Raw genomic sequence first — 70,361 nt, forward strand, 5'->3', positions numbered from 1 at the left:
GATGCCCATCCGACCGCGTCCTCACCTAGATCCTGCAAACACAAAGAAAAACAACGGGGTGAGCACANGGTATTGTATGGTTTTTGTCCAGTTTGGAATATGAGCTACACGTTCACAAATTCTTTCTAGTTTTGATGTTTCCTCTTTGGCTGATACATCTGCTCGAGTTGTGAGGGTGTCTCGGCATACCACAGCTATTTCTTCCTCAATTAAGCTTTATGACGAGGCTACTCTCCTTAGCTCTCGATGGGCTGAACATTCACATAGACGACGTGATGGTGGACGGTATGGGAGGCGTCCTGGTGGATGTGGAAGACATTCTGGTGGACCTGTTGGACCATTTGGAGATGTCATTATCTGTCACTATTATAAGGGACTTGGACATATGAAGTGGGATTGTCCGAAGGGGCTTGTCAATGTTACTGCTTCTAATCAAACACCTAACCACAAAATAATTCCTATGTTTGATGAAGAGTTTACTTGGTATACATAGTTTTCAGTGCCCAATTAGTTTACCCCTCCCTCCAAGCCTTCCACTACTACTCTAGTGCATAAAGGTACATCTACTACTTGTTTTTCGGCCTCCCTTCAAACTTAGGTGATCGATTCTAGTGCTTCTGACCATATGGTTGGTGCCACATGTATTCTATTCAATTTAACCCTTTCTTTGACATTGTCATCAGTGACCATGGCAAATGGTTTGTCCACAGCGGTACAGTGATGTGGTTTTGCATTCCCTACACCCTCTCTACCTTTAAATTATGTTTTATATATTCCTAATTCTTCATTTAACCCTTTGTCAATTAGTAAAATTACTAAGCATCTTCATTCTAGTGTCTCATTTTTTCCTGATCATTGTCTTTTTCAAGATCTTTCCATGAGGAGGACGATTGGTAGGGGTTGTGTAAGTGGATGGTCTCTATATGCTGGATGCTCTTCCATCATCACCTTCTTCTTTTTTTGTGTCTCATCTACAGCCCTTGATCTTCACTGTAGGCTTGAGCATCCGTCTCTTTCTAACCTCAAGAAAATGTGTCCTAGTCTTGCATCTATATCCGAGTTAGTCTATAAGTCTGGTCAGTTTGCCAAACATCACCGCGTGTCTTATCCCCCTAGAGTTTATAAACGAGGTTCTGCTCATTTTCATTTACTTCATTATGATGTTTGGGGCCCGTGTCTTGTTATTGCTATGTTAGGATTTCGTTAGTGTGTTACCTTTGTTGATGATTATACAAGAATGACATGGGTTTATTTAATGAAAAATCGTTCTGAGTTATATTCCTTTTTTACCACTTTATGTGTTGAAATACACACTCAGTTTTCTGTTCCTATTCGCGTATTACGTAGTGAGAATGGATGCAAGTATTTTTCTGCTTCTCTTTCTTCCTTTATAGCACAACACGACATTATTCATCAATCCTTGTGTCCACACACTCCACAACAAAATGGGGTGGTTGAATGTAAAAATCGGCATCTCATGGAGGTTGTCCATGCTCTTCTGTTTCATAGGAGAAGAATTCCACTTTGAACGGCACGGCACGACTCTTTCTATTTTTGCGCTGGCATTTGAGTTGTCTTCCCTCCTCTTTCCATCGGCACACTCGACGCAGATAGCTCCGGTGGCCCCGGCTTCTGCCTCTATCAGGCCTTGTTGAATCTGTCTTTGATTCGGTAATAGAGAGAATTATGTATAAAATAAGATGCAAGTATATCTGAACTCGATTCCGTGAACAACGGATCTGGAACAACGGATCTTGCAAATGAGAAGTGGATCTATATTGCTATTTCGCGAGGGGACTAATTGAATTTCATTCTTGTCTGCTAAGAGAATTCTTCTTCCTCACAGGTTGCATTCGATGATGACTGCTTTAATGAATACCTTCTCTTCGGCAAGTTAGGAAGCGACGAACTCTTCCCTCACCCGAAGGCGAGCGAGTGTACTACATTGACCTAAAGTTTTTTGGAGGGAAACGGTCAAAATTGCTTGTTATTTGATTAATTGTATGTCATCTACTGTGCTTTAGGGGGAGGTTCCTCATGCTATACTGTTCCTGTCTGTGTCGCTCTTTCTAGTCTCACCAAAAATATTTGGGAGTGTGTGCTTTATCTGTGACATTCGTCCTAGTATCACCAAACTTGATGCCAAATATCTCAAGTGCATTTTTATTGGTTATTCTTACACACAAAAGTAAAGGTGTTCAAAACCAGGTAATCGAACAGGTTAACCGATTTTGTGAACCAAACTGGTTTTTCAGTTCAGGAATTTTTTTGGACCGAAACTGAACTACTTAAGGGGAAAACCGATTAGTAAAAATCGGTTAACGATTTTGAATCGGTTTTAATTTAATATTTTATATTTTATATATTTTTTTAATTTAATATTTCTATAATAAACCAGCTTTTTATTTTTTATTTTAATTTAATATTTTTATAATAAATCGGTTTTGGTTAACTGGTTCCCATATTCTCGTAAATCGGTAACCAAACTGAAAAATTGGTTTTTGTATTTCTTTGAACCGAAGCCGAACCAATTTTTCGGATAACCGAAAAACCAGTTCGGTTCAGTTTCAGCATTTTTTCAACAGCCCTACACAAAAGGGTTATTGGTGTTTTTCCCCTACCTTAGGGCCTTTTTTTTGTCTTTGGACGTCTCCTTTGTTGAGTATGTCCCTTTTGACAGAAAATTTTCTTGGTCTTTTCTTTCTTTTAACGATGATGATAATCTTCTCATTTACAATATCAATGTTCCGTCTTTTGTTCCATTGTCCTTTACCCTTGTTTCTCTAATCATAGATGTGTCATCCAGTGTTGCCTATACTACATCGAGTTCCTTGTCTACGGATCCCTCTATTGACCCACCACTATCCGCTCCACCAGTCTCTGACCTTAACCTACCCATTGCCATGCGAAAAGGTACCCGAAGCTCTCATCCCAATCCCAAATATTTGTTATCTTATGCAGGCTTGTCCTTTCCCTTACATAATCTTATCTCGACTCTCGACTCTATCTCTATCCCCAAGTCTGTCTATGAGGTTGTGAATGACTCTAGGTGGCATAGTGCAATAAAAGATGAGATGTTGGCTCTTGAACAGAATCGCACTTGGGATCTTGTTTATTTGCCTGAGGGAAAACACGCGATTGGTTGTAAGTGGATTTATACTGTAAAAGTAAATCCTAATGGTTGCTTGGCTAGACTGAAAGCTCGTTTGGTTGTTAAAGGGTATGCTCAGACATATGGTGTGAATTATGATGACACCTTTTCTCCTGTGGCAAAGATGACTAATGTATGTTTGTTCATTTCTTTAGCGGCCACCCATTATTGGCACCTATATCAACTCAAAGTGAAAAATACATTCCTTTAGTGTGATCTCTCTAAGAAGATATATATGGAGCAACCATGTGGGTTTGTTGCACAGGAAGAGAGAGGTAAGGTATATCGATTGAGGAAGTCCTTGTATGGCCTAAAAAAAATCCCCTCATGCTTGGTTTGGGTGTTTTATTGATGTTGTTCACCAGCTTGGACTTTAGAGATACAATTATGATATTTTGTCTTTTTTTTGCATTCCGCCTCAATTCACATATTGCTTATTGTTTATGTTGATGATATAATTATTATAGGTGATGACTATAATGGAATTACTGCTTTGAAAACCTTTGTTCAGAAACAGTTTCAAACAAAGGACTTGGGCAATCTACTATACTTTCTTGGGATTAAGATTGCACGATGCAAACGTGGCATCTTCTTATTCCAAAGAAAATACGTTATTGACTTGTTATAGGATACTGGTATGGTTGATGCTTGACCAAGTGACTCTCTGATGGATATTAATGTTAAGTTGGCTCCACAAGATAGGCAAGACTTACAAGAGCCTGCAGGTACCGTAGATTGGTTGGGAAGTTAAATTATTTTGTTATCATGAGACCTGATATTGCTTATACCATGAGTGTGCTTAGCAAGTTTCTGTTAGCTCCACGAACTACCCATCGGGATGCAGCCATGTGCATTTTAAGATACTTGAAGCAAACTCCTGGTAAGGGTGTTATGTATCGTGATTATGGCCATATGAATATTGAGAGCTTATTTGATGTAGATTGGGCTGGGTGTCAGTTTGATAGAAAGTCCACATCGGGTTATTGCATTTTTGTTGGTAGAAATATGGTTTCTTGGAAGAGTAAGAAGCAAAATGTGATTGCACGGTCTAGTACAGAGGCAGTGTATCGAGCTATGGCTTTGGCTACCACAGAGTTGATATGGTTACAGTCTTTTCTCCTAGAGTTGGGTTTCCATTCGACACAGTCGACACGATTGTGGTGTGACAATCAAGCAACAATTCATATTGCCACTAATCCCATATTTCACGAACGCACTAAACACATAGAGGTGGATTGTCATTTCATACGCGAGAAGCTATTGCAGAAGATTATTCATGTAGAACTTGTGTGTACTTGTGATCAACTAGCTGATATTCTCACAAAGTCCTTAAGAGCACTTGGGTTAATTCTATTTGTGACAAGCTAGGCATGACAAGTATTTATGCTCCAGCTTTAGGGGGAGTGTTAGTGTGTATGAGTTTATATACTTAGTTTATATACTTAGTACTTAGCGGTAGTTTTGTCTTTATACATACAAATAGTGATATGCGTATATTGTAATAGACAGTAAAAGACATGAGCTGAAACAGATAACTTTTCTGATTTTTAAATTAACACTAAGCATATATTTTCTAAGTTTTATTATGATTCTTAATGCTTCAATTCTTTTAGGCCTAAGAGTTGATTAATTTAATAGACTAGGTTGAGATCGAAAGATGAAATCTAGTTAGTCTAATGTAATAAAACCATAGATTGAACAAACGCTAGAGATAGGTTACCGCGATTTGTGTGACTATAGTAAATTCCATAAAGCTTAATGATCACTTAAGACTTAAATTCAATTTAGAGATATCTTGGGTTAGTAATAAAAAGTTAATCTTATAATTGTTTAAGAGAAAGTTATTGGAATTCTAGGGAACTTAGTCTTTAGAAAATGTTTAACAATGTTAGCATTAATTATCAATACATAGGACTAGAATTGGCGTGAAGTCTTTGTTCTAGGTTTAGTCATATTGTTTGCAACCAATGATTTTTGTTTTATCTTATTTTCTTTCAAATTTAGTTTATTTTAGATTGTTAGTTTTAATTGATTCATTCCGTAAAATTTCAATTCATTAAATAGTAATAAGATAGTTTTTTTTAGTAGTTGGTAACTAGTAATTCTCTTGGGATTCGACATCCGTTGCTTATACTATATTACTTGCATGATTTTGTATGCTTGCGGATTAGTGGACAAGACTCACACGATAATATATTTGATGTATTTTTTAAGACAAATTTCCTCTCGAGTCGTTTTTCAAATTTGAAGTTATGTATTAGAGTAAGGGAGAACGACTTTTCCCACCCAACGTTTGGTGAAATGACACTGTCCCACCCGTCAAGTTTCAAAACGACACTTTCCCACCCACCGTTATGTTCTGTTAACAAATTCTATTCTCAAGAAGGGCACGATGGTCAATTTACACCAAACCACAAAAATCAAAGTTTAAAATTGAAATGGTTGCCACGTATCACACTAAAGCTGGCTTAGGAAAAAAAAAAACGAAAACAAAAAGCCATTTGCCTTTTCTCCCTGTTCTCTGTAATCGAAGCTTAAGCAGCTAGGGTCGGCGACTGGCGGTTGTTAAAGATGACAACTAAGCAAAGAAAAAGGGTTGAAATCGATGATTCGTCTTCGTTTCAATTCAGCCATGGCTTCTCATGCCGAAATTCTCCTCGTCACAAAAAAGCTCAAAAAGAACATTAAAGAAGACTTTAGAGCTTCGTTGAGAAGCTTCAACTTCTCCCTCCGCCTTAACCTGCTCCTCCCAATGCTCTTCATCCTTTCAATTTTCTCACCTTCGTCGTCTCTGACGTGTACGCTCTCTTGCTTGCTGCCTGGCTCATAAAATAATGATATATTTATGGTTTTTTTTTTGTGTATTTCTTAATTTGTGTTTGTTTAATAGATTTGATATCGAGGTTATGTTACCGGTCTCGGCCATCCGAAGTGGGCGACTACAAGCGGTGCACTTCTAGAACGGTGTTGGTGGTTTCGACTCTCGTGGAAGGAGGTGCCACTTGCGTTGGTAAAACGGTGGTGGATGAACTGGCGTATATGTTTGTAATTTTTGTTCATTGCTTCAGTATTTGAGTGAGAAATTTATTATCAAGCTCATGAGAAATGGCCAAAATAGTATTAAAGTCTCGACATTTTGCTTTTAATTTTAGATTTTGTATCATTGAAGATTGAAAAATCCAATTTTTGGTTTAGAAGTCATTATGATTAAAAAAAAAAGAACACTTAGTCAGGGTGACATATAAGCCATTAGAAGAGAAAATTATAAGTCATTACTTACTGTTTTATCCTACTTTTGGTGGGGTGAATGTTGGAATTTTTAAAATTCTGTTCTTATTTTCTTTTCTATGTGTTAAATTTTTGTATCGTTTGGTTTACTATTGGTTATGGATTGTTTTTGGGTGCTTTATTTTTAGTATCAATGGAGTGAGTAAGCATTATGGGACACCAACTAATCCTGTAGCACATGCTCGAGCACCTGGTGGATCATGTAGTGGGGCTATTGTGGTTGTGGCAGCTAATCTTATTGACTTCTCTTTGAGTGAGTTTTTTCTTTTTGTATCTTTTAATAGCTTATTTATCTCTTACTTTCCCTAGCAGGTACATGATTGATCTTGATAACACGATGGATTAAATTAATGTGGTCAAGAATGTGTTTGTAGTCGTTAAAATTTCTCAGCACTAAAATGTTCCATTTCCTCACAATTTCTCTGGTATATGCAAGTATACCTGGCTCTTAATGACAGTAATAATGTCAAAGATTCAATAATATATTTTCTATATCTATAATCTGCGTTGATGTTAATTTTTTTAGTTTTTGTGTTTATCAGAAAAGGATAAATTTGGTCCTATTTTGTCATGGCCGCAAAGAGTTAAAATTGTTGTGGGGGCAGCAAGAGACTTAAATATCTACATGAAAAGGTACAACCTCGTATCATCCATCGTAATATCAAATCCAGCAATGTATTGCTATTCGATGATGATGTTGCTAAGATTTCTGATTTTGATTTGTCAAATCAAGCACCTGATATGGCAGCATGTATGCATTCCACATGTGTTCTTGGGAACTTTGTTTATCATGCTCCAAAGTAAGCTCTTTTTTAGCTGTTTAAAATATGTGCTTTTCTACTTTCTGCATCTGTGTATGATAAAAATGACTACAAATTTATATTATGTATTAATGTTCTAATTAGAAATTAGATACATAGAGGCAAGATGAGGTAAATGCGTGGATTGATCAAAGAACCTCTAAGATTGATGAATAAGAAAAAACGTACCTACAAATCAATAGTAGAAAGAAATAATTTTAATGTGTACTATTTAACATTCACAAATAACATGTTTTGGCTAGCACCCTAAACATGGGAAGGTGATGCAATTTATGTATGGTCATTGCTATATATGCCACTCATCAATCAATAAGAAGACTATTTAGAGAACTACTCTGCACACTTGAAACCTTGGTTTCTTATTTTATTTTTTTCCTGGAGCACCTATAGATACTCCCGGCCATAATATCTAATTTTGGATTGCAGATACACCATGACTTGATAGATGAGTGCAAAGAGTGATGTTTATAGCTTTGATGTTGTCCTGTTGGAACTCTAATTGGGCGGAAGCCTGTTGATCATACTCTATCGCTGGACAGCAGAGCCTTGTGACATGGGTATGAACTTCATCTTTGTTCTTTTCTACCACTAACTCGTTTTGAAACATACATATTTTTTCTATTTCGTTATTCTCTATACTGATAGATAGCAAATTTGTATATGTGTAAGTTTCATTCAAGCTGATTTTTATGCAATTCTGGATTGTTTTAGGCAACTCCAAAACTCAGTGAAGATAAGGTGAAGCAATGCATTGTTGCTAAGTTAAATGGAAATACCCTCCTAAGACAATTGAAAGATGATAACTTTGACTTAAAATAATACATCAAATTCGAGCTTTCTTGGTGGAAGAGCAAAAGATTGTGAAGAAGGTTTTGAAGATCTAGAAAGCAAAGTAAATGCAAGCTTCAAGGAACTAGAAAGTGGGAGGGTGAAAGCAGAACTTTTTTGGATTTAAAGAATGAATGAGGAACTGGAAAAGCTGCTTTTTTTGTATTGAATTCCATATATTTATTGAATTTGACTTGACAAAATTTCTTTTATATATTTATGCACTATAATTTTACAATCTGGATTCTTATTTTTAAGCAAATTATTAATGCTGCTACTTAGCTTTATTTGGGTTTAAATTGACAAAATATAAATATAAATGCCAGGACAAACCGCTAATTTTAAAGGTTTCAAATTTTAAAAATATGATAGTAACTTCATTTTTTAATAAAAAATTGAAGGGACAAATTAGTAATTTAAATTTAAACTTAAACATATAGGTGAGGGCATGCCAATAATTTCATATTTAAAAAGTGGATATATTGATAATTGAATTGTTGACACATGTAAAATAATAAAAAAATTATTAAGTAAAACAATAAAGGGTATTTTTGTCTTTATGGTCAAATAGTAACAGATTTTCTTAACCGAACATAATGGTGGGTGGGAAAGTGTCGTTTTGAAACTTTAAACTTTACGGATGGGAAAGTGTTGTCTCGTCAAACCTTGGGTGGGAAAAAGTCATTCTCCCTTAGAGTAACCAAACTCTCATACAATGAAACATTACTTACACGTATTGTAGCTACGACAAAGTGAGAGCATTTGTCTAACATGACTTAAAAGTTCTTGGGGAATGGTTTTGACTACCTCTTTAATTAGCAAGTGCAATGTCAATCTTTTAATTTAAAAGAAATTTGGTAACTATATTTATCATGTCAATAGTATCATTCAATATGAATATGTTGTAATTAAAATTAACGGCCATCCTATTTTCTAAAATGTGCAAGTATGTAAGCTCCACATCAAACTCCATATATTAATCAAGCAATGCATGCTTTGCTAGGGTTAATACGCTAAAGCAATAAATATCAAACATAATTGTTAAGGAATTTGGCTTGTTTTTCCTTTTCTACGAAGATTCAGTATCTCCTTGGAATTGTATTTCCTAAACCTTATATAAAGGGGAATAATCAAGGGATTAGTATGTGTCATTGGTGAAGAACGTTACAAAAACATTGGTTTAGAAAAAGCATGTGAGGGCAATCATTGTAAACTATGTTGATTACTTGTGGGGTTAAATTTCTAAGGTTTTCTTTATATTCTATAATTGAGTAAGCAAGAAATGTAATCTTGAGTGATTGTATTCTCTTCTTTAATAGTGCAGTGAGTGCTAGGGGTGTTAAAAAAATATCCGATACCCAAACCGAACTAAATCAAACTGAAATAAAAAAAACCGGATACTCAAAAATCAAGTTTGGTTTCGGGTTACAATATGAGAGAAAATAGGATATTGGTTCGAATGTGCTTAAACCCGATTACCCGAACCGAACCAGTTTAGGGTTAAAATAAAAATCTTAATTTAATTTTATCTACTTGCCAATCCCAAATTCATTCCCAAACCCAATAACCCTAGTTATGTACCCTGACCCATGGCGTGCTATTTCCACTTCACTGCTTCGGTACGGCGGTGCTCTCGGCTCCCCTATTTGTCGTTCCCGTGCCGAGGTAGAGTATACATATTTATAAATAATTTAACTGTTCATTGTAAGTTACATAGGATTTTAGAGTGCATTTTCCAAGTATTTAAGAGACAAGCTTAATGTCTGAAAGTCCCTTTCACTTAAAAGGGGTGTAACCGACTTGGGTGAATGACTCAACACCTGCCNAACCATGATTGGGTCATTGATCTTGTGGTTTGTACTTCATTAATGTGATATAAGTTCATGAATATATTCCACATTCATGATAAGTTATCGTGACTAAAAAGAACCTTAAAATTCAAGTATCGGCTAACAATTTAAGTAAAAAATTTAAGATTGTATTGTGCTATGTTGCTAATTATGTGCCCTCCCGACCGATATTCTTTAGTCTTTACCCATGAGTTCTGGAATTGAAAAAGCTTCAAAGCTTTATGTGTCATTTTTGTACCAGTTGCAGTTGCTGTGTGCATGGTGTAATTGTAGCCAGTGTCCTTATTAAAACTTCATTACCTTTTGACTTGTGAAATCATGTGCAGGATGGTTTGCTAGGGATCCTAATATTCTTCGCCGTGTTGGCCATGTGCTGCTGCAGCTTCCTTATGGAATTCAACGTAGTCCCAGGCAAATTATCATAGCTGATGATTGTTTTGAACTGCCAAAAATTCCTGTGGACAGGATAGTTCAGGTGGTAACCAAGTCAACTGAGAAGCTTTTCGGAAGTAAGTTTTTTTCTGTTCTATGCCTGAAGCTGCAAGTTCTTTTCGCGGAGCTTTCTTTTAGCTTTTCTCTTTTCAATTTTTACTTTTTGTTCTTTGTCATTTCTCTGAATTATATTTTATTAATTTTCTTCAGGACAAGTGTTGAAACATGAAAATCTTGGGCAGTATTTATCTTCTAACGTTCCAAGCTTGAAATTGTTTCATAAAACAAATGGTGAAGTTAAAACTTCTTCAATAAGGGTGCTTGCGAACATTATGCGGTTTATTCAAAGGTGAGCTTTCTTGTTATGTGATATGAATATTGTTAGAATCTGCTAGACTTCTCCTTCTATAGCATTTTTGTTCTGTGGTGCATGATGCTATGTGCAAAATTCTGCTTGTGCTGGCATGATTTTGAAAAAAATACAATTTAGTGGTTTTACCTTCACATTTGCAAATTGCTCTCTTGACTTGATTATGTAATTTCTTATTTGTTTTTACCATCTTGTTGGTTTGATTAGCAGGCTTAGTTTTCTCTTCTCCATGCTGAAATGATTAGTTAGTTCTGGTATATGGTGTTACCTGAGGATTTTTGACTCCCATTGCAATATGGAGTTGTGCAGTGGGAGATTCTGGGAAGTTTTGCCGTCATTTATTCAATTTCTTGGGAAGTACTCATTTAATTTCCTTATTAAGGAAACTGTGATTTTGAAGTTTGGTTGACTGATTACTATTGATGAGGGGCACAAATTATTAAAAAGTGGATGATGCATGTGTTTGAAGTTATAACACAGGAAAGCTTTAATACTGAGATGAAAGGATCATTCTTGCTGAACTTAGTGGTCCACTTGTTGTCAATTTGATATAAGCCAGTGAAGTGGATATGTTTTTGTTCCACTCGTGGATTCTTATTCTTTTACAGTGCATCTATGTGCAAATATAAATTTATATGTGCTCCTATTGGATTTTATTCCATTGCATCCTCTAATAACTGAAATCCATGTCCGTGCAGTTTATTCTGTGAAGTCAACTGCTGTTTAGTTTAGAGCTGAAAAAGTGGATTGAGTCATTTAATCACATCATTTGTTGGTTGGCTGCCATATTTGGCCTTCTCCAGAGCTAGTTTGACGGGATTTGTGTCTAATGGAGTGGACTGATTAAATCTTTTTTATGCCCCATAATTCATTTGTTGCAAGTCAAAACTGCTAATGTTAAGGTCACTCAAGTGATCAAATTTTGTTGTCCTACTCCTAACCAAAATGTGTCTTTCTCCTACCTAGGTCAGGAATACTACAATATTGCGCATGTGCTTCAATAAGTATTATATTGTGGGTAGATTTGATGCTTTGTTGTCTTCACTAAGTAATGGGTTAACTAAGGGTTGCCTCTCTTTTTAAATGCAGACACGAGTTCAAATATAATCATGAGGAATGGATTAACTCAGAAAAGCCTACTCTAGATCCTGCCATCTCAGCACAAATATCTGACATGCTGGAAACATCGGACACAGAGATAGAAAACTGCAAATCTGTTAGGAACGAAATGCGTTTTGCTATTAATTCTCTTTTGCAGGTATTGCTTTTGGCTAAATTTTGTATACATTATTTTTTTATGTATAAAAACAATGACAAGTTTATTATATTATTATAGCTTTTGGTGCTGAATAGATCATGTTTTCTGTATTTACCTAATATTTCTGGGATTGATTGGCTTTGTACTCTTAAAAACTGTTTGCTTCTTTCATCTTTCTCCATTTGTAAATACAAAAAGAAAATATCAGGTCTTTAAGGGTGGGAAGTAATGCTAAGTCTTTTTTTGTTGATGGTTTTGAAAAAGGGGAAAGGAGGAATGAACATTGGTGGGAAGTAATCGGAAAAGGGTATCAGAAGAATATAACTTGAAACCTCTTTTCAGATTCTGCCTTAAGCAATCTTTATAGAAAAGTGCTAGCAACTCTTTTCCTCACTCTCTTACTCTCCTCTTGACATGTACAAAGACACAGAAATTTGCATGTTGGTAGTATAGTAAAAAGTTGTTGGCTTTGTCTTTTCTCCTTCTTCAGTCTTCCTGCTGTGTGAATGTACCATACTTACCTACACTTCGTTTTATTAGTCATTTTAAGTTCTACCATTAAGAAAAGAGATCTTTATGTGTTTCATTGTTTATTGTTCGGGCTTTAGCTTCATAATATTTGTTGTCTTTCTGCTAATAGATAAGGTGGTGCTATTTTGATTTCTATATCTAATGCTGCTGCACTACTTGTTGTATGTGGTATTTGTTTAGGATGATAGAATACTTGTGATCCCAACCACTGCTTATCCTCCTCCAAAACTTGGTGGGAAAGAGTTACTATCAGAGGATTATCAGAACTCTGCATTCAGTCTACTGAGTATTGCGAGTTTATCAGGTTGCTGTCAGGTGAAATATTCTCTCAATTGACTGACCTACATTGTTCATTGGCTTGGATGGAACAAAATCAAATTGCATTGTCAGTTTAGGTTTTACTTATATTATGATGAAAGTGATGCAATTTTTATTTAACTTTTTTTCTCTTCATTTTTCAGGTCACTGTGCCACTTGGATACCATGACAACTGTCCTATTTCAGTTTCCTTTCTTGCCAAGCATGGGGGTGATCGCTTTTTGCTGGATACTCTGCAGAATATGTTCAAGTCTCTACAAGAGCAGGTTGATGTTGTAGCTACATCCAAATCTTCAAGTAATGCTATCAGCAAGGAACAATCTGCAGAGATTGCTAAAGAAAAGGTATATTATCATATTTATTTTTACTGTGTTTTCATTTTTGCATGTGCAAAATTTTTCAGCACTTTGGAGTTAAAGTATACAATTGTTACAAATATGACCATAATGAGATGTACTGCTTACTGTGTGACTATCAAGACAATAAATAGAGGGACATAACTTGGTCTTTTCAATCCTAACAAATATGTGATTCTCTTTCTTGAATATGTTAGTGGAATGTGTAGAACTATCTGGGGGAATAAATTCATCATATTATGGCTATATTGTTAGTCAACGTCATTACCAGCATTAGAGTTCGGTCTTGGGTGGTGATGTGTGTATAAATATATTTCGCTTTGATATATTAGGAATGGAAGCCCTCTGAAATCTCCAAACTAAGAACATGTTTTTTAATCATTGTCTGGATCATGTGCATTCTCTTTTTCTTTCTTCATATACAGTATGCTGAATTTATGCTGTTACATTGCTAAATTTTGGTTTGGTGAATTGACTAAGCAAGAGCATATTTCACTTCACAAATCATTCTCATTTATTCTCTGAATTTGACTTAGGGCAACCAAGCATATAAAGAAAAACAATGGCAGAAGGCTATTGGCTTTTATACAGAAGCTATCAAACTTAATGGAAATAATGCAACGTATTACAGTAACAGATCTGCAGCATATCTTGAGCTGGGGAGGTATTGTTATATTATTGGTAGTTAATTCCCCTATTTTAATATATTGCAATATGGTCTTGTTAAATTTCATTTTTTCTCTCCAGTTTCCTTCAAGCTGAAGCAGATTGTACGAACGCTATAAAGCTTGACAAAAAGGTGACTTATCTCATAAAGCAAATTCTTTTAGTTTTGCAATTTGGTAGTTCTACTCTTTGAGGCTAGGTGATGGTCTTCAGGTCTCGGACCATGTGACCACAACATGTGACCGCAACAGTGTGTCATTACTGATGCTATGATAGAGTGATAAGTTGGTTATCATTAAAGACATGTTAGTGTTTTTTCCTAATGTTGTTTACTAGAATGATAATGAGACCAACAAAACTGAAGCTTTCTTTTACAGCCTGTTATGTGCGCAGCAGTTTCACAGTTCTCGTTACATTTTACTATTTTATAAATTTGGGATTTTATGCTTTTTATTTGACCACCTTTTATGGTATGAGTTTTCTGATTGATCAAGATTCATTAGTAAAATGTTTGCATTATGGTATTGTTTTTTATTGTTACTTATGCTCTAGATCCTCTCAGAATATCTGAACATCTGCTCTTGTAAATTACTTTAATAGCTATGACATAAGCAATTATTTTAGTGGGTACAAGATAATTAAGAGCCTTTAAGATGTATTTCTTGAGCTAAATTCATGGGAAAATAGTGCCAGTGCTTAGAGCTTGGGATGCACGCATAATAGCTGACATGATTCTTGACTTGCAAATTTTCAATCTGCTCAGGATTTGAGACATATAGGTTTTATTTTGATGGTGCAGTAAATATTTTGTGCTGTATCAAGATCTATATATCACGAGAATAATAACATTTTTTCTGTTTTTCTTTTTTCCATCTTTTGTCAGTATGTGAAAGCTTATTTGCGAAGAGGCACAGCGAGAGAGATGCTTGGCTATTATAAGGAGGCAATTGAAGGTAGATTATTACTCTTCATCTTGTAGGATAAAATGGAACTTGTACTTTGTAAACAGTAGTCTAGAAGGAAAGAGCAACGTAAAAATATGAATTCAAGACAGTGGCTTCCGAGACAATAGTTACTTACCAAAAACTAATTAAATCAAGGGAAATTTCATTAACCTTCTCTCTAAGCTTTAATTAAAATACAGTCTAACCTTGCTTTTTTCAGACTTTGTCAAACATCACTCATTAAATTATGAAAATCGTAATAAATTTCCCATAAGATTTACTAGAAACCATGCATGTATGGGGAGTCTCTACCTATTTTACAAACCAGGAAAATTTCCCTACACTGCCAAACCTTGAGGGATGTGAATGAAACTTTACAACCAAAAAAGTTAGGTCTTTCTCAGAGGGCCAGGTAATCTTCTTCCTTTTCCTGTAGTTGGGTAATTCTTGGACAACAGTGTGTAGCCGAGAGTTATTAAATGCAAGTATTTGTCAAGACTGCTCTGGCCCAGAAGGATTTCTGGGATACTCCCTGTAATCTGGTACCAGTCTCTTTAACTGATGTCATTGGCCTTCGTGGCACTCTTGCAGATTTTCAATATGCACTGGTGTTGGAGCCAACCAATAAAAGAGCCTCCGTTTCTGCTGATAGATTAAGGAAGGTATTCATGTAGAGTCACGGGAAGATTGATGGAATATTTTGGGAGGGTTGGGCATATCACAGAACTGATTCTCATTCTGCAAACTCGACCATTCTGTCTTTGAAGGACGGGTAAGACGACATTAAGCCACCATACATCTCGATTGGATCCACAGAAGAGAATTCTTTGCGTCGTTCTTTGTTATAAGAAGAAGAATCTATTCGGTGAGATTTATGTTATAACGATTTGTAAGTATAGTCCAATTTTGTTTCGGTGCTTTCTTGCTTCGGATAATAATATATACATTCTGCTTGTAGTTTTTATCTTCGATGAGAAGTTTTCTCCGCGTTATTGTAAGAGTAGTATGATAGTTTATCCTGGTTAGCATCTTTGTACTTACGAAAATTTGAAATTTTAAAGATTATTCACAGTTTATGGTTGATAGTATATGTATACAGGTCTCCCTTACTTTACGATAATGAATAATGATCATGTTGTAACTATGTGATATTATATACAGTTATACACACAAACACCATCTTCAATTGATTATTTTCAGTTACTACTAATTTATGGTAACACAATCTCATAATATTAAAATTTCAATACCAATGTAACTTAAGTGGTAGGAGGAGTGTTTGAAGCAGGTGATCATATAGTCATAGGATAGTAATCTCTTTGACCCTTGAGCCAGTACAGTTAAATAATGGCTAAAACAATTCCTGTTAAATAACGGCAATCATTGTTGTGTTAATTAACAATGTTAAGACTAAAAGATGTGCCATGATTAAACGTTGTTTATATGTACAATTAACTAACGTCAATTAAACAGTTAGGTTGTAGGTTATTTCCCACCCCAGAAATACTATGCTTATTCACGAGTTTTACTAACAGTCTTGTTATCTTTGTTAAAATTACATATAGTACCTGTACTATGCGTATGATACCCGTACTATGCGTTATATTTACAAAGGATAGTAAGATGGTGAGTAAGCATAGCATTACTCTTTTCCACCCTTATCTGTTACAGTGTCACCATTTAATTCAAACTTCCCAGTAACCATTACCACGAAGTAACGTTACTTCGCAATTACATTGAGCTAATGTATTCTCATAGGATATTAGAGAATCTCTAATAGTGGTCTTTAATTTTAAAGGCCATCTTTTGTATAAATAAAAAACATTTTTATTGATTTTTAAATATGAAAAACAAAATTTTTATTTAAATTCAATAGACTTTTTAAATTATAGGAGAGAGAATATGTTTTTTCAAGAAAGAAACTTAGTAGGAGAGATAAATAATAAATAAAATGCATAGAAACTTGCAATTTATTATTTAAAATTAGGATAAAGAGTAAAATTTGACCCTCTAAATGTGGAGAGTAAAATGTGACTCTCCAAATGTGGAGAGTCAAACTCACTCTTTAATTTATATTTAAAGAATAAGGAGTCTGTTGGATTCTTGTTTCTGTAAATACACTTTTTATAATAAAGAATTTTAGTCATATAAAGAGCTCTGTTTTAAAAACCGAACCGAATCGGTCGATCGGATCGGGACCCGGCAGCTTTTCTGGTCCGGTTCAGGGTTAAGGGGTTTTTATAATATTTCAAAATTATAAGGGTTAAATTATAATTTTATAGGGGTGTTTTCGAGATATATCAAAAGTTTAGAGATTAATTAGTAATTTTTTGGGGTATTTTTTAAATAAATAAAAATTTTAAGGACTAATTAAAATTTTCTGTAATACTATTACAATGATATCGTAATTTAACGTTACAGTCTATAGAATAACATGGGTAAATTAACCTCCATATTTGCCATTATATTACATCCATATTTGGAGAAGATGACTGTTGAGAGAATCAATGGGGACGATGAATCACAATTGCCCATCTTCCCTAATTCGATTGATTTGGTAGGAAACTCCTTTGAATTTTGAATACACTGCATTCAGTTAGATGGATCTTCGTAATCCTTTATCTACTTCTGTGTAGCAAAGCATTTATTTATCTTCTCAAATGAAAAGGAACCTACAGAATTTACATGCTATCAATCAGCATTACCTATGTAACAAAATGAATAGTCCGTAGGTGAAGGGAAAAGCTACCCTCATCTCAATCAAATGATAAGAGCTCATCCAGTTGTTCATCTGTCCATTCTGGGAGTGAACCTCTGGAAATTAGCATTTGCCTCTGCTTCTTGACGCCGTTAGTGTTCTCGTTTTCTTCACTATTAGGGGTGTCGATAACTTTTTCTGTAACACTTGTGCATTGAAGCTTGCCCAAAATGTTGTTTTTTCTTGCCTCATTTAAATGGCCAGGCTGCTTACTTGACAAAATCCCTTGCTCATGATCGTCGGTGCCTGTGTCAACTGAAGTTCCTTTCCTTCCATCAGCAACATCTACGCTCACCACAATCGTTTCCTCCTCTTCAACTGAATTATTGTTTCTGCTGTCTCCAGCATCACAGAAGCTACTTGAAACTGATGCGTTTCCTTTTTCCAATTCTTTGTCATTGTGTTCAGCCCCTCTCATATTAGTATTCTGTCTGAGACAATTCAAGATTCCTTCAGTTCTTCCTTGTGACACACAGACTGTCTTAGGCGGCTCCCAGGACTTCTCACTGCTTTCTGTTATAATAAAAGAGAAGGATGTGACATCAAATTTTGCTGTAGATTTCTGATTTCTATTATAACACAAGGAAGTTATGTAACAGAGCGGCTAAGCAATTTGATACAAAGACAGTCACATTCAAGACTAATAATCAATCTCATTGCCAGCAAAACAGTTCATAACATAAAAATAAATTTGGTATAATAACAAATTGAGAAATTTGAAGAAGAATTGTCGCCTACCAGCAGTAGTGGAAGCATGTTTGACCATTAATGAAGGATAAGTTTGATCTAGCGGAATTTCACAATCCTTAGAGATGACCTATAAAGCCAATCATTAAATAGCAGAACATAGGACAGAAAAACCATTGGATGTTTTCTTTATGATCCAAAAGTACACCAAAAAAACATATATGTAGACCAAAAAACAGATATTACATTCACTAATCGCTACAGAAAAAAGGGTAAGTATCAATATTGTCCCTGTACCATACAAAATGGACTGACAAAGGAAAAGAAGAAGAGAACTAATTCTTGGATGCCGATAGAGCTCATTTATAAGCACTTAAAGAAGTCTTTAACCACTTGATGATGGAAAATTCTGAAAACAGAAATAATACATACCTTGACTATGTTGCCAAGTGTTATATTAAGATAATGTGTAGAATGAGAAGGGGAGAAAACTGCAACCTGAAAAATCATGTTTCTGTCAATCTTTCAATGCTGATAACAACAACATTAACTCCCATTTGAGACATTAATTATTAAGAAAAATATTTCCTTCATTAGAGACTGTTTGGAAGAACTCAATATATATATATATAAAGGAAACCAATATTAACTTTCTGGAGTATTAACACTGTTCCAACCGATATGTCTTTAGAAAATTCACTCTCAGTAAGGACTCTATGATGAATGCTTGCATCAATTGTACCAGTCGGATCCTGAAATCAAAATTTGAGCCCCATCAGTTATATCTGGCATCTTCTCTAAACCAAACGAAACACAAGAAATATATCCGCAAAAACAGCTTCATTTTTAAGTAGTTTACCTTCAAAGTCACCATCATACCGCCAAGGCCATTCGGGGTGCTAGATTTTACAATGGCGACAATCTAATTAAAGGTAAACACATAAAGAACGCATAAATTACAAATTCTTTGAAAAAACTAATGCGATACACTATAACTAAGTAAATTTATTACTTTAACAGAAACCGAAAGCACATAAAAGCATTTTTTTGAAAAGCCTTTATCAAGTGCTTCTCTAAAACACCCTTCAAGAGCTTTTTATTTGCTTCAACATAAATCTACAGAATTGGCATAAATTTACCTGAGAAATCTTATCCATATTAATCCCATTCTTGATGCAACTCAACGGGGTTCCGATCGCCACGCCATCTTCACCCACCAAGCCTTCCATAACACAAAGAAAACAATTCACAAACAGCTTAAAGATCATAATTTTCAAGAATCCTTAGTTTATAAACTTGTAATTTCACTACCATTCAAGGGAAATGGCAGAGGGTAAAATCGTATTTAAAAAAATCCAATGAGCTCTAGTGTTTGTAATTGTAGTCATATACCTTGACGGCGAACAAAATCCACAGCAAAAAGCCAAGGATCGCGAGCGAAATCGTCGTCGTTTTGAAGAGAGGGGTCCTCCACAACTCTTCTTATGTACTCCTGAGTAGGGATTGGCTCCTCACCGATACTCATCGAGCTTTTACGGTGCATTGCCGACTGTACGGCTCCAGCGGGGCCGGGAATAGTAGGATTGAAAGAGCAGGGGCGAAGATCAAATTTGTTGGAGTTGGTGGATGAGATTAAAATTGAGCTCTTACGTTTGCATGGAAGGAGGAGAAGAGAGTCTTCAGCTTCATCAATGTCGAGGGCTTCCCAGGGTTCTGGTTCCATTTGAGTTGGTCGTGTTTGTTTTCGGGAGGGAAGATTTCCGAATCTTTCTTGGGGGTTTTTTTGGGGGTTAAGTGAAGTAAAATAAAAAATCAAGGGTTAATAAGAACTCCTATTTATGAAATAAGAAACATATGCGGACTCCTTGAGAGATTAGTTTTTTCATTTTACACCCAATTTTTTCAGAAACACCCATGAGAATAGAATAATGCTATTAACTGGAGTATAATTGTAACACCAATTCTATTCTTTTTTTTTTTTTAATTATATCAATATAACCGATGAATTTTTATATAGAATTCTAAAAAAATTATTAAAAAAAACCTTTTGAAGAAATAAAATGGTTTATTTTATTGATTTTTTAAAAATTAAATATCAAAATGGACAAAAACGACATCACTAATGACATGTTAAACTCATTGTTTTAAAACCCGGACCGGAAGGCAAACCGTTTTGCTAAGTCTAGCAGTCACGGGTCAACCGGACCGAACTGTGGACGATGACGTAAGCAATATTTATTTTTAAAAAATTATATAACCCCTTAAATTTTAATATATTACAAAAATTCTCCTAAAAGTTAAATTGGTCCCTAAAATTTTTATTTATTCCAAAAATACCCAATAAATTACCAATTAATCCTAAACTGTATATCTTCAAAAACCCCTATAAAATTACAAGTAACCTCATAATTTAAAATATTTCAAAAACCCCTGAGACCTAAACCGGACTGAGAAGCCCGGTTCCCGGTCCAACGGCGACCGGTCGGTCCGGTTTTTTAAAACAGTGGTTAAACTATGAGTAAAAAAATGACATGTCTCATGATATAACGATGTCTTTTAGAATAAATTTTCAATGAAATATATTTTACTTAAAATACAAAAAACGTGATACAAATTTTATCAAGAGCTGTAATACACATTTGACAATCGAAAGTTATATAAATCATTGGTTGTCATTTGTTGTCAAATCGAAAGATAGAATGATTCCATTTTATTTATTTCCTTTGGTTGATTAACAAGTCAAGAACATATTTGAAAATGCCATTTGATTTTGCTCAAAAGGACCTTTCCAATATTCTAACTTTATCGTTTTTGAAAAAAAGTCTTAGAGAGAAATCAATCTTTGAATATAATTTAAATTTAAAGCTTCTTTCATCAATATAATTTGGATAACGATTTATAAAACAAAATAAAAAATCATAAATATTAATACATTGAATCTCCATTCATAACAGATCTATATATATATCATAACATTCTACTAAATGATAATGTAACGATAATATAATTTTTTACCGCGATGATAGTCTTGGTTTTTTTGGCAAATTGTCAATTTTAGTGTAGGTTTGTAATGTTTGGATGAAAATTAAAATGGGTTTAATTAAATTTTCATCCTAAACCAAAAATTAAAATTTGATTTAAAAGAGAAAAAAAAAAGAAAAAAAGGAAGAAGATCTAGAAATAAGAGATAAAAAAATAAAAAAAAAATGTCACATTCGTTGCCCCCCACACTTTGTCGTTTAATCTTTAGTCAACCTCAACCACCACAAATTTTCCTTAACAATTCCCCTCCATTATTAACCGGCTCTTCCGGTCCGCTTGTCATTATTATTTATATATCTCTCCCAATTTTCATTTATTTATTTATTTTTAGTATTCTTCTCTCTAACCTTTAACAAACCAAACCGTCCACGGTTCTCCTCTGACTAATCCAAAACCAAATTTTCGAAAAAAACCGAGTCCAAAAAATATAAAATAAAAAATAAATACAGTGTGGGACCCACGTGTCACGGATACCGGAATTGTCTGCAACCTGAAAGAACGGTTTGGTTGGTGTAAGTTTGTTTTTTGAAAAATGGAGTTGGTTTAAATCGGTGGAATTGCAGGGAAACGAATTGGAGAGAAAGAGGAGGAAACAGGAGGAGGCGTGTTTCTGTGGTAAGGAAGGGAAGGAGGGAAGAAGGAGAGGTTGATTGTAAAAAAATTATCGAAATTGAAGATACGGAAGAAACATCACGGCCTTCGTGCTGAATTATTTTGGTTTCCGAATCAGAAACAGCAGCAGAAGTCTTTGATGGTGCATTCACAGAAAGGAAAAACAGGAAACACGTCTCTGATGGATAGTCTATGGGACTTTTAGGATTCGCGTCAAGCGTGGCATCAATCTTGTGTTCGTGATGTTCGTAGTAGCGATCCATATGTTGTTGTCAAGATGGGCAAACAGGTTCCTTTCTTTTTCTTTTCTTTTGTTCTTCTTTCTTCAATCAATGCTGATACCCATTTAATATCTATATATATGAGAATTTTGATTAAGTATTTTCAGATATGTTGATATAAGAATTGTTTTTTTATAGATTTCGAGGAGGATTGAATTGAAAATTCTCTTCTTCTTCTTCTTCTTCTTCTATGGTTATCTTTAAAGATCTCGACGATTGTTTGACTAAAAAAATCCCTTTTCTGCTTCAATGTTAATACTGTTTCAAAATAAATTTTTACTGTTAAAAGTGGTCTTTGGAGACTTGTGAGGATTTTTGAGATAAGAAATGTTGTGAATGTATTTGGTGCAGAAACTGAAGACTCGTGTAATAAAGAAGGATGTAAATCCGGAATGGAATGAAGATTTAACTCTATCCATTACAGATCCTAATGTTCCCATCAAGCTGGTGAGTCTTTTCTCTGTTTTTCTGTTTATAAAATTGTATGGCTGAATTTCTTATGTTAAAAATATAGGCTTTGTTTAGGAGATGTTTTTGTCCTAATAGATTAAGCTTAAAACAGTTAATATGGATAACCTTGCAATTCATGGCGCTAATGCTAAGCCTCAATGAAAGTCTCAAGATTTTCTGATTTCAAGTTTTGCTTCTAGAGTTTGATGTATATAGTATTTGCATTAATCCATTTAAATTTTAGTTTACCAAATTGGTGTAGCCAGTTTTCTAAAATCTCATCATGTATGGAACAGCTGGTTTATTGAGACTGTTTTAACGAAAATTTGTGGTAATTTTTCTATTCATTTTGATTACGTATGAATCCGAGAACAGAAAGGGAAATGACACCATCGACATGGATTATGTTTTATGAATGGTGGGTTTTTTTAAAATGTTGACTTCTCACTATTTCTTTCTCCCTTTCCGGATGGAAGATTTGATGGGGAAAAAAAACCAAATGAAAGAATTTTTCTTTCTTACATGGCTCAGAAACTTGTATTTGTGAATTTAATGAGTTGAATGTATGAAAAGACAAGATAAAAATCGTTTGAACCGAATTGAAGCTCAAATGGGAATTCAAATGAATCGGAATGTTGTGCTCTTTTGTCTTCTTTTTGACAATGATTTATGTCCATTCTTTGAGTTTTCTGGTATTGGTATAAACTGATTATTATCATCGTTTCTGCGCAATTGCAGACTGTGTATGACCATGACACGTTTAGCAAAGATGACAAAATGGGAGATGCAGAGTTCGACATTAAATCATATATTGAAGCCTTGAAGATGAATTTGAACGGCCTCCCATCTGGCACCATAATCTCAAGAATTACACCAAGTAGACACAATTGTCTCGCTGAGGAGAGTTGCATTTTCTGGAACGATGGCAAAGTTGTCCAAGACCTCTGTCTCAGATTGAGAAATGTGGAATGTGGTGAAGTGGAGATTCAACTACAATGGATTGACCTTCCCGGTTCCAAGGGTTTGTAAAGTGTACAAATACTCCCTATCTCATATGCTTAGTTAATGTCTCTGGTCTGCTTTTCAGAACTTCCGTCGCCTGGCGTGGCAGCGTCTTACAGTTTTCGAGTTAGGGTTATTGGTTTGGTTACTGTTATGTATTACAATCTAACCTTGAATACACTTATTTCTGCCTATTCTAATCAGGTTTGTACTCGGCATACAGGGTTGAATATTTTTGGACTTTGGTTTATGAATGTCTAAGTGATTTGTGCCATTTGCTTGTGGAGTCTTATCACCCATTTTTTTTTTTTTTTTTTTTTAAATTTATTTGGGCTTGTACTTTAAAAAGTGGCACGTATTTGAAAGCCCAGTTCCATCCCGGGCTTAGAATCATAGACCCGAGTCTTCCAAAAAGCAATACAGATTTGGGCCTAGATAAGTAATCTCCAAGAATATTGGTTTCTCTTATGAGATGTGTTACTTTAAAAGAATAAATGTTGAACCATTCTGTCCATCTAAATAATTGTGAGAAACCTTTTTCTTATTAAAATAGAGTATTTGATGAAAGGATTTCATATCTATTAAAATAAAATAAAATTATACATATATTATAAAAAATACAATTTTTTGATGTGGTTAATAACAATGCTTTGTAACCTCTTATTATTTTAAAGCTTCATTTAGACACCTTTCTTTACGAACTAAAAACGATTTAGAATATCATGTTATAGATGTATTTTGTTTCATTTTTTGGTACGTATTTACAAGTAATATGGTTAATGGGTTTTTAAGTTAAATATTTTTGTGACATATGTATTAGATTTTGGTTCGTGAAACGATATTTTATGACGTTCGAAACTCTCTGGACACAATAATATTTATTTTTATAATTAAGAAATGTTTATAANTTAAAATAAAATAAAATTATACATATATTATAAAAAATACAATTTTTTGATGTGGTTAATAACAATGCTTTGTAACCTCTTATTATTTTAAAGCTTCATTTAGACACCTTTCTTTACGAACTAAAAACGATTTAGAATATCATGTTATAGATGTATTTTGTTTCATTTTTTGGTACGTATTTACAAGTAATATGGTTAATGGGTTTTTAAGTTAAATATTTTTGTGACATATGTATTAGATTTTGGTTCGTGAAACGATATTTTATGACGTTCGAAACTCTCTGGACACAATAATATTTATTTTTATAATTAAGAAATGTTTATAATTTAGTAATATGATCCCATGCGCGTCTTGGGTTAGTGGATATACAAAACCACATTGGAAATTGAATTGGTGGCATCCCAATTGCTAAAGTGTTTGAAGGATAACTTTCCCCAATTTGAGGGCCATTATAACATTTTGATAAACCACTTTACAACACGTGCGAAAGCTTTGATACTAATTTCCATATGATAAAAACTTTCACCTATTAATTTAGATTATCTCCGATGGTCTCTCTTCCTAATTCCTAAGCAAAAGTCAACATTTTGTATTGAATGTTTTGGAATTCAATGTAAAAATCTAAGCCAAAAGTATCCCATTCTCAACAAAGGCAAAGCCTACCTTTGATTACATTAAAGCAACTTTATTAATCTTTATATATATATATATATATATATATAAAATCTTTTGTATGATATTCTAGATGGCAAGCTTTAGTCATCTGGGTGAATTACCCAGAGATTTTATGTTCGAACCTCACAAAGTGATCACTTATCATATTTGTGACTTATCTAGTCTATTGGACTGGAGATTAGTTGAGATGCATACAAACTAGGTCGAACACTGTGGTTATAAAAAAAAAAAAAAAAAAGATCTTTTATATGATATTCTTAATACTATGGTTTTTATAAACTATTAATGTGCATGAAGATTATTCCTTAATGCACTACAAATACAATTTGGTTATCCAAATGGGTCATCAAATAAAATAGAGATCGAGGTTATCTCATATATAAAAACTCGACTCATTGTTAATGAAAAAAATGGTTTACAAGAAAACCCAGATCAAGAAAAAATCTTGATCGATAGTTATAATATTACTCTTTTATAGAAACTTATGTGAGCCAAAGCATAGTCATCTTGGGTATATCAATCTTAAGTATAGAAATAAAATGCATTATCAGTTCAAAGCGATCACACATGATTACTAGCTCAATGCAAGAAATACTAACAAAAAACCTTGTCATTGTGCATCTTTACATTTGTTGTACATACAACCAGTTAATGAGCGTATGACACATCAATGTGAGTAGAATACACTTATTTTATAATTGATTACGGGTATGTACGATGGATTCACATAAATTTTGTCGTATAAATTGAGACTTTTGCGGTAGGTTGGAAATTGTAACTCGATGATCATATCTTATCAAATAGGAATTTGAAGAGTTAATAGTTTGTGTAGTGACAAAAATACTTCCTCGTTGATGAAAAATTGAAAAGAATTAAGCATGCGTTGAAGTTTATAATGATATGGAAGAGAATGAAAGCAAAGAAATGGGGAACAAAAATATGTCATGTCAGTCTCCCAAGTAATATCTTTGAAAAATCAATTAACACAAAACACCATGCTTAATTTTAATTAATTGCACGCATGGCCATGGCTATAGGGTTTCTGTTTTCTAAGCCTGAAATTCTTCTTTATTTTATTCATTTATTCTCTCGACTACTATTGCATGCCCCACTAACTACTTAGATTTCTAAAAATTATTTTCTTTGTTTTTAATTTAATTTATTTCGTTATGAATTAAGAGAGCTTCCTTCAAACCACTTGTGAAATTCTTCCTTTTTCTTAAATGGAATAAATAGAGATAAAATCATATCAATTCTCTAAATGTTTTTATAGATATTTCTCGATGTCTCGGCTATTCATGATATGTGAAAGACAGATGAATGAGCATTTGATTTCAAAGGTAATCCGAGAATTTTTTGAGAATCCTACGAGATCCATTTTTTTTTCTTTGACAGAAGATCAAAACGTCATATGGGTTGCACTAATTCTACTTATTCTAACATGAAAACTACTAGACATGAAAAAATTGATAGGTGATTTGTGATATGAAAATTATATATATATCGTGATCCTTTAAATGAATTAATATTCTTTCTTGATTTGAGCTCTTGAATTTTACGAATCTTCCATCACATATTTAAGATATATAGACTTAAATATGTGATGGAAGATTCGATATATATCTTAAATATGTGATGGAAGATTCGTAAAATTCAAGAGAGCTCAAATCAAGAAAGAATATTAATTCATTTAAAGGATCATGATCCTTAGATATATCCCATTAAATCATTCTCTTTTATTTTATGAAGGAGGATGCATGATAACTTTCATAATTCAGTAGATAAAAAGGTAAAATAAATAAATACATAGTTATCTCTATAATAATGAGGTCAAAAACAAAATTCAAAAGACAAGTAAGCTTTTGGAATTTTATTGTTTGTCTAATTGTCATCAATTAATTTAGACACAAATTGAGTAGACAGAGTGTGAATAAAAAGGCATGCATGCTTTGATGGAGTAAAGCATATANGAAGATTCGTAAAATTCAAGAGCTCAAATCAAGAAAGAATATTAATTCATTTAAAGGATCACGATCCTTAGATATATCCCATTAAATCATTCTCTTTTATTTTATGAAGGACGATGCATGATAACTTTCATAATTCAATAGATAAAAAGGTAAAATAAATAAATACATAGTTATCTCTATAATAATGAGGTCAAAAACAAAATTCAAAAGACAAGTAAGCTTTTGGAATTTTATTGTTTGTCTAATTGTCATCAATTAATTTAGACACAAATTGAGTAGACAGAGTGTGAATAAAAAGGCATGCATGCTTTGATGGAGTAAAGCATATAGTAATTAATTGATTGCTAAATGTTAATAGGATCCTGCCATCTACATGAAAACTTATAGAAAATTTCAAACATAAATGTATGGACAGTTGATTGATATCTTCTATCTTTTTTTCTATTTTTTATTTTTTAAACAGGTGTCCAAACCAGTTTATGTATACTTCGACTAATCTTCGGAGGAGACTACCGCAACAACCTACCACCATAGCCCCAGACCTAATCCTTAGGGAAGACTAGTGTAGTAACTCACCGCCACGACCCCCCACCTAAAAAAGGTGTACGGGTCTGTTCATGCACATCTCGACTAATCCTCGAAAGAGACTAGTATAGTAATACACCGCTATAGTCCCCCACCTAATCCTCGGGGGAGACTAACGCAATAACCCCCATCGCCACAGTCTTCCACCCAATCCTCGGGGGAGACTAGCGCAATAACCCCCACCGCCACAATGCCCCACCTAATCCTTGAGGAAGACTAGCGTAACAACTCACCGCCAAGGCCTCTCACTTATATCGCGAATGCTCAATTGGGGAATTGATCTTTTTACTGATAATTAATATGATTGACAATTTTATATATATATATATATATATTGTTGATGTTTAGGGCTCATTGTTGATGTTTAGGGCTTAGAATGGCTAATTGGGCTGTTGTTATTGATTATTGCTCAAAAATAATTTGACTAATGTGTAGAAAGATGGAATTTAGATCCTCTCTTGATATTAATTTATCCTAACTTTAAAAGATTTTGTGATAAATATGCATTTTAATCTAGCTTCGATAGTTTGAAAAATGAAGTAATATATTAATGGCTAGTTATTGAGCTTAATACGGCATCAAAAAGGCTATATAGAGCTTTAAGCTTTAAGTTGCCTTTTGATAGTGGGTTTATGAATGCAATTGTCCCTAACAAGGCCGACATTTCTAATTCTAAGTTCCCTATTGGGATTACTTTTAATTTAAGAAGATAACTTTCTTATAATTTAATGTTTAAAAAGTAGTTGGTAAATAATTTTAAAAAACTATTATTTTTATTTATATTGATTTTCATAAATAAGTTGGTAGTAATTTTTGAACTCCTTATTTGATTTTCTTTTGTATTTTAAAAGTCACGACAAACCTAAATTGATCATAAGCCTATAAATAANTGCTCAAAAATAATTTGACTAATGTGTAGAAAGATGGAATTTAGATCCTCTCTTGATATGAATTTATCCTAACTTTAAAAGATTTTGTGATAAATATGCATTTTAATCTAGCTTCGATAGTTTGAAAAATGAAGTAATATATTAATGGCTAGTTATTGAGCTTAATACGGCATCAAAAAGGCTATATAGAGCTTTAAGCTTTAAGTTGCCTTTTGATAGTGGGTTTATGAATGCAATTGTCCCTAACAAGGCCGACATTTCTAATTCTAAGTACCCTATTGGGATTACTTTTAATTTAAGAAGATAACTTTCTTATAATTTAATGTTAAAAAAATGTTTGGTGAATAATTTTAAAAAAATCATTATTTTTATTTATATTGATTTTCATAAATAAGTTGGTAGTAATTTTTGAACTGCTTATTTGATTTTCTTTTGTATTTGAAAAGTCACGATAAACCTAAATTGATCATAAGCCTATAAATAACATTTTGAACTTCATCTTTATTCCTATGCATATAGAATTAAGCACGATTGCTTCTTTATAGAGCATAGTCTCAATATGTTTGTCATAACAATAAACTTCTTGTAATCTTATAACCTTAATAATTAAATCTCAAAGTTTAGAATACTAACTTAAACGTTGGAGGATCAATGTTAATAGAATCAGATTTATTGGCTTTCACTCGACCAATATTTTATTTTGAAGATTACTTATTTTAGAACCAAATCTGTTTGAAACCTTCTTAAAGTTGAACTTAAACATATCTAAATTAACATCTAAGTTAATTTTTTTGATTTCTCAACACAAACAAGAAACAACTTGAACCTATAAATTAAGATGATTTTTGTTCAATAATACATAATGTTTTAAGTTGTTATTTTCATCGAATTTTCTGTTAAAACTTGAAACCCTCCTCAAGTTGAACAACCTGAATGTGGGTTTAGTCTCAATTAATCGAACACATTCAATGGTTTGAAGTAAGAAGATCTTCAAAGTGCCAACCATGTAAGATTTTTGGTTAAGAATGGATGATTGAGGGAGTGTCCATGTGAAAGGTATAAGTTATAACTATTCTTCTTCTTGTCCTCTTCCTCCCCAAATTTAGCGCCCCATATTTAAGCGCGTGGAGCCATTCACTTCTCCCAAAAATGATATATATATATAAATATAATTAGTTTTCACCATGACTAATAATAAACATGCACGTAAGGTTAATGTTTTCTGTACAGCAAAATTAACAATTGTAAGTGAATCTGTATAAAAGAGAATATGAAAAAATTAATGGAATTGGGGAAAAGGAAAAGCCACCTTGAGGGAAAAGGTGTGTTAAAACAAGTACTTGGAGACACACCCCACCTCCTCTTCCTCCTCCTCCAAATCAAAAACCAAAATGCTTTTTCTTTAATTTCAAGTCTTTATTATACTTTTGTTTGGCTATTGAAGCTAGAGCCCTCCCAAGTTATTATCAAATTATCTCTTCAAATCCAAACAATACTTAAAACAAAAAGGATAAAAACAAAGGAAAAAAAATTTAAAAAGCAAATTCTCTTGCTTTGGGGACTGCAAGTGCAAGCTTGCTCACAGCTCTCAAAGCTGTATTCTGAAAAAAAATTCCTCTTCCTTCTGCCTTATTACCCACCACCACTCCAAAACCCCATAAACACATGCTCTTCAGTTTCATTTGTCTTCTTCATCATCACCTCCACCATCTCCAGAACCCAAAACTAAACCCCCTTCATTTTCTTTGCTTCTTATTCTCTTTTGAGTTTTTTGTTGGAGGTATTCAAGTTTGAGTTGTTCAAGTTTCATCACCAAAGATGATTACTGCTTTAGATTTTTACCATGTCATGACTGCAATGGTTCCACTTTACGTGGCCATGATCTTAGCTTATGGCTCTGTGAAATGGTGGAAGATTTTCACTCCCGATCAGTGCTCCGGCATCAACCGTTTTGTTGCTCTCTTTGCCGTTCCTCTTCTTTCTTTTCATTTCATCTCTACCAATGATCCCTACGCCATGAACTTTCGGTTCATTGCTGCTGATACTCTCCAGAAAATCATCGTTCTTGTGGTTTTGGCTATTTGGACAAGGGTGAGCAAAAGGGGTTGTTTGGAATGGACAATTACTCTCTTTTCTTTATCAACTTTGCCCAACACTCTTGTTATGGGGATTCCTTTGCTTAAAGGAATGTATGGCGAGTTCTCCGGGAGTTTGATGGTGCAAATTGTTGTGCTTCAATGTATTATTTGGTACACTTTGATGCTGTTTTTGTTTGAATATAGAGGTGCCCGGATGCTCATTTCTGAGCAATTTCCAGACACTGCTGGCTCCATTGTTTCCATTCATGTTGACTCTGATATCATGTCACTTGATGGGAGGCAGCCTCTTGAAACGGAAGCTGAGATCAAAGAAGATGGGAAACTCCATGTTACTGTGAGAAAATCTAATGCCTCAAGGTCCGATATTTTCTCTAGAAGGTCTCAAGGCCTTTCTTCAACAACTCCTCGCCCTTCAAACCTCACCAATGCTGAGATTTACTCCTTGCAATCTTCAAGAAACCCAACTCCTCGAGGCTCTAGCTTCAACCACACTGATTTTTACTCCATGATGGCTGGTGGACGCAGCTCAAACTTTGGAGCTGGTGATGTTTATGGCTTGTCAGCTTCAAGAGGCCCAACTCCAAGGCCTTCCAATTATGAAGAAGATGGTGCTGCAGCCGCCACCGCCACCGCCAAGTCAAGGTTCCATTACCACCCCCCCGGTAGTGGTGCAGCCCATTATCCAGCTCCGAACCCTGGAATGTTTTCACCAACTGGGTCCAAAGCCGCTGCTGCTGCGGCTGCTGCAAATAATGTTACTACTGCCAAGAGGCCTAATGGTCAAGCTCAGCAGAAACCTGAGGAGGGTTCAAGAGATCTTCATATGTTTGTTTGGAGTTCAAGTGCTTCTCCAGTCTCTGATGTGTTTGGTGGCCATGATTATGGAGCTAATGAGCAAAAAGATGTTAGATTATCCATGTCTCCAGGAAAAGGTACTAGTTAATTCATTTAGTTTAGCTTCATTTCTGATTAAACTTCGTTTTGTTTTGCTAATCAATTTGATTGTGTTTTCAGTGGAGGGTCACAGGGAGAATCCTGAAGGAGAGTACAACATTGAGAGAGATGATTTCAGTTTTGGGAACAGAGGAATAGAGAACAACCATGAAGGAGAAAAAGTGGGAGATGGAAAACCAAAAACTATGCCACCAACAAGTGTAATGACAAGGCTGATTTTGATTATGGTTTGGAGGAAACTTATCAGAAATCCCAACACTTATTCAAGCTTGATAGGCCTTACATGGTCACTGGTTTCTTTCAGGTACATTAAATCTGTCACTTTCCGCCTAGATTAAAAATCCATCAAATTAAAATCTTTTTTGTTTGTGCTTTCAATTCAATCACTGGTTTTTGATAACATGTTTCTTGGTTTTGTTTTTGTTTCCTGTAGGTGGCATGTAGAAATGCCTGCCATTATAGCAAAGTCTATTTCCATTCTGTCAGATGCAGGCTTAGGCATGGCCATGTTCAGTCTTGGTCAGTGATAAATTCCATCGAGCAAATTCTTTTACTTTTTCCTGATTCTCTCTCTCTCATACACTTTTTCATAATTAAGTGTTGTAGCAAAGCAAGCTAAAACAGTTAGAAAGCAAAGTGAGAGTAACAGTAATGGTCATGATAATGTGTTGGGGTTTCTCTCTTTCTCTCTTTCTTTCTTTTATCTTTAAAATGTATAATAATAATGGCTTGTGATGGGGTAGTGGTGGAGATGATGATGAATATGATAAAAGAATTCAAAAATAAAAGAAAAAACCCACCAAAATAAAGAAAAAAATTTGATTCTGACAAGTAAAAGATTTGTAGAGTAATGGGGATGCTTTTGATGGTAAATATGACAGGTTTGTCATGGCTTTGCAACCAAGGATCATAGCAGTGGAAATTCCATTGCAGCTTTTGCTCTGGCGTGAGATTCCTTACAGGTCCAGCTGTCATGGCAGCCGCTTCCATTGCTGTTGGGTTAAAGGGCGTTCTGTTACACGTTGCCATTGTTCAGGTCTCTCCCTCTCTCTCTCTCTCTTTTATCTCTTGTCTCTGTGCTTCCTTCTGACACTACCAAAAATCTTACTTAACTCACATAACCTCCAAAATCTTCACTTTTTATTTAACTATTTTCCTCCCCCCAGATAACTTTTTTAATTGCTTTTTTTGTTTGAATGTTTGAATCATCATCATCATCATCATCACGATCATGCACCTCTGACTGTCACATTGATACTCATAATACCTACCCCATAACTTCAGTTATTATCATCCATCCCCCCTCCCCTCAAAAACACTCTTAATTTCTCCACTTCTCCTGTTTTCAAAAAGTATTACAAACTTGTTTATAACACAAGAGATCCTAATCATATACATTCTCAAAGATTTTCACAAAAATATTGCAGATTTAACTGGTTTTTAATACTGAAAACATTGCATATTTTATTGGATATAATATAGTTATATAATGAGGCCATGCCCTTACAGGGAGGTAGAGCAGAAACATTGAATCTTCTTGGGGAGAGTTTTAAATTTGGGCAATAAAGTTTTGATGGGAATAGTGAGAAAAAAACAGGAGAAGGGGAAAGAGTAAATAACAAAGGATAAAACAAAGCACATGCATAGCAGAGACCACTATAATTAATCCAACTATAATATGGAAGAGATTAGTTTAATTAATAAAGATTTATTTGATTAATTAATTAAGGTTATTGTTTGTTTTCATTAATGAAGAAGAAGATTGAAAAAACATCTATCTCTGCCATTTTTAACATTTCCTTTTGGTTTAATGTATTTTGATTGCAAAAACAGGCAGCTCTCCCACAAGGAATTGTCCCCTTTGTCTTTGCTAAGGAATACAATGTACACCCTGATATTCTAAGCACTGCGTAAGTATATATACTTTCTCAACATGCACCATTCATTTCATCGGATTATGTTATTTTATTCAAGCAACGTTATCCCATCTGAACGATTCGATTATAATTACAATGACCCAGATGAAAAATAACGTTATCTTTGTCATTGAGGTAACGCTATTTCGTTTGAACTACTGGATCATAATCTAGTAATGACTTAGATGTGGAGTAACGATAATTCAATAACGGCCTAGATAAGAAGTACTTAGATGGGAAATAACGTTATTTCTGATATCGTAGATATATATCATCTTTCCTATTATAATTATTTTTTTGTCACCAACTTTAATTTAATTTTGGTTGTAGGGTTATATTTGGGATGCTAATTGCATTGCCCATAACACTTGTTTACTACATTTTCATGGGGCTATGAAGTGGCTAAAGTTATCAATTTATCTTTGGAATCCTTTTGGAAAGGCCATAGGGTTAGTAGGGCACCCACAAAGGAAGTGGAAATTGAAACGACAAAGAGGAGCAATTTGGAATATTTCTCATCAAATGCCTTTTTTTTTTTTTTAAATTTTAATTTTCTTTTTCTTTTTCCCCCTTTTTGCTAGTAAAATTGTAAAATCATGTTTGTAGTTGATTTATAAAAGGTATTTCTCTAGTTCAATTCTAATTAGTTATCTCTTAGGTTGAATTTCAAGAATTATATTTGTGCCACTCAATGCACAACAAAGTCTATGAAGAAAAGAAAGAAAAAGGAAAAAGAAAAAGTGATCATCAATATCCAAGAATGGGATGATTCCACAATCCCCTTGCATTTGACGCTAAATTGTTCTATTTTCATTGCCAAGATTATAAGCTTTTCTTTTCTTTCTTTTTCTTTTCCTATTTGTTTAGTCTTATAGATAATCTAAAAAGTTGGAATCCAATGGTGGGTAATTGAGTTCGATCCAATTTCAAGCTTCTTTTTCCTACATAATTTGACTTTGCATCCGTGGAATAATAGATCACGAAAACCCTAAAGGCAGAATCAACTTGATTGCCGCATATTGCTATTATATACCATAAAAATAACTATCTTCAACTTTTCTCTCACAAACCCATTGAAGATTACATGATCGTTAATCTAGTCTATCCCAGATAGATTAGCAGACTATTAAAAGGGAAGAGACCCATCTATTTCAGGCAAAAGTTTAAGTTGATTTAGACTAACGATACTTGAAATTTAGTAGATTAACAAACGATAAAAAAGGGGAAGAGTAGATTTTGGTGTGATGACATTAATTAATTAAGTATACTTAAAGATGAATAAGAATAGTTTATGAAAGGAATGGTTAAATTTAATTAAGAAAAGATAGTGCAAGAAGGGACCCACAATACAAGATGGGGTTTGATTTGATTTAGACCACTTTGGAATATTGGGAGACAATAGTCACATCCAAAGTTTCTTCTCCTTTTCTCACTCTTTTTCTTCATCTCCTCCTTATTCTTTTTAGTTACACATTTTGCCCTTTTCTTTCACACCTTTCTTTTTCACTCTTTGGTATATGTTTGTTGCTTTGTGTAACATATCTTTTTTGTTTAATTAACAATTAATTTATTTCATACATATGCTTATGTTATGACACATCAAATTAATCAAACACATTATCTCTTGATTATTGCTATAATTAATTAATTAATTTACTCAGATATACTTCAACCCATTTGCTAATTAGGTATAAAGTAACGTTATCTTACTAGATTCATTAATCGATTGATTTAGATAGAGGTCTTGCAAATTAATCAAATATGTATGAATGTCGAAATGATCATTTCAATGAACAAAGAGCTCCAATGAATGGAAAAAATGGGGGAAACAAAACCTTTGCTCGATCAAATTTAATTAAAAATGAAGCTGTACAATCATATTGACAAATATTGAAATTTTATTTAAATATTTTGAAATAGGAAGTGATACTTGAATTTTTCTACTAAATAGTAGTTCTATCAATTAATTAATTGAATAAGATGGAAGAGTATTATTTGATTTATGGATTGATGGATGACTCTAGGTACCATGAGTAAAACATGGAGCACATAAAAACAAGGGTAGTTATTATTTCGTTATCGTTTATTAACAATAAAATACGAGATTTCAAACTTTTCTAAAATCTGACTTTTTTTTTTTCCTTTTGGTTACCAAGGGTGTCCAAGCTAGTTTGCACGCATATTAACTATCCCTCGAGACCTTGAGGTTGATAGCTGGATAAATCCAGATAGTGACCACCCCTATTAACAACCCAAGTGGATCAAACTCAGGGCCTCTTGAGTAATATATTTAAGAGTTTTAGTTGACCGCTGGACTACCCAGTGATGGTTTTTAAAATCTGAACACTTGAAAATATTTGAATAAACGTCAATACGTTCATCATGCATGTGAAGAAATTTGATCAAATTGTAGGTGCTTGGGCACATGTTTAAATAACAAATAAATTATTAATTGATTGAATAAGATGGAAGTGAATTATTATTTGATTTGTTGCATGGATTAATTTGTTATTGATGGATGAGTCTATAGCAACCAAGAATATATAAGACACGGGGCACTAAAAAACAAGAAGAATATGTCACCATGCATTATAATTATAAAATTGTCTGTAAATTATTGTGCCCTTAATGGGTTATAAAACATTAAAATAAATAAATAAATAATTTAGCATTTTCAGTGGTTGAGGTCAAGATTCTCCTCCATTGATATTACTACATATTGAAATTTTACAATTCCAATTTCTTGGGTAGGGCTGAGAAATTGACTTCCTATATATATATTGCATTTGCATGCGTGAACTACTTTTGGGATTTTTTCTTTAATTTGATTTGATATTTATTATGATTTTAGTCAATTAATTAATTAATACACACACACACATATATATACACATATGTATTAGGATTTTTTTTTTTTTTTTACATAATTTTTTGATATTATTTTTATCAGTCATTAAATTGAAGCATTTTGAGTGATTACGATTAATGTTAAATGTCGGAAATGAAATATATGCTAAATATTATAATCACAAACGTTCAAAATGCCTCGATTATTATCTCAATGGTTTGAAAATTGTATAAGAATGAAAATTAAAGATATGGTCATATGTTCATCCTTTGAAATTCTCTAAATTAAATAATTTATTACTCACAAATAAACCCATATTTATGAAAATTAACTTGCTTAATTTATTAATTTTACAAAGGGATTCTCATTTAGTAAAGGCTGCATTAATTTAAGTTAGTAATTAATTTATTATAGTGAAATATGCCCTAATTTAGGCATGTTTCACTTTCATAAAATAAATTAATTAGTGACTCAATAACATCTTTAATTATGAAATGGTTTGAAAATATTATTATAAAATGAATCGGAGATGATAAGATTCTCATTGAATATTATAAAAGTAAAAGGATATCATCACTTTTCATAAAGTTTATGAATCAAAGAAGAACATAAATTAAATTAAATTAAATTCCATTAATGGGCAATGCATAGTTGCGTAATTAAAAACCCTTCTATCTTATAAAATTAGATCTTATCATTCTATGTGTAGCACCAAGTGTTATATCAAGCTTGTAATATAGGGATAAAATACTTAATCATATGGTGTCTAAGTTAAGTATATATTTCTATGGCCCTGGCTTAAATTTGGGTCTTTTCGGCTAGTTTAACTAGAATTGTAATTCTTGACGTTTTTACATAATCAAGATCGAGAAAAGGAAGTTGTTCAATTATTGACTCAGCGTTGAATCCATAAGTAATTAAAAACCCTTCTATCTCATGAAATTAGATCTTATCATCCTATGTGGAGCACTAAGTGTTATATCAAGTTTGTAATAATGTGAAATGCTGTATGCATATTGTAGGAAGCAAAATATGGATAAAATACTTAATCATACGGTGTCTAAGATAAGTATATAATTCTATGGCCTTGACTCTAATTTGGGTCTTTCCTGATAGCTTAACTGGAACCGTAGTTCTTGAAGTTTTTACATGAATCAAGAACGAGAAAATGAAGTTTTTCAATTATTGACTCAACATTGAATCCATAAGTAATTAAAAACCCGTCTATCTCATGAAATTAGATCTTATCATCCTATGTGGAGCACCAAGTGTCATATCAAGTTTGTAATAATGTGAAATGTTGTATGCATATTGTAGGAAGCAAAATATGGATAAAATACTTAATCATACGGTGTCTAAGATAAGTATATAATTCTATGGCCCTGACTCTAATTTAGGTATTTCCTGATAGTTTAACTGGAACTGTAGTTCTTGACATTTTTACATGAATCAAGATCGAGAAAATGAAGTTTTTCAATTATTGACTCAACCTTGTTATCGAATCCCACTCGGTGGAATATGGAAGTACTTATGGCAGAACATGGAAGTACTTATGGCAGAACGGATAAGTTTGATCCTTTCCATTAAACAACTTATTACCAGGTTAATAGATCACTTTGAAATGACATATACATCACAGGCCATGAAGCAATTAAAAACTCTAGTTAATTCCGAAAATACCAGAAAATTATTTTCAAAACCCTAGATAAAATTGGCAAGAGGACGCCAATCTGAAAATCCTATAATATTATTATATGAATCAAAATGTGGGTGAACTTTGAGCAACCCAGAAAGAAGAAAAATATGAATAAACTTCATTTTGTTTTAGAGAGGATGAAGTAAAAAGATTATAAACAATAATAATGCACGCACTTGTATGGCAGAGATCAAAGAAGGGCAATACTTTTAAACTAAATTTATAGTGGGGAATGTGAAAGTAGTACGTATAGATGAACATAGTCACCAAAACAAAGCACTAAAAAGTTTCGTAAAAGAGAAGGGGCGCAGTGGGCAGTGGCCACCCAAAACGTCAGTGTTGTCTTTAGCACCTTTGAGAAGAAAGAAAGATGGGGACTCTCCATCGTCTGTGGGTGAAGGTGAAGGTGAAGGTGAAGGGCCTGAAGGCTAGCTAGCTTACATGCATTTTCATGTCTCCCACTAACTGGTGTTGGGTCGGCCATTTTCTAGACAAACCTTTGTGGCTTTCTCACGTCTGTATTTGCCTTGCCTTTCCTTTGCCTCGTGTTCTTTGTTATTTTGTACACAACTATATGTTATCTAATGTGGACGTTTCGACCTTGTTTATCAACCAATGGTTAATTGGTTTTCTACCTTCAGGAAATACTAACCTTTATGGGTTTTTTCATGGTATATGTATTTATCTTGCCTTGCCCCTTAAATTTTAATATTCGTTATCATATACACAACAATAACCTTTGTGTATATACAATCATATCCTACTTAATATGGATGTTTCGATCATGTTTATGATCCTAATTTTTCGATCTCTATTTACCTCGCCTTGCCCTAAATGTTTCTCATTTTATGCACAACTTAGAAATATACAAACATCTTCACCTTCGAAACTTGTTTATCAAACTGCAGTTAACGTCTTACTACTATTACTCATCTTTGGATAGCTCAAGTGGTAAGACGATCGTTGGAATGTATGGTTAAGACGCACAATTCTAGATTCGTATTCTCATGACTCCCAAAATTTAAACAGGTAATCATGACGGTGGAGTCACCTACAGGGATTAATCAAAGTGCACAAATTGGCCTACACATTTTGTTTAAAAAAAAAAAAAAAAAAAACCTTTATGGTATAAATAGTTATAAAATTGTATCTTTTACCATTTATTTGCATTAGTTTGCACTGTAAAAAATACAAGAATATATATCTACATTCCAGAAGTTATATATTTATATAGAATTTTGTGCATATAAAGAGTGAATTAATAATGTGGGCGTGTGGGTTGTTTTATTCCTAGGTAGGTGGATTCTCATGGCGACTATAAGACAATGGAGAAGGAGATAGAGTTTGCATGAATTATTCAATCTTTCTTTGTAGTTTTGTTTCACCATCTCTTTCACCAACCTTGACCCATCTATCTTATCACTCCATCTCTAGACTCTTTATATTTAAATTGTAAAAAGTGTCAATTGCACGTGAAAAGTGAATTCAATTGAGTTTTAATTATATGAAATCAAATTAATTATAATATTTATTACTTAAATTTCTTTGGTTTTAAGGCTGCCTTGGATTCTCTCCCTTGGCCTTGAAGCATCAAATCTTTTGTTTATTTTCCAATGAAAAAGTTGTAGTTAAAAACTAAATTACATCTCAAAATTTTGACCACCCTCTCTCACTTCCCTATATAGCCATGAACCATATCCATGCATCCATTCCATTAACTCAAAGATTAAGACTCTCATATTTTGATTAATATATCCATATTATTTGATTTTTAAATTTTTTTAAGAGAATTCAAATCATGACTATTAGATGTTGAATTGGTCTTACGTTGCCAAGTTCGTGAAATGTCACGGTGTATATATATGTGATTAGATTCCCTCGAGCTAGCTTTTGAAATTAAGTTTTATCTTAAGTCAATTTATCATGGTATCAGAATCATTATGATACCCATTTATCAATGACAAAATTGGATCGGATTTTGCCGTTTTTTCTTCTGTGATATCTAGATATGACATGAGCAAAAAAAAGATTGTCTGCCTTAAAAGAATGTCTTAACATTCCACCCAAATGGAACTAAAATTCAAATTAGGATGCATAATAAAAGAGAATAAAATAACTATAAGCCATTAAGCCATCATGAAGATGGAGAAAATTATTGGATGCAAATTGGATATAGAGCACAATCTTAAGTTGACAAGACTTAAGATGAAAACTTTCATTTTCAATAATGCCTTCAAACATTATAAGACCACTAGATTAATATTATATCTAGGAGAACTCAACAAATTCATGCATACATTAAAAAAATATATATATATAAATGGGACTCATAATGTACATAATCCAAGCATATAATTGCTCAAAGTTAATTATTTTTATGAGTGGGAAATTAAATAAATTAATTAAGAGTCCCTTAATTGGTATGGTAATGATTTATTATTAATAATATTAATTATAATTTTTGAAGTACATTAAAGGATAATCAAATTATTTAGTGCAAAATCTAATTGGATTATACCCAAAAATTATATATATCTATCTATGTTACCTGACCCAATAAAGCACTAGCTTGCCTTGTTTCCATTCTTTAGAGAAATTAAATAAAGGACTAATTAAATTAAAGCACTTTATAGCCCAAGTTTTATTCAAAAGTTTGCTTTTTCAAGCTCAACTTTTCAAATCTCATATTATCTTCTTGATTTTACAAAAAAGAATAAACTTTTAAAGATTTTGTTAAGGAATATATTCAATCACTAAAGGCATATTCAAGAGTATATTATATAATATAATGTATTATATATAATATGCCTCTATTGGGATTAGGGTTCATAAATTATTTTTTGAAACTAATTAGCTAAAAGGTTTGATACTAATTGAGAAATGATTTTGCTTATTATAATTTGATGACCCTTTTCCACTAAACAATGTATAGTGGGATTCTTGCTTTGCGTTTTGACAATTTTAGTGATTTGGGTTGGACTGGTCTTGGATTTGTGTTGGGCTCACCTAATAAACTTAGGTCCAATTTACATAATGTAGCTTACACAAACTTGGCCCAAATGCATCTAAGAGCCAGCCCAAAAGGAAAAGAGGCTTACTAGATTAGCCCATAATATTATCGAATTCATGGTGGGCTGCTCTGGGGAGCTTCCTGTTATATTTGAAAATATCAGGGGATTTTGGTACTTTAGAAAATATCAGGGGAGATTAAAAGTGGCCTTTTAAGAGTTTTTTTAAACAAACACGTACCCAATTTAAACTCCAGTTCCTTTCCTCCACTGCTACCGCCGCCGCCGCCGACGGAACATAAGGCCAGCCTCAGCTGCTCCACTACTTCTTCAATCTGGTTCGTCTTCCTCTAATATTTTGAACTCTTTTTTGTAAAGTTCAAAGTTTCATGTGTTTGTTTCGTAATTATCTCTATCAAAGTACTATAGGAATAAGAATTTTCTTCAATTAGATCGAAAATTAAAGTGCTTTGCTAAGAGAAATGTGTATCTAGGTTATAAAGATGAACTGAAAATGAAGATAGAAAAGAAGTATAATATAGGCCATATATATGGAGTATATTCAATCAAAGTATCAAGGTTAAATTTACGAAAAAATAAATGTAATTCTTTACATGAACTTCTGTTATTCTTTCATATTAGGATTTCAATCATAAAGTTTTTGATTTTTGAATCAATTTCAGTGCAGGACCGAAAATAATGCTTTTCATGAGGAAATTGAGGCATCATCTGTTTTCTTTACTTACTAATAGGGGTTATAACTCCGTTCGGATTTCACACCTCCAAATTCCGGAGAGTTGGAGTCGCGTAAGAATCTATGAGCCTCTTGGCTACTCTTTGAGGTACTCAGGTTTTAAAACTGGTGTCTTGGTAGACCTGAACAGATTCGCGTATGCAACTCGATTTTTTGCGAGTATGACTGGAACGATCTTGGTCCAGGCTCGAGACCCTGCAAAACTGAGTCTGGAAATAGAAAATGCAGTTGATGAGCGTAGATATGCTGATGTGTGGAAGTTCTTTGAACAACACATACAGATGGATGGGTTTCCTCGAAAAACTGTTGTGAACAAGGTTATAACAAGTTTTGCTGGAAGCCTTGACAATACATGGCTTGAGAAGGCTTATGGGGTGGTGGAACAAGCTTTTGAGGAAAGTAAACAGAATTTGTTTGAAAAGGAACCTTTGATTAATCTCTCTCTCGGTTTGTCTAAATGTGGTTTACCAGTTCCTGCATCAGCTGTTTTGAGGAAGCTGGTACCAACAGAACAATATCCTCCTGTGAGTGCCTGGTCTGCAATCTTGGCCCACATGTCGCTTACAGCTTCTGGAGCTTACCTTGCGGCTGAGTTGATTTTTTAGTTAGGTTATTTATTCCAAGATGGGAGGGTAGACCTTCGTAAAAAGAGCAATGAACCTTTGATCGCTATGAAGCCTAATACTGCTGCTTTCAATGTTGCTTTGGCTGGGTGTCTTGTTTGAGACCACGAGAAAAGCGGAGCAGCTCCTTGATGTGATGCCTCGAATTGGTGAAAAAGCAGATGCGAACTTATTGATCATAATGGCTCACATATACGAGAGAAATGGGCGAAGAGAATAGCTAAGAATCGGTCGGAATCCAGCTAAGAATCGGTCGGAATCCAGCGAAGAATGTTGAAAACTTAAGCCTGACGACACCGGCGATTGGAGGGCCCAATGAGTCAGGAACCAGAGGGATATTGGATGACGGACGATGGGGAAGGTGATGGAGGTGACCAGGGGTTTTGCCGCCATCGAAAATGGCCCAGATCCAGTGAAAATCAAGACGGTGCGAAGTCACTGAGGGTGTAATTGAAGTGATTTGAAAATAAGATGGTTAATTTTATAATTTTAGTAATTTAGAGGTTAAAACATAATTTATTAATATAGGGTTAATTATGGTAATTGTACCCTTACTATCCTGAAAAATGTTAACAGTGTTATTTTAAGGGTGGGAATCTGGAATAAATGGAACTTGAGGTACCAACTTGGGATTTCGTCAAACCTTAGGTGGGAATATGTGGTTTACTCTATATTTTATTTTAAACTATTAAATTAATAATATTTTATTTAATAATAACACTTTATTGGGTCTAGAGGGCTAATAGAATTGGGATGAAATATTTATATATAAAATACATATATATAAACTATAGTAACTGCCACTTTGACCTTTGGGCATAACTAAATCAAATATTTAGACCATTTTAATTAATAATAATTGCTTTTAAGTATTCATAGAATATCTTATTTAATAATAATACTTTATTGGATCTAGACATCTAAGAATTAGGATGAAATATATATATATATCCCGTGAAGGTCACGCTGCCCCCTTATCCCCGCCCTCTCACCAGCGAGCGGGATCGTCGTCCACTGACCAGGGAGCGGGACCCTCAAATACGTCATTAATCAATAAGTTGGAGATCAATTTGCAAGTTCATTCTATGAATAAGAAATAAAGAATTTATTACGGAGCTTAGCAATGGTAGGATTTAAGTTGGTTTCATCTCCTTGTGATTTAATAAATTATTCGCAAGGTGTCAATTGCAATTAATTCAAACCATTTGTGATTTAATTCACAATCTTTTGGTATTGTTTATAATTAATATATAAGTTTACTTATAAAAATTGAATTTAGTGAATCACATGAGACTATGGTCAGCGTGTGTGACAATCCCACTATGTAAATATTATTTATCTTATTCATCATTTATAATTCAAATTATTTATCTTCAATATGTAGAATTGAATTGTCTTCATCATAATTTATGTAATTTATCTTTTAAATGTGAAAAATTAAATAAATTATTCATATATATTAATAATTATAAGATTAATTAATAAAATAATTTGTTTAATTTTAGTTATGATCATATTAGGGTAAGTAATCAAGCATCTAATCCTCGTAAACCCAACTTATTATATACATTTAATTTTGATGCACATTTTACTTAAACAAAACCCTACCAAATTCCAATTCGCAAGTAAAATAATTTGTTTTCCTTACATACAGTGAAACAATTGAGGTAATAAATATAAATAGTACAAAAGAAAGGGTATTCCCAAGGAAGTTAAATGTCCATAAGTATAATAAAAATGAAATAAGAACAAATTCCCATTTAGAAAGTCCACTCCTCAAAACTTTACAACAAATATTAATCACTAATGGAAAAATGCCTAACTACTTGGACAAATTTAAGACCATAGATTAATGATCTTCTTCCCAAAAATATCATGCAATTTAAAAAATCACTAGTATTTTAATTAACAGCCATGCACTATCAAATTAATGCTAATAATCAAACCATATTTTATATATTTGACAAGCATATGAATCTTCATCATCATTTATCTTTTTTTATTAAATTATATGTAAGTTGAAAGCAAAAACCGGCACAGACTCCCATGTGTAATGCTTAACTTTAGTGATTTAATCAAGATTATAACCCGTATAAAAACAACTGTATAAGAATTTAATTAAATAAATACAAAGTTTTTATTATTTTTATTTGACAGAGGACGCTGTCAAATTATACACTCAAAAACAGAGTTATATAAAATAATTAAAATAAATAAAAACACAAAATCAAACACAAATCATTGAGGTTTTTATTTTTTAGTACTCCGTGCATTTTTTTTCTTTTGCAAATTGTTTTACTTACAGTTTTCTTTCAAGAATCAGTTTTTTTTAGAAGGTAAGTTTTCTTCTACAATGTGCATTATGTGTTTATATAGGGGACGAAATCTTACAACTTCCTAGGGGTTTTAAAAAATATACTCAATTGATATTTATTAAATATTTGTTTAATGACACAATCATCGATAAAAATACATAATCAAACATACATCAAGCACATAATGCCAAATTGTGAGATGAATTTTATTTATACTATAATATTATATTAAACTTGGCCGCCAAACCAATAGATGGATATAAAAGAATGTTAAAAAACACTCATAAAAAACTCATGACAATAATTACCTTTGATTACCTATTTAATATCCTCCCCAATGCCTCTGCTTTTTATTAACGTGATGACGGATTCAGCTTGCTACTTTAGCTTTTGAGACTTTCTATGTCTGCTGCAATAAATAGTATCATCAGATTTTACTAGTTTTTATATATTTTTTTTTGGACATTTTCTATCTTACATTATTTAATTAGTATTTTACAGCCAAAAAACTAGTTATCTTAAGGCAGCATCAAACCATTGCATAAATACATTCACAATATATTCTTTTTATGACCCATTCTGCTTAAAATATCATTATATAAATACATTCACAACATATTATTTTCATGACCTACTCTACTTTTTTATGCGTAGTCTGTCTTCATTCATAACTTAAAGTTTTAGAAAATGGATGAATAATTAATTGACATTGGGGTTTAACGAAATTTCCCGTTTTATGGAAAGTTCTTGAAAATAAATTAATTAAGAGATATTGTTTTAAGACAATATTAATTGGTCTTAATTATAAGTAATAGAAATATGGGAATAATTCATCAACATCAAACTTTAAGATCAATATAAATAAGAAACTTTTCTATATCTAAATTCCCATGTTTGAAATATTATGGTCATAGCTCAATAATGTCTTTTTTTTTTCATTTATTTATTTATTTATAACTCAGTGATTTATTTTATTGTAAATAATACCTTTTAGAAAAGCAACAACACGAGTAGGTGTGGAGGTTTAGTTAAAGACAAAAGAAAAACTAAGCTCACTGACAAAAAGAGTGATCCTCCCGATAGTATCTCTCAAGATATGCAAAAAATTCATCATGAAGCACAATTCAATAAGGTGCAATCCACGACAAATAGCATTGAGAAGTCATGTCTTAATCACCATTCTCGTAGACAGCCAGAAAAAGCAACTGATTCTATTGGTAAATATCATTTAATAATTTTTTTTTAATATTTTCTTGATCACTAAATCAATTCATTGTTATGTCTATCATGTACACTCATTATCAATATTGTTTGCTAGTTTATTTAATATTCATCTAACTTGAATTTACTTTTTTTTTTTTTTTTTATAATAGGAAGAATGGGCATACCGGATATGAGAACAATAAGATTTCATTATGGAGGATATTTTGTCTTTTCACCTACGCGAATGTATAGTAATGGTAGAGTGAGTGAGAAGTACTGTGATTTTGATTTGGAGTTCGAGTTTCTCATATACTTTGATTTATTGGATTACATAAAGAAGAACTGTGACTTTGATATACTCTGTGGAGACAAATTGTTTCACCTGAAGCCAAGAGTATCCTCAGTGATCTTGATGGGCTGCTCCAAATTGTTGATGATGATGACGTGAGAAACATGCTTACAAGTTACAGAAATACTAAGGGAATGCATGTTAACATGTTTACTCTCTCAGAAAAGAATGATATAGTGTCTTGCTATCTCGAAGAGCATAATCTTGGAAATGTTTCGAGAGAAGTCAACTAGACATTTTCAGAGGAACACGCATCAGATGTTGGAATTAAGGCATGGACATTAGGTTTTAATTTTAATTTATTCCGTTTTACTTTCATGCATTTTCATTTTCCAAATGTCATGCAGTTCTTAATTTGCTAATTAATAATTATTCATGTGATTTTTAGGTTTAAACACCAAAAAAAGGAAAACAAGAGGTCTTACGCGCTGCATAAAAATCATTACATTAGAAAAAAGAGAAAAATTGCCTATATAATTTGATGAGGATCATCAAGCTATTGATGAAAACTCAACAAATTTTGTTTGGTTTTTAGGACAAACAATTCGGAATAAGTCATGTTGTCCTTTACAAATAAAGGAGTGGAAAGAACTTAAAGAACATGAAATTGACCATATGTGGACCATTATCAAGGTAAGACAGATATGAAATAAATATTTATAATATTTTGTATGTTGTTTAATATATTAAAGTGTAGAATTTGAAACTTATTTATCTTATATGCTCTTCAGGAGAAGTTTGTATTTGAAGAAGTAGAAGGAAGGAAAGAAGTCATTTTTGGTCACATGAATGCCTTATATAGGGATTACAGATACAAAATGAAAAAAAGATATTTTGATTGGAAACAAACTTACCAAAGTCGTCCGAAAAACAAGCCTAAACTTGTTCATATGGACGATTGGAAGTATTTGGTTAATTATTGGAGTGAGACAACCTTTCAAGTAAGCATAACTATTTAAGTTACATTTTAACATAATTACTATGTAATTATAAGATATAAATATTATTGCTTATTTTATCATTACAAAGGAAATGAGTAACAATAATAAGACAAGAGATCAAAGCGGTCTATGCCTTCATACACAGGAACTAAAAGTTATGCTCGACTCAGACATCAAATGGTATGAATTTGCTTTCAAATATGAGATTAAGTTTAATAATTCACATTCATTATTTTTTAATCAATATGTTCATAACTTTTATTATGACAGCAAAAGAAAAATGGATATACTCCTTCTCGTGTTGAAGTTTGGATAGAATATTGCAAAAGAAAGAAAGATAAGCAAGTTGAATCCAGTATAGAAGACATTATTGTAATAGCTTTGTATTCTCTTTAACTACTTCTTGATTTTTTATTATGCACACACAACCAAGCTAATTCCATAAATTTGTTTTGCAGTCACAGTTTGATCGATTAAAAAAACAAGTAGAAGGACAAATCTTATTAAATGATGATGAAATATTTGAAGAGGTCCTTGGTCCAGAGAAGAATGGCTATTTGCGTGCTTATGGTCCAAGAAAAAAGTATTACCAAATATTTTGGAATTAGACCAACTAAAGCACAACTTATGAAACAAGTACAAACAACTAGGAAGGAAGCAAATGAAAGGGTGGAGGAGGCAAAGAGGGAAGCAAATGAGAAATTAGAAGAAGTGAAAAAGCAAATGGAGGAGATGAATAGACGATGGGAAGAAAAGTTCATGATGATGCTTATAATTCAAGGTCAACAATCTTCAACAAATAACCAAATCCCTTTGGATGAAATTGTAAGTTATTTTGAAAAATGCATATATATTATGAAAACCATTTCTCTTTTACATTAATCATAAAGTGATATGCAATAATTACATTAGTCTATATGATTAATCTATTTTTTTTTTTTCAAATTTGATATTGCAGGTTGGTGGAAATTCTTAAATGGTTAGGAAATATTGCTATGACATTGATGATTCATCTTTTGTAAAAAAATTACTTGATAACATTTTAAATTATTAGGATGAAGGATTTTATGAGTAGACAATTATTTGGTTGAAAATGACTTTATTAATGTATACCTTTTTATGTTAGAAATTTTCATATGACGTCATATTATCTATTTAATATAAAAGAATTGTTATAAATTTGTAATTATTATTAAATTTGTTAATTATAGCAATATTCGTACAATTAATTTTAATTGAAGCAATAAATTATAAATTTTTTACATAAATTATTTGTTCCATAGTAAATAATTATAATATTTAGCTACAAATTAAAAGTATTTATAGCAAGTTATTTCAATATTTAGCTATTAACAAACTATGTCCATAGCAACTAAATTTCACATATAAATATGACTTTAACATGTCCATAGAAAATAATTATAATATTTAACTACAAATCAAAAGTATTCATAACAAGTAATTTCAATATTTAGCTATTAACACACTATATCTATACAACATCTTTTCATATACAAATATGACTTTCATATGTTTGTAGCAAAAAAAAAAAAATATATATATATATATTTAGCTATGAATTCACTATATATGTGGCGAATGATATTTTCATTTAATTACAATTTTAGTTGTCACGTAGCCAAAAGGTTAATATATTTGCTATGGATATTATTTTTGTAGTATAAATTTTCAAGATTTAGTTATAAATTTATATTTTTGTAGCTAAAATGCAAACATAGTTATACAGACTATTCTCCATGGCTATAAAGGCAAAGTTTTTGCTACAAGCTTACTATTGTTATGGCAAAAACATTTAAGTTTTTAGTGACATATTAATCTCATCTATAGCAAAAAATATAAATTATTAGCTATGTAAGTAAAAAGTTACATGGCTAACTTTTAGCTATGCCACTTCTAGCTACGATAAACTACAAAACATTGCATTTGTAGCTAAACCATTTAGTTACGTAAATTCATACTTTTAGCTACAATGAACGCCATAGCTAGAAATGCATAATGTTGTAGTGCATCCTAAACCTTTTGATACACTGATATGTATTATACGATACGATACGTATCCATTTGTATTTTTAAAAATATCAATACAAATCAATACGATTTTATTAATTTGGGCTGAAGGCAAAATAAAATTTTCAGGTCATAACTAGGTCACCTAACCCGATTCACTAAAACTTGCCCAAATTTACTCATTGTGCGTAGAGAAAATGAAGAGGAACATATGTTACCCATTTTGCATGATAACAATGATACAAGTGGAGATATAGATATTGATATTGATCTTAGAAATGATATGAATATTGAGAGGAAATGATATAGATCTTTAATTTTGATTACGTAATACCATAATTTAAAGCCAATAATACTACAAAATTCATTAACTAATATTGGGGATGATATTAATTTTTAGAAATTTTTTATTATTTTATTATTTTTTTTGAAAAAGGCGCATCCTACAATACGATACGCGATACACGATTCAAAAAAATTAGTCAAAGTATGGTTGTCAAATCGTGTATCGTATTGCGTATCGAAAACCTAATTTTTTAAATCATGTATCGCGTATCGTATCGTATCGTAGGATATGCCATTTTCAAAAAGATTAATAAAATAATAAATTTTTTCTAAAAATTTATATCATTTCATAGATTAATTAAAGAATTTTGGGTTTTAAATTATGGTATTAAGTAATCAAAATTAATTAGAAAATTAAAAATTTATATCATTTCCTCTCAACCATTCATATAATTTCCAAGATTATTGTCAATATTTATATCTTCACTTGTATTATTATTATCATGCAAAATAGGCAACACATGCTTCTCTTCACTTTCTCCGTGCGAAATGGGTAAATTAGAGTAGGTTTTAGTGAACCGAGTTGGGTGACCCGGATCTGACTCTAAATTTTTTTGGGCTTTTGGCTCAAATTAACAAAATCCTATTGATTTGTATCGATATTTTTAAGGATACGAATGGATATATATAGAAGTAAAAATCTACCTGTACGAAAGGGGGGTCTGATCCTGTGAGGTTGAGGCCACTAGCGATCTGCTGCACCTGCACACGTAGAGAAACACACGTGTGAAGCGAACGGGAAACACCGGGGTGGTGTCTGACGTAGGCACTCCGACGCTCATCTCAGCAAGGCTGAAAGGCTAATATAGTGAGGGCTAGGGAATAAAAGGTTACCGGAAGTCTAGTCGGGGACTGTGACTACGGCGGTGATGTGAAGCTCTCAAGTCAGAGCTTTCAGTGTGAAGGTATAATGTAGTCTCCTTTGTGAGAGGGCTGACCTCTGCTTATATAGTGACTGTCTGGTCTCCCAATCCTGGTAGAAGTAGGAGTCCTAGTATGACTCTGATGCAAACCCTAGAAGAATTAGGGCCGTGGTAAGTTGTCTTACCAGTGTCTGAATAGGAAGGTAATTCTGATTAGGAGAGTAACTTCGAGCAGGAAATTGATCAGGAATAGGAAGGTGACCTTGAATGGGAGATTTGATAAGGAGTAGGAAAGTATTCTGAGGGGGCCGTGGGCTCTGGATTCGCCCATGGACCTAGGAAATTGACTGGGATTAGGAGGCTTGTGCCCACATGGTTTGGGCCGGCTATATCTTGTACCGAATGGGCGTAATCCGGTTAGGTCATATCGGGATTGGGCTTGGCTTCTCCTTCAGTGTCGGGCTCGTTTTCCTATTTGGGCCAAGGATGATTTTTTGCCTTAACAATACGTATCGTATCGTAGGATACATATTAATGTATCGAAAGGTTTAAGATATACTCTCTGATACATGTCATTAGTAACCTATATCGTATCGTATCATAGGACACATATCGCGTATGGTAGGATACTAATAACCATGAGACAAAACTGAGAAATTTTGGGCCAAATTACATCACACGTGGTGAACATTTATCCAGTCATTTTGGTTGAAACTTTCATATTTTATAAAAAATTAAACTATCTCAAATTGCATCACACGTGGTGAGGATTTATCCAGAGCTTGTTTGGTTGAACTTATGAAAATTAGCTTATAAGTAGTTAGGGCTTATAAGCTAATTTGATCTTATAAGCATTTGAAATTTTAAGCAATTATGTGTTTGATTAAAGTACTTATAAGTGACTGATATGTAGTTAACGCGTTTGGTAAAATATTATTTATAAGTAAATTTTATTATTAAAATGACTAAAAAGGATACTATATTATTTTATCAATTAATAAATTGTACAATGAAATTTTAAAATTAAATAGGAATAATGTGGTAATATACTTGGTCAAACTAGCTTATAAGTCGGGTGTTTATAAGCTGCAAACAAAAAAAAGCAACTCCCCCTCAACTTATTTTTTTTAGCTTATAAGCTCAAAAAAATTATAAACAAACATATCAGTTTAATTTTAGAGCTTATAACTCTGACAAACACCCTCCCAATCATTTTGGTTGAAATTTCATATTTTATAATAAGTTAAACTTTTGTTTTGTTTTTTTCTTTTTTAAATCAAAGTGTTTGGATTAGTTTACATGCATCTCGATTAATCCTCAAGAGAAACTAGCACATCAACCCACTACCATAACCTTCCATTATTACTAATTTATCTTAACCATCCAAACTACTTATGGATGAGTCTTTTTATTTGTTATTCATTATATAAATTCTTCTCTATTGTAGTTAGACTTGATATATATTAAAAATTGTTTTTTATATTGACTTACAGATAACATAACACGTAAATTTCATTAATGCTATAAATTAAAAATAAATAATATGGATAATGTTTCCTCATCTCTCTTCCATACCCACATGGGCACATGGCTGACTCTAACTCTTACTCCCACGAGTAAATTACTTTTTCCCAACACAATGTTTTTTTTCCCACCCAAGGTTCACCTTGGTTACTTTGCCACCCACAATGTTTCAAAATACTACTTTACCACCCAAAGATTATTTTCCATTAATATCCAAAATACACTTTACTTTCTCAGTTAGTGTTTCATGAGTTACTAAGAGCCAGGGTAAGAAGGGTTTTATAGAGTGGAGGCTGATGGATCAAATGATGTTGATCAATTGAATATTTGTCGCTATAATCAGTCAAAAATCAGCTAAGAGCCTAAGAACAGGAAACCTTAGCTTTGTGGTAGCCAACAATCGGTCAAAAATTAGGGGTTTTGTAGAAAAGAGACTGGAGGTTCAAATGGTGGTGATCAAGAGAATTTTTGCACCAGAATCGGCTTTAAATAGTAACAGAATATTAACTTTGGGTGGGAAAGTAGTATTTCGAAACTTCCAGGGTAGAGAGTTATTAAGGCAAACCTTGGGTGGGAAAACTTTTATTCAGTTCATATTCAAGTATGTTCAAAGTTCCAAATTGTAACACGTACTTTTGTTGCTCATGCAATTTTTAAGACGAAACACTCTCAAGACTTTAAAGCAACGCGTTCGCTCTTCACTTAGCAAACTCACAAAGAGAGAGAGAGAGAGAGAGAGAGAGAGAGAGAGAGTAGATCAGAGATTGGGCTTCAATTTGATCCAAGAGTTTCTCCAGAGCTCGCCTTGCTGTTGAAGCTTTTTAGTTTTTAAAATTCGGAACCCTTTCAATTTGTTTGTTTGGGAATTTTCTTGAAATTTTTCCCAAGAACCAAACAGAGCTCAGCGTCTCCGTTGCTAACTGTTAAAGGCCCCTTCTTGACCATTTTAATGTATTCTTTATCCTTATTCATGGTTCTTTTGATTCTAGCAAATTTGAGAGTTTTCGTTTGCGTATGTGTCTGGTTATTTAGTGTTGGGTTTTAGGTCAAACATATGTTAAATTTTTGTTTCCAGTTTCCATGTTGCTTTTCAAGCTATTAGACATATTCTATATGACAGATTTTGCTTCTTGTATAACCCTTGGGTCGATTACATATTTACATACATTTGCATTATTTTACTCTGTTTCTTTCGCTATGATATGCTTAGTTGATCCACATTTCCAACAAAAAATTGTGATTATTTTTCTGACAAATGATATAAGATTTATTTATTTTTCGATAGTGAAGCAACAACATTAGGTATGCTTAATCAGTTAGAATTTTCGGTTGCACTGGGTTTTTGGACTCTGTTTTGGTCGAAGTGGGGGGAGAAGGATTTTTCTACGTGTATTGCTTCCTTAACTAGAACAGCATAAATTCATTTATTTTATCATTTATTAGAGCAAATGGAGAGAGAAAGAGAGAGAGAGAGAGAGAGATAGCGGTGATCAGAGCTTGAGCTTCAATTTATATGCAGCAAAAAGGGAGAGAACACAACTCTGGTTCCAGATTTTTCTTCAGAGCTGGCCTTGCTGTTGAAGGCTTTTAGCTTTTAACATCAAACCGCTTTCAAAGTTTTTGTTTGAGACTTTTCTTGAAATTTTTCCCAAGACTTTTCAATTTGTTTGTTGAAGGCTCAGCGTCTCCGTAGCTATCTTTTGCTTCTAGCAAATTTAAGGGTTTTTGTTTGTGTATGAGGTTTGGTTTTTTAGTGGTGGATTCTAGTTCAAACATATGTTAAATTCACAGTTAGGAGGACACTTACATACATTTGCATTGTTGAATTTTGTTTCTATTGCTATGATTAGTTTTTTGTCCGTGCATGCTTAGTTGATCACATTTCCAACAAACAATTGTGATTATTTTTCTAACAAATGATATAAGATTTATTTATTTTTCGATAGTGAAGCAACAACACTAGGTATGCTTAATCAGTTAGAATTTTTAGTTGTAGTTAGTGTGTTTTTTCCAAGTGTTTTATTTGTTGAATATTTTGAAGGTTTTAAACTGATTTTTTTTTTGGTTTGTTTTTGTTATGTAATCAGTAATGTAATTCTTCATCCAAATTTTACTAGGCATGTTTATGTATAGAATGTAGAAACATACTTTTTCTCAGGTTGTTTTATGAGTTTGAAGATTCAGTCAACATGGTGGATTGATTCTGCAAGTGGGTTTGTATTCAATTATTATTTTGTTGAATATGTTGAAGGTTTTTGGACTCCCTTTTTGGTTATATAATGAGAAATGTGATTGCATGTGGTGAATCTGTTTATGTGTAAGATATTGTAATGCTTCTGTGGTATTCAAATTATTGTAACTTTGTTTCATTTCTTTAGAAATCAAATTTTAGCAGGCTTTTGTTGAGATTCTTCAGGTTGTTTTTTGTGAGTCTAATGAGTCATTCAACCTAAGAAATCCAAATGGTTGAATGCCGTCTTTATTTATTTTAGACTTGGAATTGGAATTCATCTATGTAATGAGTGATTTACCGAATTTTTTCATCTTAGATGAAGTGTGTGAATCATTTGGAGTTGTTCCATAATATCAACAACGAAAACATTGCAAACCAAGGGCGATTGCTCGGTTTGGACGTAGGAACAAAGTACGTTAGAGTGGCTATTTTTGATCCGGATAATAAGCATGCAATAGGTTTGAAGTATGAGTCTACATAATTTAGTTTTGTAATTTAATTTTTGTTTATGGGGGTGTTAATAGGTAGAAATTAGTTACTTTTGTTTTATATTCTTGTTGATTCAATGTTGCAGTGTTCTGTATAGGAGTGATGGAATTGATTACAATTCTGATGAACTTATAAAAATGGTAAAGTTTTCCCATTACTTTATATTCTTACTTCCTTTTCTTTAAATTTATTTGTATGAATTACTTTAGTGTGGCATTAAGTGAATATCTTTGATTGGATTTTGTCTCAAATTTTTTGAATGATATCTTTGGATCAAATTTGTAGGGTTATGATTGTGTATTCAGTTATTGTTAGGTCTTCCTTTGAGGTGAATCTTGTGTTTATAGTATTTATATCGATTTGGCTGTAAACTAGATTATGATAGATAACTTATTAAGTCAACTTATAATCCTTATTTATGTAGATCTCTAAGAATAATGTCAAAGGTTTCCTTATTGGCGATCCATGCTATAAACCTAACATTATGAATGTAAGTTTTCATCACATGAGCTATTACTATAATCTTTCCTTTAGTCTCTAATCTCATTAAATTATTTTTGTTTGGTTAGTCATTTATCTAGATATCATTCAACTTATTTTTATTTGGTTAGGAAATGCAAAAAGAAGTGGCGGATTTTGTTGATATGCTCTCTACAACAGGAAAGCTTAAAGGTTTAGAGTACACCTATCAAGATGAGAATCATTCAACAAAGGTGAGTGCACTATAATACAATTTGTTCATATCAGCATAACTCCCCAGCAAGGTATGACATTAATTGTTAGACAGTATCCGAATTGCAAAATGTTAATGCTAAGTAGCAGTCGATTATTATTAAATAAGATAAAAACAATTTAAAATGTAACAGCCGCCAAAAACACAATTATGAATTAAGTTACATGAAACTATTAAAATTTAGTTTAAGCTTGACCGTTTATTTTGCATTTTCTAAGTGCCTATTTATTATATTGTCTTCGGCTTTAATAATTAACATGACTGAATCTTATATTCATATTGTTCATAGGAAGCAGAACAACTCTGCTGCTTGTGTGATATTGCAGGTGAGTTCTTCTTATCTCTATATATGTTAGTTTTATTATAGATAATACTTAGCATTTTGTAATAAAAAGTATTATAAGTTCTTTTTATTATTTAAATATAATATATTATTAATTGCATTTCACATAGCTATCTAGATGATGTGAACCAATCAACCAAGTGAAGTGGAAGGGATACGTGGAAAAGAAGTAGAGGAAGTTTTTTTTTTATTTTTTTTTTATTTTTGTTCTTGTGGCTTTCAATTTGGTTGTATTTTATTTTTTCTTATGGATGGATTTACTTTTCAACTATGACTTTTTTATATTAAGTGTATATCTTTATGTTTTTTATTAATAAATTTACCTGCTACTTTCGAGTTTTGTTTTATGATTTTTATTCATTTTTTATTCTAATTTATTAATACAATTAGGTAAACTTGACTATTTTTTTCTGATTTAGCTCAAGCATATGCATTATTTGGTTCAATTTGAGTTTGTACGAGCCATGATCCTCCATCCAAAGCCATGATAAGTTGTCTACTTTAGGGCTGTGCAAAAAAAACCGATAACCGAACCGAACACGATAACCGAATCGAACCGAATTCGAATTTTCGGGTACCCGAAAATTCGGGTCAGTTTCAGGTAATTTTTATAAGATACCTGAATTTCGGTTCGAGTATCGGTTATTTAATTTAAGATAACCGGATACCCGGTATCCGGTTTTATTAAAAAAAAAAAAAAAAAAACAAATTTTAAAATTTTTTTTTTTTACTTTCAATTTTCAAAGGGCTAAAGCCCCAAATAGGCAAATACATTGCCCTAAAATTTCAGCCCATCAGCGTCACTGCATCAGTCGTCAGGTCCCACACTTTTTTCTCATCTCTCTCAAATTCTCTAGTCTCCAGATCCACTCTCCAGTAAAGTGCGTCAGGTCCCACAATCTGCACTCATCTCTCTTAAATTCTCTAGTCTCCACTCTCCAGTACGTTTGTGGACTGATGTTGAAGATCATATTTTCTTTACAGTTAATAAGTATCATGAAATTCTTTTTATCAATAATTTTGCTTTAGTTTGTCTTCGGATAACCCTTCATCCTTCTGTTTTAACTCTGATTTTTGCTTCTTGTGTCTGGAAATGCTGCCCTCTGTGTGTCGTTCCTAACTTTTTCCAATTTTTTATTTGTTTTCAATATATTTTGTTTTTATTTATGGAGCTTTAACTAATATATGGGAAAATTAAAGGCGATATGCTATATCCAACCCTCTATTTTGCTTAACTTTCTTTTAGTTAATTTATTTTAATTATTTTGTGCCAAAAGTAAAGATCATGAAACCCTCATGATCATTATTATTAGGGAAAAAAATTTCTAAATAAAAAGGAAACTTATCCTGAACCTTTAAGAGATTCTTAAAGGATGGAAATAAAAAAGAAACATCAGCGTGTTGTGCCCATATGTTAGCTTGTTGGTGAAGTGCATAGAATTGTTTTATGTGTTGGTGCTTAATTAATTAATTAATTCTCCACTGAAATTTTCTTCTTAAGACTTCAAGGTACTGCAAAAATTCTCCACATTCGGCTTCAGTCTACTTCCTTTACATATTTCTTTGCTGCTGCTTCTTCAATTGTAAAATTATTGAATGAAATACCCCGATGGAATTGTATCTTGTAAAAAATTAAAATTCATGATGAATTTTAATCAAATTCGGGTACCCGTAAACCGGGTATTCTAAAAACCGGTTCGGTTTATGGGTACTTTTTTAGAGATATCCGAATATTCGGGTACCCATTTTTTGTCTAAACCGGTTCGGGTACCCGGTTTTGCACAGCTTAGACCAACGGTTTTTTTTTTTGGTCATTTCTGTAGTGTGTATCAGCTTCATATGCGTCAATACTTAGAAGCAGATTTTTTTTTATTTTTTTTGTCATTTCTGGCCGTTGAGGTCGATGGCGAAGAGCTTGATGAATTCGGAAACTTTGGCTGAGGTGGCGGAGGAGCGGGAGAGGAGGTATTTGAAGCGGAGGGAGACCGATGGGAGAGAAGAACTGCAGAAGAGAGAACTAGTTTTGAAGAAGGGAGGTGAAAGAACAAGAGAAAAGTGTTTTCAATCGAATGGGATCGACGTCTGCTCCGCCGATTGCGAGGTCAACATCGCCCAGGAACTCTAGGGCCCGAGTTTTGGGTAAACAACACACAGCCCCATTTCCACAATCCACTTCTGCTTTCTTCAGAGATCCGACCAAAACCATGAGTAATCTTTCCTGCATTCCTTTGCAAACCGATCTGTTAATGTTGTTTGTTTGCTTCTGGTTTTGTTTTTTGCCTTGATAGTATTTTGCTTTTCCTATTTCTTATAATCGGAAGCTTATTTTTTATTTCTATTGGGTGTTTGAATTTCGAAAAGGACTATGGATGGTGGATCATATGAACAATTATTGTTCTTTTGCTGGTTGTTGCATCCACTCTTTGGCAGTTTTTGAAGGTCTTCATATGAGGTTGAATTGGTTTTAAGGGATATTTACGTGGGCGATACTGTCAGTTTTATAAAATGTTTGGGAGCTAGGAACAAAAAGTTTATGGAACCACAATAGGAATCATTCAGTTATTGCAGAACTTCTAGGACATCATATATCTTTTATTTTGGTTTGATGTTCTTTGTTGGCTGCTTTTTTTTATTCCCTGTGTACTTGTAGTTACCTTGTGCATATGTATTTTTAATAATTTGTGAGTAATGAAATCCATAGCAACCTTTTAAAATGTGTCGCTTTGATATATTATTTATGGGGCAATTGATATAAACATGGTCATGTAAATATCACATAACTTAGAATACAAAACTTAAGATTGTACTTAAATGATATTCTTATTTTTAATTTTTTAAGAAAATTCCTTAAGTTATCAATATAGGTATATAATTTTTTGTGAGGCCTAAAAGCTTTGAGCTTTATAGTATATTTAGACTTCCACCTTTCTTGGATCTGTTCTTAGGTGTATACCCAAAGCTGGACTGGAATAGATAGGGATGCAATCATAGAAAGATGTATCAACTTAGGCCTCTGATTCTGCATTTCTTAGAAATAAAATTCAAGGTGGAAGGAATTATGCAGGTTATAATTGTAACCTTGCTTTTCATTCCGTATGATGAGAAGTAGCTCTGCCACTCTGTTTTGTCTCCATAGATTCGTTATGTAATAGGCTAACTTTCTGGGGTTATAAGTTAAATTATATATGATAACTGAGTGTTGTTGCAACATTTACACTAGTGCGCTGTTTGCCCTTTGCATAAGATGTTATATTGTACAGGTTCCAAGTATTTATTGTAATGTCTTGTGCTTGAAGGACTTCCTACGTTTCTTTCCTTGTTTTTTAAGTATGTAATATTTGTGAAGAAAAAAATTTACTAAGAAAGGAATCTTTGAGTTGAGTGCAACCAAATGTTAAATGCCTTGCCATGGCATCTGGAAGTAGAAAGAGTCTATTCAGTACCATGTTATTTATACAGTAAACGAATAAATTTATACCATGCAAATATTTATTTTAAAAATCAAGTATATTAATTGTTAGGGTAAATGAGAGGATGTATATTTATAAGTTTTTGTACTTTTATCCTATTCTAGACATTTTGCTAAAAAAGTGGATCAGTGTGTGTATATTTTTAGGAAATTTGTCAATATATCTTGGATGTCCTTGTTAAGTAAATACAGAACATTTTTTTTTCTTTCTATATTCAATCTTCATATTTAACATTAATATTCTGGGAGTTGTTTCTGTGGTTGCTAATAGGACTGTAAACGAGCCGAGCCGGCTTGGCTTGACTCGGTTATTATCAAGTCGACTTGGCTCGAACTCGGTTTATTAACCGAGTCGAGTTCGAACATAGTGAAGCTCGGCTCGTGGGTTCGCGAGCCTGGTCCGGCTCGCGTAAACACTATGCACTTACGCAGGGTGTTTTGATGATTTTTTAAACTATGAGGTATTAAACTGATATTTTTCAGTAAAAAAGTAAAAAAAAATAATAACAGTTCCGCCCCCCCCCCNTTTTTTAACCCAAAGGGCATTACATTCCATTTATATTGACCAAATGGTACAGTAAATGCGGTTTTATACCTATTAAGTTTGTATACAAATTCATTCATTCATTCATTCATCTTGTCTATTCGTATATATTAAAAAATTTGTAAATCTTTATATAAGTACTTTATAAGTATAATATTATTTCATTCTTACGAGTAATGTTACACTTACAAATTCTTAGTAACAAAAAAATTAATATCAAGTTACGTGATATTATCTTTAAATGACATATCAATTAATAAATTGATTATATATATATATATATATGTATTTTGTTATTCTCAGTTGCGGTTCTTGTCATTGTACACCCTATGTTTTTATCTTTATGTAAAGATTTAACTCTTTTCATAAATTGAGAGCCATTTTGTAATTTTAAAAAGAATGTACATTTTCTGTCGAATTATCTTCCATATATGACCACCAAAATCTAGTTTCTTCATAATCCAAGCCTCTCTGTCATTTTTTATTTATAATGTTGTCCAATTTATTTATCTCTCAAACATGAAGCTCGGATATAAGATTGGGAACATTGCACGTCTAATGTTAAACATACAAAGATAAGCAGTTCAGGCATATATTCAATGGAAGTTTGTAGAGTTTTATATATTTGTGCATTCTTCTAGCCCTAGTTAGTAAATTCGCGTTTTATACGCGAATTATACGCCCAACCATATAATTCGCATATAAAACACGAATTCCCGTATTCTATAAGCACAACCGAATTATACGCGAATTATATGTCTTAGCCGTATAATTCACATATAATTCTTGTATAATTCGACCATATTTTTAAAAATAAAATTTTGTTATTTACTGAGCCAAAACGACGTCGTTTTAGGTAAAATTTGATCAAAACGACGTCGTTTTATGCTCAGTCTCTTTTTACCAAGCGCGACGTCAATCTCTTTTTGGTGCTTTTTCTTCTCTTTTTTGCGCCCGCTTCTTTCTCTTTCTTTCTCGTTTTATGCTTAGTCTCTTTTTACTAAGCGCGACGCCAGTCTCTTTTTGACGCCTTTTCTTCTCTTTTTTGCGCCCGCTTTCTTTCTCTTTCTTTCTTTTGGCGCCCTTTCTTTCTTTTGGCGCCCTCTTTCTTTTTCTCTTTTTTGTGCCCTTTTTCTCTCTTCTTCTCTTTTTTGGCGTCTCTACCTCTCTTCCTCTTCAACTATTCTTCAACAAACACCACTCTTTGTCTTATCTTCTTCTTCTTTAACTTAAAAGACAAATAAAATTATTTATTTTATTTAATAATTGGTCACTTTTATAATATTTGTAATAATAAACTAAAATATTATAATTAAAAAAGATATAAATCATACATCTATAAAGAAAAATAGAGAATAATTAATTCAATGATCATAAAAAATACTAAAATCAGGATTAATATTACCGTATTTTTCAAAACATATTATTGACAATATACCGTATTAAACCCGTATCGTATTTTTCTCTTATCCGAATTTTAAGGCCGAATTTTTATAAACGTATTTTTTATCGTTTGCCATATCATTCCTGTAAAATTCCCGTACCGTTTTTTTACCATACCCGTATTTACTAACTATGCTTCTAGCAGTAGCTTTCTTTGTTTTACAAAAATAATATAAATAATATAATATAATATAATTAATTATATATCCACTGAGAAATAAACATGATTAGTTGTTTGTGATCTCGTGCATGAGAACCGGACCATTTGAGCTAATATAAAACTAAGCAACAAGCACCTCATCATCCCTTCATATGCAATATTATTTCATCCAGTTGCTGAAATTTGAGCAGAAGGCTCACAGCCCCACTCACGTGATTTTTAATACGAGACAATAGGTCAAAAGATTTCGAAGATTAGGGCTTAGAATCTAGCTAACTCTAATTATATTTAAAAGAAAAATAATAATGCCACATAAATATTGTAGCTGTGTAGCATAATACGATAATAATAATATTTTTATGTAGTAAATATAGTGAATTTCGAATACAAGATAAAAAGTTAGGATGCTAACTTAATCGGTTATATTATTATACAAGTTTTAAATAATGTCATTTCAATCCAAAAGTCTCCATCTATTTATAACGTCCATGAAGGAGCAATAAATTAATGTAGGTAGTTCGTGATACATGCATGGTAGCTCAATGAGACACTAATTGTAGCTTTTTCTTAGGCTTGAGCGGTTCCAGGTACCTTGCATTTTTTTGGGGAATCAGAATCAGAATTATACAGTGCAGGTTCTCAAAAAAAAGAATCGGAATCGAAATTGCACAGTGCAGGTTCTTAAATTCAAGGAATCAGAACCTAAAATGCGGGTTTCGGTTCCTTTCCTGGGTACCCTATAAAATATCAATTACCCCCTACTAGTTTAAAAAACAACAAACATACCTTAAAAGTTTACAAATGCACCCCTAATAAATTTTGATTACTCATTCATTTGAGTTCAATGTGACTCATAAATCCTCTAATCTCTAGGCAACACTTGAATTCAATCAATTCATCACAATTCACATAAAATTCCTCAATAAAAAACAAAACACAAACAATTAATTAAATTAATTAAAAAACCATAATATAAATCTATAATTTAATATTATAATTAATTAAATTTATAATCATTTAATTAAGTATTGTACTAATGTTTATAATGGAATATTATAATTAATTAAGTAATCATACTATAAATCTATAATATAATGTTATAATTAATTAAATTTTTAATCATTTAATTAAGCAATGTACTAATGTAGCAAATTACTAATGTTTATAATGTAATGTTATAAATTTATAATTAATTAAGTAATCATTTAACTATGTAATGTTATAATTAATTAAGTGATTATAATATAATGTAATATTATTATCAATTAAATAATTGTTTAACTATAATATAATGTTTTAATTAATTAAATTTCTAATCATTTAATTAAGTATTGTACTAATGTTTATAATAAAATGTTATAATTAATTAAGTGATCATTTAATTAAGCAATCATACTATAAATTTATAATGTAGTGTTATAATTAATTAAATTTTTAATCATTTAATAAGATATTGTGCTAATGTAGTAAATTACTAATGTTTATAATATAATATCATAATTAATTAAGTAATCATTTCATTATGTAATGTTATAATTAATTATGTGGTCATACTAGAATGTAATGTTATAATTAATTAAATTTTTAATTATTTAATTAAGTATTGTGCTAATATAATAAATTACTAATGTTTATAATATAATGTCATGATTAGTTAATTATAACATTACATAAGGAAATGATTATTTAATTAATTATGACATTATATTATAAAAATATTAATTTACTACATTAACACAATACCTAATTAAATAATTAGAAATTTAATTAATTATAGCATTATATTATAAATTTATAGTATGATTACTTAATTAATTATTCTTTTATAAGCATTAATACAATATTTAATTAAATGATTAGAAATTTAATTAATTAAAACATTACATTATAATTAAATAATTACTTAATTGATAATAACATAACATTATATTATAATCACTTAATTAATTATAACATTATATAGTTAAATGATTACTTAATTAATTATAAATTTATAACATTACATTATGAACATTAGTAATTTACTACATTACTTAATTAAATGATTAAAAATTTAATTAATTATAACATTATATTATAGATTTACAGTATGATTACTTAATTAATTATAATATTTCATTATAAATATTAGTACAATACTTAATTAAATGATTAGAAATTTAATTAATTATAATATTAAATTATAAATTTATAGTATGATTGTTTAATTAATTTTTTGTGTTTTAGTTTTGATTAAGGAATTTTATGTGAATTGTGATGAATTGATTGAATTTAAGTATTTCCTAGAAATTAGAGGATTTATGAGTTACATTGGACACAAATGAATGAGTAATCAAAATTTGTTAGGGGTGCATTTGTAAACTTTTAAGGTATTTTTGTCATTTTTTAAACTAATAGGGGGTAATTAATTTTTTATAGGGTACCCGGGGAAGGAACCGGAACCTGTACCTGCATTTTAGGTTCCGATTCCTTGAATTTAAGAACCTGCACTATGTTGTTCCGCTTCTAGTTCCCTTTTTGGGAACCTACACTGTGCGATTTCAGTTTCAGTTCCCCCGAAAAATGCAGGGTACCTAAAACTGCTCACCCCTAATCATAATAGATCCTGGATGACCAAGACGGTAATGCCAAATCTTAAAAAGTTTAGAATTAGTAAACTTCTAGTTCATAACTACATAGACTTCAACATTCTTCAGGAATGTGTAATATAACCCTGATGAGAAAGCAGGGAGTTTCTCTAGTACATGCTTTTGGCATGAAATATTAGCAGTAATGCATAGAAACTCTCCATCCTTTTCACTTACAATTTCGGTGTGGTATCCATTGAGTCGTATATCTTTGAAACTAAGCAAATTTCTTCCGGATTTGCTAGCATTTAAAGCATCATGAATACTTAATTTAATTCCGTTTGGTAACAAATTAAACTTCCGAAGCCCTCAATTTGCAGATCTTGATATGATATTTATTTTATCCTCAGTAAAAGTCAAACTTGAGAAATATTTCCTATCTCGAAGGATGGTGTGTATTGTTGCGCTGTCTACTATACAAATATCTCCACCATTATTAAATATCGATGTCTTAGTTTCGAAGTGCATCCTTAAAAAAAAAAAAAAAAAAAAAAAAAATTGCATTATTAGGGATGTTTACAGAACTTCATCTTCATGATATGGAACTTCAAGTCCAATTTTTGTCTCTGTTTTACAAACTTCATGTTTATAATTAGTATTTAGAACTTCAAGTTCTAAAACGATATTTATTTATGGAACTTCATGTTCATTATCAGATATAATATGGAAGCACAATTATTAACATTAGTTATTGAAAATATAATAAAAACATATCTAGGTATAAAAGTTATATTCAACAAGAATAAACATATTCAACCATGAAGACGGCATTCAACAATAATAAATGGGTCCAGCCACAAAGGCGGAATTTAACAGTAATAAATAAATTCGATCATAGAGGCAAAATTTTACAATAATAAGTAGATTCGACCATGGAGGGAAATTTAACAATAATATGTAAATCCGACCATAGAGGCAGAATTTAATAATAATGAATAAATCCAACCATAAAGACGGAAACAAAGATTAAAGAACACATATAAGATCGAAACACTTACTTTCAATAGAGGTCCAATGTTACACTTGTTAAGTTCTTTGTGCTAATAGCATATTGTATAATAATTACGAAATATAAGACAATTATAAAGACTAATACATAACAAAGTCAAACGGGTCAAGTTGACCCGAGTATTCAACCCGATAGGTCAAACGGGTTAGTCAAACTTGGTCAATGGTCAATGAGTCAAATCGATCTGGTGAACATCCAACCCGACCATCAACCGGCTCATCGGACTCGGTAAATACTTGAATTGACCGGTCAAACAGGTTAGTCAAACCTGGTCAACACAAAAAAAATTATACCTCCTGGACAATTGGGATTCGAACCCATGATCACCAGGTTGAGAGTACTGAGCTAGAGGGCCTTATTTTTCGTTTTAAGTACCTGTTTTCAATAAAAATCATAGCACCAACTTTAGATCCTAAATAATTATGTGTATGTCACATATATATTTATTTATTTGAAAAATAAAAAAAGAACATTAATTTTTTTATTCCTGTATTTGTTATAGGAATTGAATTTATGGTGTTGATTAAACAAGCCCAAAGGCTATTAGGACAATCTGCCAAAGAGAAAAGGTAGATAATATGAAGAGGACACTTTATGGTTATAAGTTTGAACCAAATGGAAAAGAAAACTGAGTTAGTCCAATTAATGAATCATTTCATTCATGTAAATGAAATGATACAAGAAGTTGTTTGGGAAGAGGTTTACTTTGGGAGGATATGAAATTTCATGCTCTCAAAACAACTCTCCATTACCCAAGTTTAGTTGGTTTCCTTGATCTGCTATGGAAGAAGATAAGAGTATAAAGGTTATCAACTTTTACTTGAAAACTTCATCAAGGAATATGTAAATTGGGGCGCTAAGAAAACATATGGTGCTTCTATTAGTGTTCCCACTCGTAAGGGACACCATAAGATGATGGGAATCCCATTACCTAAGATCCATTATCAAATAGATAAGGACCTTAGAGATAGACTACATAAGTCATTCCCAGCCCATATAATGGAATATAGGTTTTAATTTCTTTTATTTATTATTAATTAAATAATGTAAACCGTGGCACAGATGATGACTAAGATTTTGCTGGTAATTTTGTGACATGCTTTTTTATTCTTTTTAAACTAGCAAAGCTTGCATTTGAATAATTTCTAATCATGAATGATACGTGATTTTGTGGAATTTATTAGGCTTGGTTATCTGGCTGCTGAATTGTCCATTTTCTAACTTGAGGCAGGTAAGTCCCACTGATAAAAACAATTTAGAGTAGTGATTCTGTGTCCGATTATCTTATTAGTTTCTTGTCCCAGTCTTTCGATGAGTTTGTTATTGTTAATTTTACTCAGACAATCATAAGGTTCAATGGCATCTATAATAATAATAATTATTATAAAGATGGTCCGATAATTTTAACCCTTTTTTTTTTAATTAATTTTAATTAGGATGAGAATTTTAAGTTTGTATCTGAGAAGTAACAAAATTAACTAAACCCAAATTATATTTTATATGTATTTCTTTATTTGAATCTAACATCCAAATCGAATTAAGTAAATATTATTAGTTTTAGATCCAATCAAAACATATTTTTTTTTTGGTGCTTCAAATTAATTGAAGGGAAGAAAGGATTATTTTCTTTCTTCATTTTTATTTTCAAAATAGATAATATTTTCATGTTTTTAAATTTATGAAATGAGAAAGAAAAAAGGAAAATATATTCAATTGTACGAGGTGGTTGATAGGAATAAATAAGTGCGCTAAATAAATAATTAAAAAGAAAAAGGAAACACTAAAAATACATTAATTTTTTAAAAGTATAAAAATATATACCCTTAATTGTGAAGAATGGCCTGAATAGGTCCTCCTAATTGTTTATATGGCTCACAGGCTCATCATTATTTAAATAATGTTTAAATATACATAATTAATATAATATAATTAATCAAAGCATCGTTAATAACATTACCAGTTATATGAATCATTAGATCCTAGTTTAATTTATTAAATAAACCTTTATGCTGCATTAATACAATAATAATAGCATAAACATGTATTATTTTTTTTTTCTTTTAACCAAGGTGTTCGAGCCAACTTACACGCATATCGACTAATCTTCAGGAAAGACTAGTACAATAACCTACCGTTACGGTCTCCCACTTAAATCGCAGATGCTCAGATAAGGAATTGAATTTGAGACCGTGTGCCTATCCAATAATCTCCAATTTGCCCTAATCATCTGGGTTACCTACGGATGAGTATTTTCCTTACTTATGCTTGGGTTCCAAATCTCTATTAGTCAAGCTTTTAATTTTAACCTAGTTAAAAACTGGACATACAATACTAACACGAAATAGCTCGTTTAATAATTCAATGAATCATATTATTCATAAATAATAATGTCTTTTACAAACCCTTAGATTATGGTTGAAAGGTTGATGAAATGATGATCCAATGGTCCAGAACCCGGTTCCCGATTCTTGCAGTGTAGGAATTAGAACCGAACCTAGAGAGTCCTCATTCCAATTTTAAAAAATTAGAACTGATCTTGTGAGGGGCTATTTCGAGTAAGAATTAGAACTAGAACCTAGGGTACCCTTCGGTTCCAGTTGTACCATAAAATCGGGTCCACCCCTAATTCATAAGTTTACTATCAAAGAAGACCAAAAACATGAAAGATTTTCTTTTTTTATGTATACATATGCCTAAACAAAATAAGATTAAAACCATTTTGACCCCCTTGGGTATTGAAATTAACAAGGGGTCCAAAGTCCAAACATATGGCATATTACCCAAAAACCTCTCCTACCGTCAATTTCTATTGGTAAATCTAACAGTTTTAAGGGCAAAAAGGTAAATTAGCTAATAACTAATGATTGATTGAGAAAGTTTCTTGGTAATGGAAGCGAATCTTCCAATGGAAGATTCAAGTCACCCCATCCGTGTCATGCTATAATAATATTAAAATATTACTTTAAAAAATATATATATATATAAAAGCAACACATTGTAGCGGGAGAATATAGTGAAGTTTATTCTATTCATTTAAATGATTTCTTATGCACATCTTCACGAATGCAGAATGGGTATTCTAGGTTGTCCTTGTTTTGTGTTGTAGAAGCTTTATTAAATAAAGGACTAATTAAATCTCACATTATCTTCTTGATTTTACAAAAAAAGAAAAAACTTTTAAAGTTTTTATTAAGGAATATATTCAATCACTAAAGTCATATTCAAGAGTATAAAACATAATATAATGTATAATATACTCCCTCCGTTTCAATATAAATAACGTTTTAAGTTTCTATATAACATTTAATGAAATAATTTTATCTCTTTCTAATTTGACTTTTTCCTCTAATTTTGTAAGTGGAAAAAACTTTGTTTTTCTCGCTACACATATAAGTAAATTATTTAAATAATTTAATATATATAAAGAGATGATGGGAAGAGATAGATAAAGAGAGAGGGAGAGTAGATGTGAGTCATGGAAAAAAGTGTAGAGAGGAGTTAAGGAACAAACTAGAGAATGACGATGTAGGTTACAGAAAAGACGATTTCATTTAATTTGAAAAAAATTTACACCCTCAAAATGATATTTATAAAAATACGGAGTATATAATATGCCTCAATTGGGATTAGGGTTCATAAATTATTTTATGAAATTAATTAGCTAAAAGGTTCGATAATAATTGAGAAATGATTTTGCTTATTATAATCTGATGACAAAACAATGTATTGGGATTCTTGCTTTGAGTTTTGACGATTTTAGTAATTTGGGTTTGCTTGCAACTTTTATTGGACTGCTCTTGGATTTGTGTTGGGCTCATCTAACAAACTTGGCCCAAACATATCTAAGGAGCCCAAAAGGAGAAAGAGGTTTACTAAATTAGCCCACAATATTATCCAACCAGTAACATTTATGTTCCCTTATCAAAAGAGTATTATTTAAACACCGTCGAAACTCTTTCTTCTAAGACATAAACCTAGTATTTTGTTCGTTTAACTCTGTCTAATATGTATGTCATGACTCATGAGGATGACAAAATTCTCCACAAAATCGGACGCTTGACTTGTTCGAATTGAGAATGTCGTTTTAAAATGTCGAGATAAGTATTAAAGACTTCTCTTGAAATTGATTCTAAGGTGAGAGTGAAAATTGAGATTTTGATCCAGCTGTCAATCTAAAACCCCTAAAACATATGAAGATTAAATAAATGAAACGCCCATAAACATATTGAAGGGGTGAATATATAATGAATAACTTTGAAAAAAAAAATTGAACAATCCATTTAATTCATGGTGGTCTAGGGAGGTTCTTGTTATATTTGAAAATCTCGTGGGAGTTTTGGTTCCTTAGAAAATATGAGGGGAGATGAAAAGTAAAAAAACGCATACCAAATTCAAACTCCAGTTTCTTTCCTCCACTGCAACCGCCGCCGCAGCCGACGGCACATAAGGCCAGCGCCAGCGCCAGCCTCAGCTGCTCCACTTCTTCTTCAATCTGGTTCGTCTTCCTCCAATCATTTTGAGCTCTTTCTTGTAAAGTTTCAAAGTTTCATGTGTTTGTTTCTAAATTATCTCAATCAAAGTACTACAGGAATAAGAATTTTCTTCAATTAGATAAAAAATTATTGTGCTTTGCTAAGAGAAACATGTATCTAGGTTATAAAGATGAACTGAAAATGAAGATAGAAAAAAAAAGTATAATATAGATCATATACATGGAGTATATTCAATCAAAGTATCAAGGTGAAATTTAAGAAAAAATAAATGTAATTCTTTTATTCTTTCATAATTAGGATTTCAATCATAAAGTTTCGATTTTTGAATCAATTTCAGTGCAGGACCGAAAATAATGCTTTTCATGAGGAAATCGAGGCATCATATAGGGGTTATAACTCCGCTCGGATTTCACAACTCCAAATTCAGGAGAGTTTGGAGTCGCGTAAGAATCTATGAGCCTGTTGGCTACTCTTTGAGGAAATTGCTGCATTCTTGCTTTATCAAAGACATGTTTTTCGTAGTGGAAGACCTTTAAAATCATCAAAGCAGAAGAGCCTGAAAAATTATTGTTTTTCTTTTATTTCAAAATTATGAGTTTTTTCATTCTAAAGACTAAAGTTTTGAATTAGTCAAGAGAATTCAAAAGTCAGATTTTTTTGTTTCCCTGTTATTTTTTA

At 32.2% G+C, this 70,361-nt stretch overlaps 5 protein-coding genes, 1 non-coding gene and 1 pseudogene across 6 annotated transcripts; 5 read left to right on the plus strand and 2 right to left on the minus strand.

Annotated features, from left to right (window-relative positions):
• The first annotated feature begins 5,783 nt into the window (after positions 1 to 5,783).
• On the plus strand, positions 5,784 to 15,933 carry LOC116127525 (annotated as a pseudogene).
• A 1,355-nt stretch (positions 15,934 to 17,288) lies between these two features.
• On the minus strand, positions 17,289 to 17,442 carry LOC116127652. Its single transcript, XR_004127622.1, has one exon. It is a non-coding gene; the product is annotated as a small nucleolar RNA snoR135 (small nucleolar RNA).
• A 127-nt stretch (positions 17,443 to 17,569) lies between these two features.
• On the minus strand, positions 17,570 to 20,014 carry LOC116127527. Its single transcript, XM_031413181.1, has 7 exons — positions 19,651 to 20,014; positions 19,398 to 19,480; positions 19,118 to 19,180; positions 18,909 to 19,010; positions 18,691 to 18,756; positions 18,310 to 18,388; positions 17,570 to 18,084 (listed from the first exon to the last, which is right to left on the minus strand). The coding sequence occupies exons 1-7, from the start codon at positions 19,979 to 19,981 to the stop codon at positions 17,570 to 17,572; spliced, it is 1,239 nt and encodes a 412-aa protein (XP_031269041.1). The 5' UTR covers positions 19,982 to 20,014.
• A 1,752-nt stretch (positions 20,015 to 21,766) lies between these two features.
• Positions 21,767 to 23,919, plus strand: LOC116127477 (protein C2-DOMAIN ABA-RELATED 4-like). The gene is made up of 3 exons (XM_031413137.1): positions 21,767 to 22,201; positions 22,545 to 22,640; positions 23,382 to 23,919. The coding sequence occupies exons 1-3, from the start codon at positions 22,190 to 22,192 to the stop codon at positions 23,670 to 23,672; spliced, it is 399 nt and encodes a 132-aa protein (XP_031268997.1). The 5' UTR covers positions 21,767 to 22,189; the 3' UTR covers positions 23,673 to 23,919.
• A 6,061-nt stretch (positions 23,920 to 29,980) lies between these two features.
• LOC116127488 (probable auxin efflux carrier component 1c) lies at positions 29,981 to 34,274 on the plus strand. The gene is given in 8 exon segments (XM_031413149.1): positions 29,981 to 31,705; positions 31,788 to 32,031; positions 32,161 to 32,250; positions 32,609 to 32,640; positions 32,643 to 32,669; positions 32,672 to 32,763; positions 33,561 to 33,637; positions 33,974 to 34,274. Coding segments are annotated over 8 exon segments (1,842 nt in total). The 5' UTR covers positions 29,981 to 30,492; the 3' UTR covers positions 34,041 to 34,274.
• A 7,178-nt stretch (positions 34,275 to 41,452) lies between these two features.
• On the plus strand, positions 41,453 to 43,129 carry LOC116127641 (pentatricopeptide repeat-containing protein At1g03100, mitochondrial-like). Its single transcript, XM_031413285.1, has 2 exons — positions 41,453 to 41,533; positions 41,879 to 43,129. Exon 2 carries the CDS (start codon positions 41,895 to 41,897, stop codon positions 42,552 to 42,554), a length of 660 nt encoding a protein of 219 aa, XP_031269145.1. The 5' UTR covers positions 41,453 to 41,533; positions 41,879 to 41,894; the 3' UTR covers positions 42,555 to 43,129.
• LOC116127528 (putative pre-16S rRNA nuclease) lies at positions 42,925 to 56,389 on the plus strand. The gene is made up of 6 exons (XM_031413182.1): positions 42,925 to 42,999; positions 54,690 to 54,838; positions 54,948 to 55,002; positions 55,474 to 55,575; positions 55,885 to 55,921; positions 56,358 to 56,389. The coding sequence occupies exons 1-6, from the start codon at positions 42,925 to 42,927 to the stop codon at positions 56,387 to 56,389; spliced, it is 450 nt and encodes a 149-aa protein (XP_031269042.1).
• The last annotated feature ends 13,972 nt before the right edge of the window (positions 56,390 to 70,361 follow it).

This window comes from Pistacia vera, unplaced genomic scaffold (genome assembly GCF_008641045.1).
Source record: "Pistacia vera cultivar Batoury unplaced genomic scaffold, PisVer_v2 Contig192, whole genome shotgun sequence".
NCBI classification, from domain to species: domain Eukaryota; kingdom Viridiplantae; phylum Streptophyta; class Magnoliopsida; order Sapindales; family Anacardiaceae; genus Pistacia; species Pistacia vera.

Excerpts from the sequence above, each read along its gene's own strand:
- LOC116127527 (XM_031413181.1), bottom strand. The coding sequence starts at position 19,981 with ATGGAACCAGAACCCTGGGAAGCCCTCGACATTGATGAAGCTGAAGAC. Across the intron at positions 18,757-18,908 it reads CAGTGTTAATACTCCAGAAA|GTTGCAGTTTTCTCCCCTTC; the intron begins GTTAATATTGGT and ends ATGATTTTTCAG. Across the intron at positions 18,389-18,690 it reads CACTTGGCAACATAGTCAAG|GTCATCTCTAAGGATTGTGA; the intron begins GTATGTATTATT and ends TTGGCTTTATAG.
- LOC116127477 (XM_031413137.1), top strand. Across the intron at positions 22,641-23,381 it reads CTAATGTTCCCATCAAGCTG|ACTGTGTATGACCATGACAC; the intron begins GTGAGTCTTTTC and ends GCGCAATTGCAG.
- LOC116127641 (XM_031413285.1), top strand. The coding sequence starts at position 41,895 with ATGCTTTTCATGAGGAAATTGAGGCATCATCTGTTTTCTTTACTTACT.
- LOC116127528 (XM_031413182.1), top strand. The coding sequence starts at position 42,925 with ATGGGGAAGGTGATGGAGGTGACCAGGGGTTTTGCCGCCATCGAAAAT. Across the intron at positions 55,003-55,473 it reads CTGATGAACTTATAAAAATG|GAAATGCAAAAAGAAGTGGC; the intron begins GTAAAGTTTTCC and ends TTATTTGGTTAG. Across the intron at positions 55,576-55,884 it reads ATGAGAATCATTCAACAAAG|GAAGCAGAACAACTCTGCTG; the intron begins GTGAGTGCACTA and ends TATTGTTCATAG.